The following is a 72,089-nucleotide window of genomic DNA, read 5'->3' on the forward strand; positions in this document are numbered from 1 at the left end:
TTATATCAAGAAAAGAGCAGTGTGGGAACCAAGTGCTAGGGCTGGGAGCTAGCCCAGGGAAGTACAAAAATATGTGTACTATCACCCTGGCAAAAAAGGCCTTTAAGCCTGTGGTGCAGACCCTTACATAATATATTTCAAGCAACACTTAAGAGAGAAAAGAAACAAGAAAATGCTTATTTCCATAAAGACAGGGATTTCAGCACTCGTTTAATCTAAATAAATAGCTCCAAGCAAATGTTTGTGTGAAACAAAATAATAGTTTATTGGCATAGACAAAAGAACGCATTGACACACTGTATCCCGCAACACAAGGGATTTCCAATTTTATACTTAGAGCGTTCTGTATAGTCCAACCAGAGTATAGTTACAATAAATAAGAAATACATTGTTGCAATATGATAACCTGACGGGCCAGGGTGAACCAAGGTACCTCGTAATGCAAATACAAGAAAATCAACTCTATATGAGTAAAAAAGTATATTTTTTGATAACCACACCCAGCTGCACACAGAACCTTCACCAATGTTTGTGGAGGTATAGCCTGGGCAGTCTAATATCAAGGGATCTAGGTTATCAATAGAATACATACATCGCAAACAGGCTCATAGTTGACAAGATTTGCATATATAAAACATCATTATGCTAAGCAGACAATAGCAAGAGATAGGTAGAGTGTATATTAGAACAACTACACCCTGCTGCACACAGAACCCCAGAAGATTAAAGAGGTATATCCTGGGCAGGTAAAAAATGGGATCTAAGTTGAGTAATCATACACTCTAAAGCCAGCAATGATGTTTAAGGAAAGAGAACAAGCAGTTTACATATAGGATTAGCATGCTCAGGCATGGCAAAGCTAGCTGTGTTAATAAGAGAGTCCCAAAGAATCATAGGACAATCCCATTCAAATTTCCATGCAGAAAGTTACAATTGCAGTAGGAAACAATATTCCCCTTAAGTGTGTGCTTGAATTATGTGCTCAGTTAGACCTCCTCGACCGGTGTCAACACAGGCAGTTTGTTATCCATGAAAACAGGTACTTCTGGCATTGGCACTATTGACTTTAAGCTGCATACGGCCAGGTACAATGTCCCTTTAAGCAGAGTGCAATATCGACATACTACACCTTCCTTCTGGAAACCGCCAGTGCTGTTAGAGTCTCTTTGTATTGCGGCACACATTGATAGTTTCCCAGGGTTGAGCTAAAAAGATATCCCACTGCTTGTCAAGCTGGACGCAGGATGGTACACAAGGTCACATGGTAGGTCAGCTGATGCCGACGCGCGTTTCACCCCCTCGTCTGTCAGTAAGGCGGGGGTTCGTCAGGGCGAGTGCTAGAGACTGGAACTTTTGCTTTTTATAGCATAACATATGCTACACCCCTACTGGTAGGTGAAAGTATATGCATTCTTGCAGAAATTATTCCACAAGCCGTTAAAATATAGTATGATTAAACAATACATTTAAGAACAGATTGCAATGTTTGTGGAGGTATAGCCTGGGCAGTCTAATATCAAGGGATCTAGGTTATCAATAGAATACATACATCGCAAACAGGCTCATAGTTGACAAGATTTGCATATATAAAACATCATTATGCTAAGCAGACAATAGCAAGAGATAGGTAGAGTGTATATTAGAACAACTACACCCTGCTGCACACAGAACCCCAGAAGATTAAAGAGGTATATCCTGGGCAGGTAAAAAATGGGATCTAAGTTGAGTAATCATACACTCTAAAGCCAGCAATGATGTTTAAGGAAAGAGAACAAGCAGTTTACATATAGGATTAGCATGCTCAGGCATGGCAAAGCTAGCTGTGTTAATAAGAGAGTCCCAAAGAATCATAGGACAATCCCATTCAAATTTCCATGCAGAAAGTTACAATTGCAGTAGGAAACAATATTCCCCTTAAGTGTGTGCTTGAATTATGTGCTCAGTTAGACCTCCTCGACCGGTGTCAACACAGGCAGTTTGTTATCCATGAAAACAGGTACTTCTGGCATTGGCACTATTGACTTTAAGCTGCATACGGCCAGGTACAATGTCCCTTTAAGCAGAGTGCAATATCGACATACTACACCTTCCTTCTGGAAACCGCCAGTGCTGTTAGAGTCTCTTTGTATTGCGGCACACATTGATAGTTTCCCAGGGTTGAGCTGAAAAGATATCCCACTGCTTGTCAAGCTGGACGCAGGATGGTACACAAGGTCACATGGTAGGTCAGCTGATGCCGACGCGTGTTTCACCCCCTCGTCTGTCAGTAAGGCGGGGGTTCGTCAGGGCGAGTGCTAGAGACTGGAACTTTTGCTTTTTATAGCATAACATATGCTACACCCCTACTGGTAGGTGAAAGTATATGCATTCTTGCAGAAATTATTCCACAAGCCGTTAAAATATAGTATGATTAAACAATACATTTAAGAACAGATTGCAACCAAGGAAAAAAATGTTAGAAAGTTTTTTACCTTAGGTGATTATTAAATACAGTATGCAACATTTAAACTGATAATAGTCTATGTATACATGGTTTATGCTTTAAATGGTAACTAGATATGCTGTTCAGTATGTTTTACCTATCAGAATGTAAAATACATTACTATAGGAAGCAAGCCATGTCAAGTTTAGTTTATAATTGAGACCATTGGGAAATTGAGTATCCAAAGTGGATATCCATCTACATTCTTTTCTAAGGAGTATTTTGTCATTGTCACCTCCTCTGCCATTGGTAATACCTCTATCTATGCCTATTACCCTTAGAGAGTCAGGATTACAAGCATGACATTTCTCAAAGTGTTTAGCCACATTGCTCTTTTAATTTTTATTTTAATATCATCACAGTGTTCCGTGATGCGATCTTTGATCACTCTTTTTGTTTTGCCCACATAGAATGTGGACACAAACAAGATAGCAGGTACACAACCCCCTCAGTATTACAGTTGACAAAGTGTTTAAGCTTATACACCTTGCCTGTATGGGTACCAAACTCTTTGGTTTTTACCATGTATTTACAAGTAACACATTTTCCACATGGGAGATTGCCTCGAATTTTATTCTGGGAGAGCCAGTTTTTCCCTTGTTGGGAAACATATTGGCTTCTTACCAGTTTATCCCGTAGGCTGGGTGCCCGCCTTGCGGTTAAACCTGGATATCCTCCCACACTTTCATCGCTTGTGAGGACATTCCAATTCTTACTGAGTATTTCTTGTAGTCCACTCCAGTGACAATTAAATTCACTTATGAATCTAAGTTTTGTATTTTTTACCTTTTCTTTTGGGAAAAGTAGGCTGTCTCTATCGGTGCATCCTGCATCGTTTTTTGCCCCTTTTACCACTCGTTTGGAGTATCCTCTGTCTAGAAAATGTTGTTCCTTTTTGGTAGCATGTTTAATATATTTTTCTCTAGAGGAACAGTTTCTGCGCAGTCTCAGAAACTGTCCTCTAGGGATACCTCTTTTCAAGTGAGCAGGATGGTGACTTGAAGCCAAAAAGGAGACTATTTGTTGCAGTGTCCTTACGATAGTTTTTTGTCACTAAAATACCTCTCTCTACTCTAACTGTCATAATACCAAATGCCTGTCTCTTTAAAAGATATATTCCTAACTGAGTCCTGGCTATAAAGGAGCCTGCAACATTCAATACCTTGCTTGGTATTGAAGTTGCATGCTTCCCTGCACAGCCGCTCTCACTGAGGACTCTGACTTCCCTCTGTGCTACTGAACACACGCTGTTTGCGTGTCATCTATCCACTTCCGGTTTCACGGACCTCCGCACTTCCGGTTTACACAGAACAGGACGCTGCAGCTCTGTAAGCTGCTCTCCCCTCAAACTACTTCAGCGGTTTGCCTTAAAAACAATCACTGAACCACCATTGCTACTTTTTCTCCCTCCGGAGGTGAGTCATTGCTGGACATATCTTATATATTTTTGTCATAAAACCATTTTGTCACTTTTACATTTTTTCACAAAAACGTTACTTTTTCTTTTGTTTTCTGGACATTATCTCTTTTGTAATTTTTGCCTCATATTTACTGTTTGCTACAAACCCATATTTTTCCTTTTATCATATGTTTGCTATGCAGTCCTAAACCTTTAGAGTTAAAACTGTTATTTCATTCAATTACAACTTTTTAGTGAGAACCACAATCTAACTCACTTATTGGCCACAACAGTTTTAACTCTCATATTAAACTCCACTCACTCAGTTTATATGTGTGTATTTCCAGATAAAATACCCACTATAGATTATGTGAGACACAACCTTTATTTATATGGTCTGCTATAACAACTGTTTTGCATATATTTGTTCTACAAAATCTAACTTAAAGTTAGTGTGTGTTACACTAACTTTAACATCCAAGAATGCAAGTTCAACTTCACTATACTGAAGAGTGAGAGTAATGTTTTTTTCATTCTTGTTCAAAATGGAGACAAATTCTCTTAGACTTTCAACAGTATCCTCCCATATCATGAAGATGTCATCCACATATTGTAGCCATATGTGGATGTTCTTCTCAAAGTGGGTTTGCTGGTATACCTCATTCATCTCCCAGGAGCCGATATGAAGACAGGCATAAGTAGGTTGCGCATGTAGCGCCTATTGCTGTCCCTCTTAGTTGTTTGTAGATTTTGCCATCAAACATAAAGATGTTACTAGTCAGGACAAAAGTTAATAATTGGACTTCAAATTCCGTATGCTTGCAGCAAGACTGCCATCTTGTTTTTAGGAAGTGTTCACTGGCTTGTATGCCGACCCTGTGTGGAATGGACGAATAGAGTCCTTCTACATCTAGGAATACAAGTAATGCTCCCTGAGGAATAGATAGTCCATCTATCTTACGTAGAAAGTCAGATGTATCAAGCACAAAGGAGGGCATGGTGCTAAGAAATGGCCTCAGGAAGGAATCAATGTAGTTACCCAGATTCTCAGTAAGACTTCCTATGCCAGCTATAATAGGTCTCCCTGGGGGGTTAGTTAGATTTTTATGAATTTTAGGGATGCAATAAAACACTGGCAACACAGGGAACTCTGGGTACAAATATTTAAATTCTGCCCAGGTGATGGTGCCCTCAATTTTTGCATCATTCAGCATTTTATAGAGGGAAGATTGTAGGGAGGAGATGGGGATAAATGTGAGGCACTGATACTGGTCTTTATCAAGGAGCTGCCTTTTAACCTCAAGTGTATACTTGTTCTCATCCCAGAGGACAAGGTTGCCACCCTTGTCCGCTGGTTTTATGACCATTTCTTTAGCATTCATTAGCTCATTCATGGCCCTTCTTTCAGTGTTAGATAGGTTGTCATTAACTAGGCCAAGATTTGGTAGTTTGTAGATGTCCTTTTCTACTTGCTTAACAAAGATATTTACAGCGGGTACCATGGAAAGCTGGGGCATATATTTTGATTTGGGTCTAAAAATAGACGGTATCTTAGTCTGGGGAATGCCTTGCTCTTGCTGAGAGAGGGGCAGCTGGTTATTTGCTCCTTCCATTAGGAGATCTTGCAGATCCTGGATGGCCTGTCTGTCTTCCCCACTCAGTGCAACATCTTCAACCAAATATTTACTTTTACCTTTCATTATCTGCGATAGTACAATTCGCCTTGCAAATAGATGTAGATCTTTGAGGAAATTAAATTTGTCAAAGTTGTTAGTAGGGCAGAAGGATAGACATTTCTTTAAAACACTCATATGAGCTGCATTGAGTTTTAAGGAAGACAGATTGACAACCTGGAGATCTAATTTTGGGGATGCTAAAATCCCCTGCATCCTCAAAATCTCTGAGGTCGATTCTGCTGAAATCTTTCCTGATTTTTATTTTTATTCTGTAGTCTCCTTTGCCTGGAGGGGTAGGGCCTTTCTCTGGAGTTGGTATTGCTTCCTCCTACATCTCTTCCTACCCCCTCTCCTCCTGCCCCAAAAAAACCTTGTTGGTTATTGGTTCCACTTTTAGGGGTATCTGTTTCAATATCAGACCCATCTGTCCCCAAATCATAGGACCCTCTTGCTGTTATATAACTGTATACTCTATTATTTTTATAGTCATCATTGTCCCTTGAAAATTTCCATCCCTTTCTTAGTTTAATATCTGTTTGTAGCCTAGCTATTTGTTCCTTTATTTCATCATTGAGTTTCCCAAAGTTGGGATTATTCTCAAAATTATTCACTCGTTTTAGTGATTCTTCAGCTTTCACAATGGTACTATCTAATCTCTCTTGATTTCGTTTGACCATTTTATTCATGAGGGTTATGGAACACTCAGAAAGACTTGAATTCCAGTCTTCCATAAATTCCTCCCCCCCCCCCCTTCATCCTCTCTGAGGTTAGTACCTGGATCAAGTCTCAGTCTTAACCCTCTGGTGATGATTTTTGTTTTTATATAGTTTTGCAGGCTCAATGTTTCTGCCCTAAGTTTCACTTGTTTAACAAGTAGCTTTTCATATTGCTTAAAAGCTCCATAAATATTGGTTGGAGTATTCTCTTTATCCTGACTCTCTTCTAGGCTAGACATAGATAGAGTGGCAGTTAGTTCTGCTTCCCAATTCTCATCTGATAGAGTAAAGACCATCCTTGGATAAGAATGCATTGTGTCAAGGGGTTCAAGAGGTTATGCTCAGTAAATCTTGGAAAAAATATGTATATATGTATGTATGTGATGTATTCCTAGCTTGGGATCTACCACAAGGGAAACCCAGGACTATGGGCAACTCGGCCTAAGTATACTGGGTACAAAAATATTATATCAAGAAAAGAGCAGTGTGGGAAGCAAGTGCTAGGAATGGGAGCTAGCCCAGGGAAGTACAAAAATATGTGTACTATCACCCTGGCAAAAACGGCCTTTAAGCCTGTGGTGCAGACCCTTACATAATATATATCAAGCAACACTTAAGAGAGAAAAGAAACAAGAAAATACTTATTTCCATAAAGACAGGGATTCTGTAAATGAAGTTTACTTGACTGCACAAATTAAATAATGTAGGGGAAATTAACTGGTAAAGTAAACCACATATGATGAGATGGTGTAATTTCCTTTCACAGTTTACCTGCAACAATGTACGCAGTGATTGTTTAGCTTAGTGCAGGAGCTCTATATATCTGGCTTTTAATTCATCACAGAAAAGCAGAGAGAATAAATATACTTAATATATTTTAGAAAAAGTTTTTTTATCAGGAAGTGCATCCTGTAACAAAATCCTGACATTTTTACTGAAAAAAGGACAATTTTAAATGCTTATCGAAATTTTATTTTGCAGCTCTTTTTAACGTGCTTCTTAATCTCTGATAAATATGATACACACAGTACAGGGAGTGCAGAATTATTAGGCAAATGAGTATTTTGACCACATCATCCTCTTTATGCATGTTGTCTTACTCCAAGCTGTATAGGCTCGAAAGCCTACTACCAATTAAGCATATTAGGTGATGTGCATCTCTGTAATGAGAAGGGGTGTGGTCTAATGACATCAACACCCTATATCAGGTGTGCATAATTATTAGGCAACTTCCTTTCCTTTGGAAAAATGGGTCAAAAGAAGGACTTGACAGGCTCAGAAAAGTCAAAAATAGTGAGATATCTTGCAGAGGGATGCAGCACTCTTAAAATTGCAAAGCTTCTGAAGCGTGATCATCGAACAATCAAGCGTTTCATTCAAAATAGTCAACAGGGTCGCAAGAAGCTTGTGGAAAAACCAAGGCGCAAAATAACTGCCCATGAACTGAGAAAAGTCAAGCATGCAGCTGCCAAGATGCCACTTGCCACCAGTTTGGCCATATTTCAGTGCTGCAACATCACTGGAGTGCCCAAAAGCACAAGGTGTGCAATACTCAGAGACATGGCCAAGGTAAGAAAGGCTGAAAGACGACCACCACTGAACAAGACACACAAGCTGAAATGTCAAGACTGGGCCAAGAAATATCTCAAGACTGATTTTTCTAAGGTTTTATGGACTGATGAAATGAGAGTGAGTCTTGATGGGCCAGATGGATGGGCCCGTGGCTGGATTGGTAAAGGGCAGAGAGCTGCAGTCCGACTCAGACGCCAGCAAGGTGGAGGTGGAGTACTGGTTTGGGCTGGTATCATTAAAGATGAGCTTGTAGGGCCTTTTCGGGTTGAGGATGGAGTCAAGCTCAACTCCCAGTCCTACTGCCAGTTTCTAGAAGACACCTTCTTCAAGCAGTGGTACAGGAAGAAGTCTGCATCCTTCAAGAAAAACATGATTTTCATGCAGGACAATGCTCCATCACACGCGTCCAAGTACTCCACAGCGTGGCTGGCAAGAAAGGGCATAAAAGAAGAAAATCTAATGACATGGCCTCCTTGTTCACCTGATCTGAACCCCATTGAGAACCTGTGGTCCATCATCAAATGTGAGATTTACAAGGAGGGAAAACAGTACACCTCTCTGAACAGTGTCTGGGAGGCTGTGGTTGCTGCTGCACGCAATGTTGATGGTGAACAGATCAAAACACTGACAGAATCCATGGATGGCAGGCTTTTGAGTGTCCTTGCAAAGAAAGGTGGCTATATTGGTCACTGATTTGTTTTTGTTTTGTTTTTGAATGTCAGAAATGTATATTTGTGAATGTTGAGATGTTATATTGGTTTCACTGGTAAAAATAAATAATTGAAATGGGTATATATTTGTTTTTTGTTAAGTTGCCTAATAATTATGCACAGTAATAGTCACCTGCACACACAGATATCCCCCTAAAATAGCTAAAACTAAAAACAAACTAAAAACTACTTCCAAAAATATTCAGCTTTGATATTAATGAGTATTTTGGGTTCATTGAGAACATGGTTGTTGTTCAATAATAAAATTAATCCTCAAAAATACAACTTGCCTAATAATTCTGCACTCCCTGTATATAAATGGTAGTCTGCAGTAACATGACACACCCAGGTATGTGTAGCATTATTAACAGGGAGACAGGCTGCATTATACTAGGAGGGAAGATAGTACGTTCTTTTTGTTGTTGAGCTTTTTATAGAGGTGTAATAGAGACGTATTATAGAGCTCAGTAGTGAGTTCAGGAGGAAATGTATGAATCAGTGTATCATTTCAAAAGGTAGTGAAAGCAGAAATAACTGGATCAACAAGGAGAACAGACGGGGGAAAAAGCAGGATTTAAAGGGACATAAAACCCAAATATTTTATTCTTTATCTTGGTATCCTTTATTGAAGGAGCAGCTATGCACTACTGGGAGCTAGCTGAACACAGTGGTAAGTCAATATGAGGTAAATCTGTGCAGCAACCAATCAGCAGCTAGATCCTATCTCCTGAGCATACCAAGGTATGCTTTTCAACAAGGAATACAAAGAGAACAAAAAAATTAGGTAATAGAAGTAAACTGGAAAGTTGTTTATAATTCTATGTTTCATCTGAATCATGAAAGAAAATTTCAGGGTTTTAATGTCACTTTAAAGGTGGCACCAATTGACAATAATAAGTGTTTAAAGATGGTACCAAAAATGAGGCACAGTACTTGGTAGTTACTATTAAATACAGTTTAAAAGATACAAATATCTTTATAACATAACTTCAAAAGTGCATCGTGCAGAATACATAATTTTTTATTTTTTTTAAAACACATGTTGAACATAGAGGCCATATTTAATAAATATGCTAAAAATATTTACTCATCCTAGCTGTTTAATTTAAATGTATGTGCACAGGTAACAAGATATTAAGCAATATGCACAAGATACATCTAGAATTGAAATTAAGTGTATGCATAAAAGTGAAGTATTAAAAAAAAGAATATATATTTTATAAACAGTATATATATATATATATTTATATATATATATATATACTGTATATACACATACACATATATATATATATATACTGTATATACACACACACACACATATATGTATATATACTGTATATACACACACACACACATATATATATATATATATATATACTGTATATACACACACACACACACACACACATATATATATACTGTATACACACACACACACACACATATATATATATATACTGTATATACACACACACACACACACATATATATATATTTATATATATATATATATACACACACACACACACACATATATATATATATATACTGTAACTGTAAAAATCTGTATAAATTGATGAACAAAGTTCAGTGAGCAGTGTATGTCGGTTGGTGACTTGAACAGCAGTCCAAACACTTGTTTGCCCAAAAACACACACAATTACAAGGGGTGATATACAGTCAATTACCAGCAGTGGTTTAATAAGATCAAGTTACTGTAATGTACTTTTGCCTTGCATCAGTATTAAGTAACTCACAAATACATTGCCTGGCTGCCTCTGTCTGACCACCAGACTCCTCTGTTAATAGTGCGTCAGAACGCCGCCCGGGCAAATCCAAACTGCTGAATTAAGAAGGTAATCACTCACCCTCTCGGCAAAGAAGGGAAACAAAGCCAGGTCAGGATGATTTAGCTCCGGCTAACTCCTGTTGTGCGTAACCTGTGCTCTTCTTCGTATTCCGATCACATGGGTCCAGATAGGCCAATCCTAGATGTAAAGAGCTGACGTCACCAACACTCGATCTCCAAAAAACACAGCTGTTTAGGGAAGTGTCTAAGAAACACTTAGAAGGCTCAGTAAGGAAGTGGTTCCTCGAAACTACCACTGATAATGAATATAGAAAAAAGAAAATTCCGAAAAGCCTTGTAGTTAAAAATATTGAACACCCTTTATTGTAAAATTAAAACAGCACACAGGAGGTGGCAAAAAATCTTAAAAAGGCCAAACAAAAGACAACATCTGACCGGTTTCGGTGCTACTGCACCGTAATCATAGACATAAAAATCATAGACATGTAAAAATCAGTAATATATAGAGCAATAATTAGTAGTTCAGTAAATTTACCATATCTTAGAGAGTATATCCAAACATACACTAAATATTTCTATAGAGAGCATATCCAAAAATACAGTAAATATGTCTTTAGAGAGCATATCCAAAACATACAGTTTATATGTCTTTAGAGAGCATATCTAAAACATACAGTTTATATGTCTATAAAGAGCATATCCAAAAATACAGTTTATATGTCTATAGAGAGCATATCCAAAAAATACAGTTTATATGTCTATAGAGAGCATATCCAAAACATACAGTTTATATGTCTTTAGAGAGCATATCTAAAACATACAGTTTATATGTCTATAAAGAGCATATCCAAAAATACAGTTTATATGTCTATAGAGAGCATATCCAAAACATACAGTTTATATGTCTATAGAGAGCATATCCAAAACATACAGTTTATATGTCTATAGAGAGCATATCCAAAACATACAGTTTATATGTCTATAGAGAGCATATCCAAAACATACAGTTTATATGTCTAAAGAGAGCATATCCAAAACATACAGTTTATATGTCTATAGAGAGCATATCCAAAACATACAGTTTATATGTCTATAGAGAGCATATCCAAAACATACAGTTTATATGTCTATAGGGAGCATATCCAAAACATACAGTTTATATGTCTATAGAGAGCATATCCATTAAAATACAGTAAATATGTCTATAGAGAGCATATCCATTAAAATACAGTAAATATGTCTATAGAGAGCATATCCATTAAAATACAGTAAATATGTCTATAGAGAGCATATCCATTAAAATACAGTAAATATGTCTATAGAGAGCATATCCAAAACATACAGTTTATATGTCTATAGAGAGCATATCCAAAACATACAGTTTATATGTCTATAGAGAGCATATCCAAAACATACAGTTTATATGTCTATAGAGAGCATATCCAAAACATACAGTTTATATGTCTATAGAGAGCATATCCAAAACATACAGTTTATATGTCTATAGAGAGCATATCCAAAACATACAGTTTATATGTCTATAGAGAGCATATCTAAAACATACAGTTTATATGTCTATAGAGAGCATATCCAAAACATACAGTTTATATGTCTATAGAGAGCATATCCAAAACATACAGTTTATATGTTTATAGAGAGCATATCCAAAACATACAGTTTATATGTCTATAGGGAGCATATCCAAAACATACAGTTTATATGTCTATAGAGAGCATATCCAAAACATACAGTTTATATGTTTATAGAGAGCATATCCAAAACATACAGTTTATATGTTTATAGAGAGCATATCCAAAACATACAGTTTATATGTCTATAGGGAGCATATCCAAAACATACAGTTTATATGTCTATAGAGAGCATATCCAAAACATACAGTTTATATGTCTATAAAGAGCATATCCAAAACATACAGTTTATATGTCTATAGGGAGCATATCCATTAAAATACAGTAAATATGTCTATAGAGAGCATATCCAAAACATACAGTTTATATGTCTATAGAGAGCATATCCAAAACATACAGTTTATATGTCTATAGAGAGCATATCCAAAACATACAGTTTATATGTCTATAAAGAGCATATCCAAAACACGATCACATGGGTCCAGATAGGCCAATCCTAGATGTAAAGAGCTGACGTCACCAACACTCGATCTCCAAAAAACACAGCTGTTTAGGGAAGTGTCTAAGAAACACTTAGAAGGCTCAGTAAGGAAGTGGTTAATTGAAACTACCGCTGATAATGAATATAGAAAAAAGAAAATTCCGAAAAGCCTTGTAGTTAAAAATATTGAACACCCTTTATTGTAAAATTAAAGCAGCACACAGGAGGTGGCAAAAAATCTTAAAAAGGCCAAACAAAAGACAACATCTGACCGGTTTCGGTGCTACTGCACCGTAATCATAGACATAAAAATCATAGACATGTAAAAATCAGTAATATATAGAGCATTAATTAGTAGTTCAGTAAATTTACCATATCTTAGAGAGTATATCCAAACATACACTAAATATTTCTATGGAGAGCATATCCAAAAATACAGTAAATATGTCTTTAGAGAGCATATCTAAAACATACAGTTTATATGTCTATAGGGAGCATATCCAAAAATACAGTTTATATGTCTATAGAGAGCATATCCAAAAATACAGTAAATATGTCTTTAGAGAGCATATCCAAAAATACAGTTTATATGTCTTTAGAGAGCATATCCAAAACATACAGTTTATATGTCTTTAGAGAGCATATCTAAAACATACAGTTTATATGTCTATAAAGAGCATATCTAAAACATACAGTTTATATGTCTATAGAGAGCATATCCAAAACATACAGTTTATATGTCTATAGAGAGCATATCCAAAACATACAGTTTATATGTCTATAGAGAGCATATCCAAAACATACAGTTTATATGTCTATAGAGAGCATATCCAAAACATACAGTTTATATGTCTATAAAGAGAATATCCAAAACATACAGTTTATATGTCTATAGGGAGCATATCCAAAACATACAGTTTATATGTCTATAAAGAGCATATCTAAAACATACAGTTTATATGTCTATAGAGAGCATATCCAAAACATACAGTTTATATGTCTATAGGGAGCATATCCAAAACATACAGTTTATATGTCTATAGGGAGCATATCCAAAACATACAGTTTATATGTCTATAGAGAGCATATCTAAAACATACAGTTTATATGTCTATAGGGAGCATATCCAAAACATACAGTTTATATGTCTATAGAGAGCATATCTAAAACATACAGTTTATATGTCTATAGAGAGCATATCCAAAACATACAGTTTATATGTCTATAGAGAGCATATCAAAAACATACAGTTTATATGTCTATAGGGAGCATATCCAAAACATACAGTTTATATGTTTATAGAGAGCATATCCAAAACATACAGTTTATATGTCTATAGGGAGCATATCCAAAACATACAGTTTATATGTCTATAGAGAGCATATCCAAAACATACAGTTTATATGTCTATAGAGAGCATATCCAAAACATACAGTTTATATGTCTATAGAGAGCATATCCAAAACATACAGTTTATATGTCTATAGGGAGCATATCCAAAAATACAGTTTATATGTCTATAGAGAGCATATCCAAAACATACAGTTTATATGTCTATAGAGAGCATATCCAAAACATACAGTTTATATGTCTATAGAGAGCATATCCAAAACATACAGTTTATATGTCTATAGAGAGCATATCCAAAACATACAGTTTATATGTCTATAGGGATCATATCCAAAACATACAGTTTATATGTCTATAGAGAGCATATCCAAAACATACCGTTTATATGTTTATAGAGAGCATATCCAAAACATACAGTTTATATGTCTATAGGGAGCATATCCAAAACATACAGTTTATATGTCTATAGAGACCATATCCAAAACATACAGTTTATATGTCTATAAAGAGCATATCCAAAACATACAGTTTATATGTCTATAGGTAGCATATCCATTAAAATACAGTAAATATGTTTATAGAGAGCATATCCAAAACATACAGTTTATATGTCTATAGAGAGCATATCCAAAACATACAGTTTATATGTCTATAGGGAGCATATCCAAAACATACAGTTTATATGTCTATAGGGAGCATATCCAAAACATACAGTTTATATGTCTATAGGGAGCATATCCAAAACATACAGTTTATATGTCTATAGGGAGCATATCCAAAACATACAGTTTATGTTTATAGAGAGCATATCCAAAACATACAGTTTATATGTCTATAGGGAGCATATCCAAAACATACAGTTTATATGTCTATAGAGAGCATATCCAAAACATACAGTTTATATGTCTATAGGGAGCATATCCAAAACATACAGTTTATATGTCTATAGAGAGCATATCCAAAACATACAGTTTATATGTTTATAGAGAGCATATCCAAAACATACAGTTTATATGTCTATAGGGAGCATATCCAAAACATACAGTTTATATGTCTATAGAGAGCATATCCAAAACATACAGTTTATATGTCTATAGGGAGCATATCCAAAACATACAGTTTATATGTCTATAGAGAGCATATCCAAAACATACAGTTTATATGTCTATAGAGAGCATATCCAAAACATACAGTTTATATGTCTATAAAGAGCATATCCAAAACATACAGTTTATATGTCTATAGGGAGCATATCCATTAAAATACAGTAAATATGTCTATAGAGAGCATATCCAAAACATACAGTTTATATGTCTATAGGGAGCATATCCAAAACATACAGTTTATATGTCTATAGGGAGCATATCCATTAAAATACAGTAAATATGTCTATAGAGAGCATATCCAAAACATACAGTTTATATGTCTATAGAGAGCATATCCAAAACATAGAGTTTATATGTCTATAGAGAGCATATCCAAAACATACAGTTTATATGTCTATAGAGAGCATATCCAAAACATACAGTTTATATGTCTATAGGGAGCATATCCAAAACATACAGTTTATATGTCTATAGAGAGCATATCGAAAACATACAGTTTATATGTTTATAGAGAGCATATCCAAAACATACAGTTTATATGTCTATAGGGAGCATATCCAAAACATACAGTTTATATGTCTATAGAGAGCATATCCAAAACATACAGTTTATATGTCTATAAAGAGCATATCCAAAACATACAGTTTATATGTCTATAGGGAGCATATCCATTAAAATACAGTAAATATGTTTATAGAGAGCATATCCAAAACATACAGTTTATATGTCTATAGAGAGCATATCCAAAACATACAGTTTATATGTCTATAGGGAGCATATCCAAAACATACAGTTTATATGTCTATAGAGAGCATATCCAAAACATACAGTTTATATGTCTATAGAGAGCATATCCAAAACATACAGTTTATATGTCTATAAAGAGCATATCCAAAACATACAGTTTATATGTCTATAGGGAGCATATCCATTAAAATACAGTAAATATGTCTATAGAGAGCATATCCAAAACATACAGTTTATATGTCTATAGGGAGCATATCCAAAACATACAGTTTATATGTCTATAGGGAGCATATCCATTAAAATACAGTAAATATGTCTATAGAGAGCATATCCAAAACATACAGTTTATATGTCTATAGGGAGCATATCCAAAACATACAGTTTATATGTCTATAGGGAGCATAGCCATTAAAATACAGTAAATATGTCTATAGGGAGCATATCCAAAACATACAGTTTATATGTCTATAGAGAGCATATCCAAAACATACAGTTTATATGTCTATAGAGAGCATATCCAAAACATACAGTTTATATGTCTATAGAGAGCATATCTAAAACATACAGTTTATATGTCTATAGAGAGCATATCCAAAACATACAGTTTATATGTCTATAGAGAGCATATCCAAAACATACAGTTTATATGTTTATAGAGAGCATATCCAAAACATACAGTTTATATGTCTATAGGGAGCATATCCAAAACATACAGTTTATATGTCTATAGAGAGCATATCCAAAACATACAGTTTATATGTTTATAGAGAGCATATCCAAAACATACAGTTTATATGTTTATAGAGAGCATATCCAAAACATACAGTTTATATGTCTATAGGGAGCATATCCAAAACATACAGTTTATATGTCTATAGAGAGCATATCCAAAACATACAGTTTATATGTCTATAAAGAGCATATCCAAAACATACAGTTTATATGTCTATAGGGAGCATATCCATTAAAATACAGTAAATATGTCTATAGAGAGCATATCCAAAACATACAGTTTATATGTCTATAGAGAGCATATCCAAAACATACAGTTTATATGTCTATAGAGAGCATATCCAAAACATACAGTTTATATGTCTATAAAGAGCATATCCAAAACACGATCACATGGGTCCAGATAGGCCAATCCTAGATGTAAAGAGCTGACGTCACCAACACTCGATCTCCAAAAAACACAGCTGTTTAGGGAAGTGTCTAAGAAACACTTAGAAGGCTCAGTAAGGAAGTGGTTAATTGAAACTACCGCTGATAATGAATATAGAAAAAAGAAAATTCCGAAAAGCCTTGTAGTTAAAAATATTGAACACCCTTTATTGTAAAATTAAAGCAGCACACAGGAGGTGGCAAAAAATCTTAAAAAGGCCAAACAAAAGACAAGATCTGACCGGTTTCGGTGCTACTGCACCGTAATCATAGACATAAAAATCATAGACATGTAAAAATCAGTAATATATAGAGCATTAATTAGTAGTTCAGTAAATTTACCATATCTTAGAGAGTATATCCAAACATACACTAAATATTTCTATGGAGAGCATATCCAAAAATACAGTAAATATGTCTTTAGAGAGCATATCTAAAACATACAGTTTATATGTCTATAGGGAGCATATCCAAAAATACAGTTTATATGTCTATAGAGAGCATATCCAAAAATACAGTAAATATGTCTTTAGAGAGCATATCCAAAAATACAGTTTATATGTCTTTAGAGAGCATATCCAAAACATACAGTTTATATGTCTTTAGAGAGCATATCTAAAACATACAGTTTATATGTCTATAAAGAGCATATCTAAAACATACAGTTTATATGTCTATAGAGAGCATATCCAAAACATACAGTTTATATGTCTATAGAGAGCATATCCAAAACATACAGTTTATATGTCTATAGAGAGCATATCCAAAACATACAGTTTATATGTCTATAGAGAGCATATCCAAAACATACAGTTTATATGTCTATAAAGAGAATATCCAAAACATACAGTTTATATGTCTATAGGGAGCATATCCAAAACATACAGTTTATATGTCTATAAAGAGCATATCTAAAACATACAGTTTATATGTCTATAGAGAGCATATCCAAAACATACAGTTTATATGTCTATAGGGAGCATATCCAAAACATACAGTTTATATGTCTATAGGGAGCATATCCAAAACATACAGTTTATATGTCTATAGAGAGCATATCTAAAACATACAGTTTATATGTCTATAGGGAGCATATCCAAAACATACAGTTTATATGTCTATAGAGAGCATATCTAAAACATACAGTTTATATGTCTATAGAGAGCATATCCAAAACATACAGTTTATATGTCTATAGAGAGCATATCAAAAACATACAGTTTATATGTCTATAGGGAGCATATCCAAAACATACAGTTTATATGTTTATAGAGAGCATATCCAAAACATACAGTTTATATGTCTATAGGGAGCATATCCAAAACATACAGTTTATATGTCTATAGAGAGCATATCCAAAACATACAGTTTATATGTCTATAGAGAGCATATCCAAAACATACAGTTTATATGTCTATAGAGAGCATATCCAAAACATACAGTTTATATGTCTATAGGGAGCATATCCAAAAATACAGTTTATATGTCTATAGAGAGCATATCCAAAACATACAGTTTATATGTCTATAGAGAGCATATCCAAAACATACAGTTTATATGTCTATAGAGAGCATATCCAAAACATACAGTTTATATGTCTATAGAGAGCATATCCAAAACATACAGTTTATATGTCTATAGGGATCATATCCAAAACATACAGTTTATATGTCTATAGAGAGCATATCCAAAACATACCGTTTATATGTTTATAGAGAGCATATCCAAAACATACAGTTTATATGTCTATAGGGAGCATATCCAAAACATACAGTTTATATGTCTATAGAGACCATATCCAAAACATACAGTTTATATGTCTATAAAGAGCATATCCAAAACATACAGTTTATATGTCTATAGGGAGCATATCCATTAAAATACAGTAAATATGTTTATAGAGAGCATATCCAAAACATACAGTTTATATGTCTATAGAGAGCATATCCAAAACATACAGTTTATATGTCTATAGGGAGCATATCCAAAACATACAGTTTATATGTCTATAGGGAGCATATCCAAAACATACAGTTTATATGTCTATAGGGAGCATATCCAAAACATACAGTTTATATGTCTATAGGGAGCATATCCAAAACATACAGTTTATGTTTATAGAGAGCATATCCAAAACATACAGTTTATATGTCTATAGGGAGCATATCCAAAACATACAGTTTATATGTCTATAGAGAGCATATCCAAAACATACAGTTTATATGTCTATAGGGAGCATATCCAAAACATACAGTTTATATGTCTATAGAGAGCATATCAAAAACATACAGTTTATATGTTTATAGAGAGCATATCCAAAACATACAGTTTATATGTCTATAGGGAGCATATCCAAAACATACAGTTTATATGTCTATAGAGAGCATATCCAAAACATACAGTTTATATGTCTATAGGGAGCATATCCAAAACATACAGTTTATATGTCTATAGAGAGCATATCCAAAACATACAGTTTATATGTCTATAGAGAGCATATCCAAAACATACAGTTTATATGTCTATAAAGAGCATATCCAAAACATACAGTTTATATGTCTATAGGGAGCATATCCATTAAAATACAGTAAATATGTCTATAGAGAGCATATCCAAAACATACAGTTTATATGTCTATAGGGAGCATATCCAAAACATACAGTTTATATGTCTATAGGGAGCATATCCATTAAAATACAGTAAATATGTCTATAGAGAGCATATCCAAAACATACAGTTTATATGTCTATAGAGAGCATATCCAAAACATAGAGTTTATATGTCTATAGAGAGCATATCCAAAACATACAGTTTATATGTCTATAGAGAGCATATCCAAAACATACAGTTTATATGTCTATAGGGAGCATATCCAAAACATACAGTTTATATGTCTATAGAGAGCATATCCAAAACATACAGTTTATATGTTTATAGAGAGCATATCCAAAACATACAGTTTATATGTCTATAGGGAGCATATCCAAAACATACAGTTTATATGTCTATAGAGAGCATATCCAAAACATACAGTTTATATGTCTATAAAGAGCATATCCAAAACATACAGTTTATATGTCTATAGGGAGCATATCCATTAAAATACAGTAAATATGTTTATAGAGAGCATATCCAAAACATACAGTTTATATGTCTATAGAGAGCATATCCAAAACATACAGTTTATATGTCTATAGGGAGCATATCCAAAACATACAGTTTATATGTCTATAGAGAGCATATCCAAAACATACAGTTTATATGTCTATAGAGAGCATATCCAAAACATACAGTTTATATGTCTATAAAGAGCATATCCAAAACATACAGTTTATATGTCTATAGGGAGCATATCCATTAAAATACAGTAAATATGTCTATAGAGAGCATATCCAAAACATACAGTTTATATGTCTATAGGGAGCATATCCAAAACATACAGTTTATATGTCTATAGGGAGCATATCCATTAAAATACAGTAAATATGTCTATAGAGAGCATATCCAAAACATACAGTTTATATGTCTATAGGGAGCATATCCAAAACATACAGTTTATATGTCTATAGGGAGCATAGCCATTAAAATACAGTAAATATGTCTATAGGGAGCATATCCAAAACATACAGTTTATATGTCTATAGAGAGCATATCCAAAACATACAGTTTATATGTCTATAGAGAGCATATCCAAAACATACAGTTTATATGTCTATAGAGAGCATATCCAAAACATACAGTTTATATGTCTATAGAGAGCATATCCAAAACATACAGTTTATATGTCTATAGAGAGCATATCCAAAACATACAGTTTATATGTCTATAGAGAGCATATCCAAAACATACAGTTTATATGTCTATAGAGAGCATATCCAAAACATACAGTTTATATGTCTATAGAGAGCATATCCAAAACATACAGTTTATATGTTTATAGAGAGCATATCCAAAACATACAGTTTATATGTCTATAGAGAGCATATCCAAAACATACAGTTTATATGTCTATAGGGAGCATATCCAAAACATACAGTTTATATGTCTATAGGGAGCATATCCAAAACATACAGTTTATATGTCTATAGGGAGCATATCCAAAACATACAGTTTATATGTCTATAGAGAGCATATCCAAAACATACAGTTTATATGTCTATAGGGAGCATATCCAAAACATACAGTTTATATGTCTATAGGGAGCATATCCAAAACATACAGTTTATATGTCTATAGGGAGCATATCCAAAACATACAGTTTATATGTCTATAGGGAGCATATCCAAAACATACAGTTTATATGTCTATAGGGAGCATATCCAAAACATACAGTTTATATGTCTATAGAGAGCATATCCATTAAAATACAGTAAATATGTCTATAGGGAGCATATCCAAAACATACAGTTTATATGTCTATAGAGAGCATATCCAAAACATACAGTTTATATGTCTATAGAGAGCATATCCAAAACATACAGTTTATATGTCTATAGAGAGCATATCCAAAACATACAGTTTATATGTCTATAGAGAGCATATCCAAAACATACAGTTTATATGTCTATAAAGAGCATATCCAAAACATACAGTTTATATGTCTATAGAGAGCATATCCAAAACATACAGTTTATATGTCTATAGGGAGCATATCCAAAACATACAGTTTATATGTCTATAGAGAGCATATCCAAAACATACAGTTTATATGTCTATAGGGAGCATATCCAAAACATACAGTTTATATGTCTATAGAGAGCATATCCAAAAATACAGTAAATATGTCTATAGGGAGCATATCCAAAACATACAGTTTATATGTCTATAGAGAGCATATCCAAAACATACAGTTTATATGTCTATAGAGAGCATATCCAAAACATACAGTTTATATGTCTATAGGGAGCATATCTAAAACATACAGTTTATATGTCTATAGGGAGCATATCCATTAAAATACAGTAAACATGTCTTTAGAAAGTATAGCTAAAACATACAGTAAATATATCTATAGTAAATGTAACTTTATTCACAAAAATAGACGTTTAATATTTAAATTGTATAGAAAGGTGCATAGTTTACAAATTCTTTTTTTATTTAGAAAAAAACATAGAAATATAATACACTATACTAGAATATATGGATGGCCTATTTGCTGGTGAAGTTCTGGAAAACATCTGCCACTTCGAGCCAAGTTCGGAAGCATGAAAGGCCTTTATCTCTTATCTGCTTTCTTCCTTTGTCGGTAATCACATCCCCGTTTTGTTTCACTATCACCAGTCTTGGTAAAGCAGTTATCTTGTATTTGTTCTTAAGTTCACTGAAAAAGAAGAGATATTCATTTATCAACAGAACATTAGGTACCAGGATGACTTGAAGACGTCAGCAGCTAGGTTTTATTGTATATATGGATAACAGGAAAGAGAACAGCTGGAAGCAAATCATAAGGATTGTATCATATTTATTTACATAAAAACAGCAAATCACAGATACACCAGATACCTACAACTATAGTGAGATTGTTGCTGTCGTTTTTGTGCAATCAAAACATGGAACTGATGTATTGATAATGGTGATAGTTAACCCTTACTCTGCTAAGCCTTTTCACATCCCTGTGACTTTTAGCTTTTTTTCTGGTTACATTTAAACACTATTGTAAGTCATATTTCACTGAGTAACGGACACAAATTAAATAAAGTTGGGGGGGGGGGGGGTGTTCAGCAGAACCAGAAGGTTCAGAATATACAATTATTATATTTATGTTTCATTGCAGGTGAGAAGGCTGCAACAAAAATGTATTTTTTGTTATGATTTAAGTAAATAACATTGAAAATAGGCAGGTAACCACTGTTGCTACTGTGATCACCTTACTAAATTGTTATCATTAGTATTTAAAGTTTCATGAGGGGTCCATACAGGCTTTAATAAAAACTAGTGGGGCCCCTTGTGCCATAATAGAAATAAAAGCACTTTTCTGCCAGTTGATTGCTGTCATCATAGTGAGCACCTGGCTATACAGACAAAATATAAATATTTTTTTAATGGGACATGTCTACTATAAAATAAACTTTATTGTGGCTCTTTAAACATTTTTGATGTTTTATTATATGTCCCCAAAAAAACTGTTAATTTTAAAACCTTATGGCCTAGATTTAGAGTTTGGCGGTAGCCGTGAAAACCAGCGTTAGAAGCTCCTAACGCTGGTTTTAGACTACCGCCGGTATTTGGAGTCAGTCAGGAAAGGGTCTAACGCTCACTTTTCAGCCGCGACACTTTTCCATACCGCAGATCCCCTTACGTCAATTGCGTATCCTATCTTTTCAATGGGATCTTTCTAACTCCGGTATTTAGAGTCGTGTCTGAAGTGAGCGTTAGAAATCTAACGACAAAACTCCAGCCGCAGAAAAAAGTCAGTAGTTAAGAGCTTTCTGGGCTAACGCCGGTTTATAAAGCTCTTAACTACTGTGCTCTAAAGTACACTAACACCAATAAACTACCTATGTACCCCTAAACCGAGGTCCCCCCACATCGCCGCCACTCGATAAACATTTTTTAACCCCTAATCTGCCGACCGCCACCTACGTTATCCTTATGTAACCCTAATCTGCTGCCCCTAACACCGCCGACCCCTGTATTATATTTATTAACCCCTAATCTGCCCCCCACAACGTCGCCGCCAGCTACCTACAATAATTAACCCCTAATCTGCCGACCGCAAAGCGCCGCTACTTACATTATCCTTATGTACCCCTAATCTGCTGCCCCTAACACCGCCGACCCCTATATTATATTTATTAACCCCAAATCTGCCCCCCACAACGTCGCCTCCACCTGCCTACACTTATTAACCCCTAATCTGCCGAGCGGACCACACCGCTATTATAATAAAGTTATTAACCCCTAATCCGCCTCACTAACCCTATAATAAATAGTTTTAACCCCAAATCTGCCCTCCCTAACATCGCCGACACCTAACTTCAAACATTAACCCCTAATCTGCCGACTGGAGCTCACCGTTATTCTAATAAATGTATTAACCCCTAAAGCTAAGTCTAACCCTAACACTAACACCCCCCTAAGTTAAATATAATTTAAATCTAACGAAATAAATTAACTCTTATTAAATAAATTATTCCTTTTTAAAGCTAAATACTTACCTGTAAAATAAATCCTAATATAGCTACAATATAAATTATATTTATATTATAGCTATTTTAGGATTTATATTTATTTTACAGGTAACTTTGTATTTATTTTAACCAGGTACAATAGCTAAAATAGTTAAAATAATTAAAAAATTACCTGTAAAATAAATCCTAACCTAAGTTACAATTAAACCTGACACTACACTATCAATAAATTAATTAAATAAAATACCTACAATTACCTACAATTAAACCTAACACTACACTATCAATAAATTAATTAAATACAATATCTACAAATAAATACAATTAAATAAACTAAATTAAGTACAAAAAATAAAAAAGAACTAAGTTACAAAAAATAAAAAAATATTTACAAACATCAGAAAAATATTACAACAATTTTAAACTAATTACACCTACTCTAAGCCCCCTAATAAAATAACAAAGACCCCCAAAATAAAAAAATGCCCTACCCTATTCTAAATTACTAAAGTTCAAAGCTCTTTTACCTTACCAGCCCTGAACAGGGCCCTTTGCGGGGCATGCCCCAAAGAATTCAGCTCTTTTGCCTGTTAAAAAAAACACATACAATACCCCCCCCCCCCCAACATTACAACCCACCACCCACATACCCCTAATCTAACCCAAACCCCCCTTAAATAAACCTAACACTAAGCCCCTGAAGATCTTCCTACCTTATCTTCACCATACCAGGTTCACCGATCGATCCAGAAGAGCTCCTCCGATGTCTTGATCCAAGCCCAAGCGGGGGGCTGAAGATGTCCATGATCCAGCTGAAGTCATCATCCAAGCGGGAGCTGAAGAGGTCCATGATCCAGAACAGCCAATAGAATGCGAGCTCAATCTGATTGGCTGATCGTATCAGCCAATCGGATAGAACTTGATTCTGATTGGCTGATTCCATCAGCCAATCAGAATTTTCCTACCTTAATTCCGATTGGCTGATAGAATCCTATCAGTCAATCGGAATTCGAGGGACGCCATCTTGGATGACGTCCCTTAAAGGAGCCTTCATTCGTCAGTAGTCCGTCGGGCCAGCAGGATGTTCCGCGTTGGAGGTCTGCAAGATGGATCCGGAAGAAAGAAGATTGAAGATGCCGTTGATAGAAGACTTCAGCCTGATCATGGACCTCTTCAGCTCCCGCTTGGATGATGACTTCAGCCGGATCATGGACCTCTTCAGCTCCCGCTTGGATGATGACTTCAGCTGGATCATGGACATCTTCAGCCCCCCGCTTGGGCTTGGATCAAGACATCGGAGGAGCTCTTCTGGATCGATCGGTGAACCTGGTATGGTGAAGATAAGGTAGGAAGATCTTCAGGGGCTTAGTGTTAGGTTTATTTAAAGGGGGTTTGGGTTAGATTAGGGGGTATGTGGGTGGTGGGTTGTAATGTTGGGGGGGGGTATTGTATGTGGTTTTTTTACAGGCAAAAGAGCTGAATTCTTTGGGGCATGCCCCGCAAAGGGCCCTGTTCAGGGCTGGTAAGGTAAAAGAGCTTTGAACTTTAGTAATTTAGAATAGGGTAGGGCATTTTTTTATTTTGGGGGTCTTTTTTATTTTATTAGGGGGCTTAGAGTAGGTGTAATTAGTTTAAAATTGTTGTAATATTTTTCTGATGTTTGTAAATATTTTTTTATTTTTTGTAACTTAGTTATTTTTTATTTTTTGTACTTTAGTTAGTTTATTTAATTGTATTTATTTGTAGATATTGTATTTAATTAATTTATTGATAGTGTAGTCTTAGGTTTAATTGTAGGTAATTGTAGGTATTTTATTTAATTAATTTATTGATAGTGTAGTGTTAGGTTTAATTGTAACTTAGGTTAGGATTTATTTTACAGGTAATTTTGAAATTATTTTAACTATTTTAGCTATTGTACCTGGTTAAAATAAATACAAAGTTACCTGTAAAATAAATATAAATCCTAAAATAGCTATAATATAAATATAATTTATATTGTAGCTATATTAGGATTTATTTTACAGGTAAGTATTTAGCTTTAAATAGGAATAATTTATTTAATAAGAGTTAATTAATTTCGTTAGATTTAAATTATATTTAACTTAGGGGGGTGTTAATGTTAGGGTTAGACTTAGCTTTAGGGGTTAATAGATTTATTAGAATAGCCGTGAGCTCCAGTCGGCAGATTAGGGGTTAATATTTGAAGTTAGGTGTCGGCGATGTTAGGGAGGGCAGATTAGGGATTAATACTATTTATTATAGGGTTAGTGAGGCGGATTAGGGGTTAATAACTTTATTATAATAGCGGTGCGGTCCGCTAGGCAGATTAGGGGTTAATAAGTGTAGGCAGGTGGAGGCGACGTTGTGGGGGGCAGATTAGGGGTTAATAAATATAATATAGGGGTCGGCGGTGTTAGGGGCAGCAGATTAGGGGTACATAGGGATAATGTAAGTAGCGGCGGTTTACGGAGCGGCAGATTAGGGGTTAAAAATAATATGCAGGGGTCAGCGATAGCGGGGGCGGCAGAATAGGGGTTAATAAGTGTAAGGTTAGGGGTGTTTAGACTCGGGGTACATGTTAGGGTGTTAGGTGCAGACGTAGGAAGTGTTTCCCCATAGACAACAATGGGGCTGCGTTAGGAGTTGAACGCGGCTTTTTTGCAGGTGTTAGGTTTTTTTTCAGCTCAAACAGCCCCATTGTTTTCTATGGGGGAATCATGCACGAGCACGTTTTTGAGGCTGGCCGCGTCCGTAAGCAACTCTGGTATCGAGAGTTGCAGTGGCGTTAAATATGCCTGTACGCTCCCTTTTTGGAGCCTAACGCAGCCATTCTGTGAACTCTCAATACCAGAGTTATTTAAAAGGTGCGGCCAGAAAAAAGCCAGCGTTAGCTACGCGGGTCGTTACCGACAAAACTCTAAATCTAGCCGTAAGTTTTTACTTTTTAATCTTTTTTTTTATTCATGGGAATATTGTTTTCAAGATAGGTGATTCTCTTTCAAATGAGGGGGTTTGATCGTCTGTAGCTTGTAAGGGCACTGAGATTGAGGGGTTTGAATCACCTCCCCTTCGAGCTCCCTTACAAGCTACAGTGGCACCACCTCTTTGTGACGTCATCACACTTGAGCCAACATCAACGGCACTCCAAATCATATCTTGAGAATACTGTCCACTAGGCCACCAATAATGCCTGCTTATAGTGCGTGGGTCGCCAAGAGCAGCTTCTGATCGGCGATCCACCTTGCATGACCCATCATGCACACCCTGGCTGCAAATTGCATGATGAGGATATAAAGAGTAGAAAGAGGGCGCCACAATAGCGTGATACCGACTGGAATGCAGGTACAGATAAAAGTAAGTATTATGCTTACCAAATAGTGTGGCACTGTGCTGTGACCAGTGCAAAAGAGCAGGCTAGCACTTATCAGTGGTTAGTACACTGTGGAAGCCAAGCTCCAAAGGCACTTGTCCTGGTTGAAACTTTGTATATGTCTCCTGTTGACTGGACTTCAGGTGCTGCAAAGGTGTAATATTTTGTGTGTTGTTCAGTTGGTATTGATAAACCACAACACAGACAACTTCAAATAAAATGACTTTTAATACGTATGACGCGTTTCTCAACCTCAAACGGGTCGTTTCATCAGATTCACTTTTTTATCTGATGAAATGACCCGTTTGAGGTTGAGAAACGCGTCATAAGTATTAAAAGTAATTTTATTTGAAGTTGTCTGTGTTGTGGTTTATCAATACCAACTGAACAACACACAAAAGATTACACCTTTGCAGCACCTGAAGTCCAGTCAACAGGAGACATATACAAAGTTTCAACCAGGACAAGTGCCTTTGGAGCTTGGCTTCCACAGTGTACTAGCCACTAAGTGCTAGCCTGCTCTTTTGCACATGTCACAGCACAGTGCCACACTATTTGGTAAGCATAATACTTACTTTTATCTGTACCTGCATTCCAGACGGTATCACGCTATTGTGGCGCCCTCTTTCTACTCTTTATATTTTAACAGTTGTTTCACACTCTCTGGGATCAAGAGGAGCAGCCTGACTCACCACACCTATTAGGAGGATACCTTTATCCCTTCAATTTACCATCAGCTTATGGACATTAAACAGGACTAATACGGTAGACCTGATCTACTATATTTAAAGTTTATTACCTTGTTTTATATTAAATATTGTTTTTCTTTTTTAAACATCAGCGCTCTTTTATATCCCTTCATTGGGATATGTGCATGATGAGGATGCCTTTGTTCTATTTCATTAGCAAAGAACAAGGGAAAGGAAGCGCTTAGAGCTAAATCCTCAAAAGGAATAAGTATATATATATATATATATATATATATATAAAAACATATATATGTGTTTAAAGGTTAGAGGGGTTATATTAAATCACACTGTTCCTTTAAATATCAAACAGTACTTTATTATACACTTATACACTCCTATTGTCATAAAGTCGCATCTCTAAACAGATAAGCAAATTGTGTAAAATCATATAATATCGCACATGTGCTAGAATAAGTTACTATCAATATAAATGGGGATTATACTGCAGCGTTAAATATATATATATATATAGGAAAACATCAAGCAGGGGATCTGCACAGACAATAAACTTCCAACTTCCGGGGTGCTCTGGGTAGGAAAAGTAAAATGAAATAAACAGGTCCCGCACTCTCCGCTGTGAAAACACAAACTTCTTTAATTGAACTGTGACGTTTTGGGGTAGTTAGCCCCTTCCTCAGACAGATAACAAATATAGTAAGAAGTGAATACAGCGCCAACAAGAGGCCAAGGGATAAATATACTCACAGAGAGATAAAAGAAGATTATTTAATGAACCATGTTAAAAAGCATCAGTAATAAAAGACTATATATAAAAAATTATATATAAAAAATGTAAAAAGCACATATAAATAAAATTACAAATACAGGAATATCTTACAGAAGCGGCTCAAAGGGCCAAAGCTGATAATTACAATAAAAACAGAGGTAATAACAGGTGATCAGTGTGAGTGGTACACCAGAATAAGAGTGTATACTAATAAAACAGAATTAGCCTAAGTACAACTATAACAAGTGTATCAAGCAAAAAACTAATAAACAATAGTACAAACAATAGTGTTCAAAAATAGTGTTCCAAAAAATAGAAAAATGCACTGCAGTGCAAAAAAAAAAAAAAAAAAAAAAAAGGGGGGTAGCAAAATAATTGTATAGATATGATCAAATAGTGAGTGAGTGCAAATGGATATAAAAATGCTAGCTACTTAATCCAGTGAGGTTAAGATATAATTAAATAAAATACACAATATGCAATAACATAAAAAATAAAATACACAAAAAAAATTTATGTTATTGCATATTGTGTATTTTTTGTGTATTTTATTTTTTATGTTATTTTTGTGTATTTTATTTAATTATATCTTAACCTCACTGGATTAAGTAGCTAGCATTTTTATATCCATTTGCACTCACTCACTATTTGATCATATCTATACAATTATTTTGCTACCCCCCTTTTTTTTTTTTTTTTTTTGCACTGCAGTGCATTTTTCTATTTTTTGGAACACTATTTTTGAACACTATTGTTTGTACTATTGTTTATTAGTTTTTTGCTTGGTGCACTTGTTATAGTTGTACTTAGGCTAATTCTGTTTTATTAGCATACACTCTTATTCTGGTGTACCACTCACACTGATCACCTGTTATTACCTCTGTTTTTATTGTAATTATCAGCTTTGGCCCTTTGAGCCGCTTCTGTAAGATATTCCTGTATTTGTAATTTTATTTATATGTGCTTTTTACATTTTTTATATATAGTCTTTTATTACTGATGCTTTTTAACATGGTTCATTAAATAATCTTCTTTTATCTCTCTGTGAGTATATTTATCCCTTGGCCTCTTGTTGGCGCTGTATTCACTTCTTACTACTTGTGCATATTTTTTGGAGGTTGGTTAGGATCTCTGTTTGGATACAGCTTGGGGATTACCTTAGTGCTTGTACACTACCCCTTTTTCACTAGATAACAAATATAGTGCAACTTACTCTACTTAAAGGGACATTAAACCCAATTTTTTTCTTTCATGATTCAGATAGAGAATACTATTTTAAACAACTTTCTAATTTACTTCTATTATCTAATTTGCTTCATTCTCTTGATATTCTTTCCTGAAAAGCATATCTAGATAGGCTCAGTAGCTTCTGATTGGTGGCTGCACATAGATGCCTCATGTGATTGGCTCACCAATGTGCATTGCTATTTCTTTAACAAATGATATCTAAAGATTACAGCAACTTAGATAATAGAAGTAAATTGGAATTTTGTTAAAAATTGTATTCTCTATCTGAATCATGAATGAAAATTTGGCGTTTAGTGGCCCTTTAAATACCCTCCACAATGTACTGTGAATGCTAAACACCTGCAGCTTCTCTGCGCAACTGAGCATGCTCAGAGATAACTACGGTGGCTGCATTGGGACAAACAACTAAAAGCAAAGTTAAAAAGGGAAAATGCCTGAAATTACAATGTAACAATATTCATACAAACAAAAATGTAACATAAGAAGCCCTGATATATGTGATGAATAACTCGTCTTTACAATATGTAACAAAACCAGCAAAAAAATTGGCTACAAATAAATATATGTTACAGAACCCTGGTTAGAGAAAAAATTATTTCAGTCAATGGAGTTTCTCTTGTAAAGTGCTTCACATGGCAATCAAACTTGTTCAAAAACTTTAGAAAACTCTGTGAATTTTTTTTTTTTTTTACTTACACCTTTCAAATGTATTCAGGCCATATTAACAGCCTTGCATGAAGACCATTAATACCAGTAATTCCAATCTATAAGAAAAGACATTTTCAGCAGTTTGTCAAAGGATTGTTTGACTTTTCAAATTACCTATTAGACCTGTTGAAAATTCATCTTTGACTGTTTTGAGCGTTTTTTTCTCAAAGTTAAAGCTGCCAACACATGCTCAGTACAAATGTACATTATATGTAAAATAATGTAAAATCCTGTCTGGAATAATTTACTTTGGATTTAGAGACGGTATTGTCACTAAGAAATACAGGAGTTTTTATTAGCCGACAAACATAATGTAGCTTTTTATTACCATATGCCCAAAATCTATAAAGACACTGTTGCTCCTCCTGAATGGTCTATCATATCAAGGATAGGGAGTCTTACTGACAACATCTACTTTTATATGGATAATTTTCTGCAACAAATTGTAATCCACTTAGATTCCTATATTAAAGAATCTTCACATTTACTTTATCAAATGAGTGAACTTAATTTTTGGAAAGGAACATGTATGGCTTACATATGACGTCCATTCTTTATACTCCAATATCCCTTATGAAGCTGGTGTACGAGCTGCTGGGGATTTTCTTGAGGGATTAACCCTCTATCCAGAAATAGTTTGTGCTACAACTTATCTCATTTACTTTGGAACACAACTATTTTATTTTTCAGGATCAATACGATTTATTGTAATATGGGATAGTTTAGAGAGGGGATGGAACCAAGTATAAACAACAATATCTTATGTCATTTAGGTAACATTTACATGTCATAATACAGCTTATACGTGTAACGTAAGGGTAGTTTTATATAATTTTTTATATTTTTGTATACTTAGTACCCTCAGAAAAATAGTACAGTACTGTAATCAGAAAGGTAATAGGTTTTGTTTAAAATAAAGACTAGTATTTGAATTTTAGAACACAAAAACCAAACCAAAGACACAGGCAGAGAAGATCGTGACTTACATGCAGGAAAATAATAATTTTTGATAATTCTATTTTTTAAAAATATTAATTAAAAAGCTTGGGTTTCAGAATTTGATAGGCCAACGTGGGCTTTTTTTCCTCCTGATTTCACTGGATTGAGGAGATTTGGAGGATTGTGACCATTAGATAAGATCATGTTTATTTAGAATATGCACTACATATGAGCAATTTATTTTTTATGTTTTATATTTAAACATCATCCCAATAGTGATTTATTCTAAGTGGGGGGTTGTATTGTTTCTATTGCTTTTATACTAGTATATGGGTGTGTTTTTTTAATTAATTCAGTTATAGTATCATATAGAAGGCACTTGTTATAGATAGACCTACGAATTCTGTCAGGACACATGGGTAGGATTTATAGAATATGGGTGTTGCAATTTTATATTTGTTCAATTTCTCACCATTTATGTTTGGGCTTTATATGGAGGGATTTGCTAAAGATAGAGGGTTGACAGTGTTAGTATTTATCTGATCTTTTTAATGAATATGGTTATGTTTTTATAGCATAGACGTTTTGGGGGCAGATTGGGGGCAGATTGTTACACTCAATGGGCTATGGGAGCAGCTTAAGAACAAGTAGTATGTTCCCAGTACAGATTGATTGGGGGTGAGCCACAACAAGTAATGAGCGTTGGGTGTGACCTTAGGCATGCATTGCAGCATGTCTTGCAGTTGGGATGGGAGCAATTTTGTGGCTGATTATAACTCCCCCTCTTGGGAGGAGCCTCTGTACAAACAGCACTTGGCGATTGGCGATCAGGCTATAGATTGTTCAGGCGCTCATAAGGGCACTTTTTAGTGAAGGTTTGACCATGAATGGGGTTTATTATAGAAACCACGTTACATTTTATATTTATTGTTTTTGCATAAATATGATTGAATTGGGGACAACCAATAGTCACATTTTCTCACTGATCTTTTTCTTTTGAGGATCTATCAGGGGCTTCTTATATTTATTTTGGAGTTAACCCCTTTTAGGGGATAGACAATTAGTAGTTCCACACACAACATATACAGTATGAATACATATACAGTACATAAACATATATTGTATATATCACATATGTCTTTAACTCTTTAATAGCAGGCAAGAACGTAGATATGCAATAGACAGGTAACTTTGCAATCGCAGGCAGGATACGTAGATATGCTGTAGACAGTTAGCTCTGTAATAGCAGGCTGGGTATGTAGATATGCTGTAGACAGGTAACTCTGTAATAGCAGGCAGGTTACATAGATGTGCTGTAAACTCTGCAATAGGAAATAAGCAAACGTACCTAGGATAGTCCTTATAGAATATCAGGAAACCAGCCAGGGTCAGATGCCAGGAACTCAGTCTGAAACTAAGCACAGTGCCAAGGGAATAATCCAGTATATAAATCTCAAATTATGCAGCAGTCAGACACCAGGAAAACCAACAGCTAAACAGAAAAGGAGCATAGGCTCAGACAGAGTATAACTCTTAATGTCAAGGCCCAGAACTCACAGAAAACCTGACTAATATAGCATACTGCTGATTACATGATTATCAACAGCTTGCAGGCAGGATGTAGGTAAGAGAATTCCAGAAACCTCAGCTATGAACAAGCCATCTGCTGGTGAAGAGGTAAGACAAATGGCTGGGAAACAGCAGCAGCAGACTGAGAACCAGGTTCAAGTTCCGGCTGGGGCATGACAGTCAGGCACTAACCTGAAGATGGTTATGAGAATACTTGCTTGTAATGAGAAACACTTATTTTGTGAAAATGAAATAATATGATTGACATTATGTTAGACTCACCTTCTAAACTGAAGGTTTAATTATTAGGATTGCTAAGAGGAGGGCATGAGAGTCTGTGGGTAAAATCTTGGAGAGAAGCCTTCTGTGGAATTTTGCTTCCTGTGTTCCACTGAATGATGACTCTTAGTGTTGCTGTGATGACCTTTCCTATTTGCTATTGTATGCTATTAATGACTTATCCAAAAACCTGAAATTAAGTAATGTGTTTAATCACTGCCTTATTTTACTGTACTGTAATCACTACTTAGTGTAACCATTGTGTCTTAATACATTATAAGCTGACTACTGATTTATGTGCTTGCAATAAGTTCATAATAAACACTGTTATAATATAACTGTATTTTGTGTTGGTTTTCCCTTTTCACTACTATAGTGACAGCTAGATTAAGCTGCCCCAGCACATAACAACCCTGCACCCACTGAACTAACTCACAGGCTTGCCTGAAGTGGCTAGACTGTGACAAACTGTTTAAGGTAGAAAGGGTGCCTGGTGTTGGGAGCCGCTACATTGAATTTGGAACAATGAGCATCTTCTATTGAACAGCATTGAACATCCTCTGGTGGGAGAATGGCCTTAAGGAGAGGTAGATTCTGGTATAAAGTGAGACTGTGTGCTTGGAGTCCTTGCCTGTGCTAAGTGCTGGCTACTCGGACTGTGTACTCAGCGGTAAGCATTTCCCTCCTTATATGTTTATAAACTGCATGTGCTGTGGATTACATGCTGCTTAATGCTTCTGCTCATGTGCTCTCTCGCATTGCTGGAAATGGCAAGTAAATGTATGATTGCCTTTTAACTGTTCCCAATAGGGTAGCTGGATCTTTGTTACTCTTGCCTCTGCACTACTTTGTAACTGCTCCACTACCTTTTCAAACCTATCTACTAACTTACTAGTATGCATAGATCCCCAAGTGAAACTGCCCAGGCGATGCCTGCATGATACAGGGTTTGGTGCAGCAGGGTGTTGCGTACTACCTGGCTTCTATTTGGACATCAGATGTGCTTCAATGATTGATGTTTTAATGTTTTTTATTTGCACTTTATGTATGTACTAATGGTAAAGCCCGTGTACACGGGCCAACATGTTTCAAGAAAGAAATATACCTATCCTTCTATCCCTCTGTGCCTATTCCTCTGCCCTTGTCCCTCTATCCCTATCCCTCTGTCCATATCCCTCTATCCCTATTCCTCTGTCTCAATCCCTCTGTCCCTCTATCCCTCTATTCCTATCCCTCTATCCCTATTCCTCTGTCCCTATCCCTCTGTCCCTCTATCCCTGTCCCTCTATCCCTATCCCTCTATCCCTATCCCTCTATCCCTGTCCCCCTGTCCCTATTCCTCTATCCCTGTTCTCCTGTACCTATCCCTCTGTCCCTATCCCTCAGTCCCTCTGTCCCTATCTCTCTGTCCTTATCCCTCTGTCCATATCCCTCTATCCCTATTCCTCTGTCCCTATCCCTCTTTCCCTCTATCCCTATCCCTCTATCCCTATTCCTCTGTCCCTATCCCTCTATCCCTGTCCTTCTGTCCCTATCTCTTTGTCCCTATCCCTCTGTCCCTATCCCTCTTTCCCTATCCCTCTATCCCTATTCCTCTGTCCCTATCCCTCTATCCCTGTCCTTCTGTCCCTATCTCTTTGTCCCTATCCCTCTCTCCCTATCCCTCTTTCCCTGTCCCTATCCCTCTCCCTATCCATCTGTCCCTATCCCTCTGTCCCTATCCCTCAGTCTCTCTGTCCCTATCTCTCTGTCCTTATCCCTCTGTCCCTGTTCCTCTGTCCCTATCCCTTTCTCCCTGTCCCTATCCCTCTGTCCCTATCCCTCTATCCCTGTCCCTCTGTCCCTGTCCCTATCCATCTGTCCCTATCCCTCTATCCCTGTCCCTATCCCTCTGTCCCTGTCCCTATCACTCTGCCCCTGTCCCTCTCCATATCCTTCTGTCCCTATCCCTCTGTCCCTATCACTGTCCCTATCACTCTTTCCCTAATCCCCCCTCAAACAGCTCTCTAACCCCCCAACTATTGCTGTTGTACACGGGCCAAAATGTTTAATGAAAGAAATATACTTATCCTTCTATCCCTCTGTCCCTATTCCTCTGCCCCTGTCCCTCTATCCCTATCCCTCTATCCCTGTCCCTATCCCTCTGTCCCTGTTTCTATCCCTCTGTCCCTATCCCTCTATCCCTATCCCTCTATCCCTCTGTCCATATCCCTCTATCCATATTCCTCTGTCTCAATCCCTTTGTCCCTATCCCTATGTCCCTCTATCCCTATCCCTCTATCCCTGTCCATCTGTCCCTATCTCTCTGTCCGTATCCCTCTGTCCCTATCCCTCTATCCCTACCCGTCTATCCCTGTCCCTATCCCTCTGTCCCTGTTTGTATCCCTCTGTCCCTATCCCTCTATCCCTATCCCTCTGTCCATATCCCTCTATCCATATTCCTCTGTCTCAATCCCTTTGTCCCTATCCCTATGTCCCTCTATCCCTATCCCTCTATCCCTGTCCATCTGTCCCTATCTCTCTGTCCGTATCCCTCTGTCCCTATCCCTCTATCCCTACCCGTCTATCCCTGTCCCTATCCCTCTGTCCCTGTTTGTATCCCTCTGTCCCTATCCCTCTATCCCTATCCCTCTGTCCATATCCCTCTATCCATATTCCTCTGTCTCAATCCCTTTGTCCCTATCCCTATGTCCCTCTATCCCTATCCCTCTATCCCTGTCCATCTGTCCCTATCCCTCTATCCCTGTCCCTATCCCTCTGTCCCTGTCCCTCTGTCCTTATTCCTCTGTCCCTATCCCTCTGTCCCAGTACCTCTGTCCCTGTCCCTATCCCTCTGCCGCTGTCCCTGTCCCTATCCCTCTGTCCCTATCCCTCTGTCCCTGTCCCTATCCCTATGTCCCTATCCCTCTGTCCCTATCCCTGTCCCTATAACTCTTTCCCTGATCCCCCCTCAAACAGCTCTCTAACCCCCCCCCCCCTATTATTGCTGCTATCTTAGGTACTGGAAGCTGTCATATATTTTTTTAATTTAATTTACAATATAATTCATTTTGATTGCAATGAAACAGACTGTTTTCCTCTTTTTCTTCACTGTGTCCCAGCTTTTATTTATTTTGTCATACATAAGTTGTGCTGGGCAAGACCTACTTTTGTTCTAGTCTTTTGATTTAACATTTCAATTTGTCTAGGTCTCCGTGCACTGGGAAAAACTCCAAATTTTATTTAAGTGGGTTTTTTTTCTCCTTACTTATTGACCCAATTACATTTCCTAGGTGCTGTAACAAACTTTTTTGATATATATATATATATATATATATATATATATATATATATATATATACACATAAGTCCAGGAGGGCCCACACTCTCACTACAAAAATGACAACAACCAGGGTTCAGTCCAATGGTTGTAGATATTACAAAAAACGGAGAGCAGTCACTAGATTTCAAAGAAGTAAAAAAACTAATTTATTTTGAGAACTTTTCGGGGACTCACTCCATTTCATCATAAAAACAAACAGTGATATGTGTCAAACATTTAAAGCCCATAAGAACCTCCCCTCGTGTGCACAAAATTGTGCCCAAACTAGTTGCCATGGTAACCCAGTCAAACCCAGTTTTATGTTTGACTGGGTTACCATGGCAACTAGTTTTGGCACAATTCTGTGCACATGAGGGGAGGGGCTTATGGGCTTTAAATGTTTGCCACATATCACTGTTTGTTTGTCTGAGGAAGGGAAGTGAGTCCCCGAAACGTCACTTCATTGAAATCCAGTGAGTGCTGTCCGTTTTTTTGCTATATATATATACTATAAACGCGTTTGTAATGCGTCCGTCGGTGTCGCCATTTGCGCACGCATCCTCATTTTCAGAATCCACCTGGATGCAGTGTAGGCAAAGAAAGCCTTAAAAACAAAAAAAAAAAAATGCAACCGCACGAAACAACGAAAAAGCACGTAATCACACGCAAGACATAAAAAAAAAACCTAACCACCCGCACAAAGTATAACAAAAAAAACTAACCTCCCGAACAAAGTATTAAGAAACACCGAAACCGCCAACATTGCAAAATAATAAGTAATAAGTAATTAACCCCTAATTCGCAAATAACATAATTAAAATATTAACCCCAAAACCGCAAACCCCCAACATTGCAATAAACCTAATTAACATATTAACCCCTAAACCAACAAACCCCCACATCGCAAAAAACCTAATGAACCTATTAACCTCTAAACCGCCAACCCCCCACATCGCAATAAACCTAATTAACCTATTAACTCCTCTGTCCCTATCTCTCTGTCCTTATCCCTCTGTCCCTGTTCCTCTGTCCCTATCCCTTTCTCCCTGTCCCTATCCCTCTGTCCCTATCCCTCTATCCCTGTCCCTCTGTCCCTGTCCCTATCCATCTGTCCCTATCCCTCTATCCCTGTCCCTATCCCTCTGTCCCTGTCCCTATCACTCTGCCCCTGTCCCTCTCCATATCCTTCTGTCCCTATCCCTCTGTCCCTATCACTGTCCCTATCACTCTTTCCCTGATCCCCCCTCAAACAGCTCTCTAACCCCCCAACCATTGCTGTTGTACACGGGCCAAAATGTTTCATGAAAGAAATATACTTATCCTTCTATCCCTCTGTCCCTATTCCTCTGCCCCTGTCCCTCTATCCCTATCCCTCTATCCCTGTCCCTATCCCTCTGTCCCTGTTTCTATCCCTCTGTCCCTATCCCTCTATCCCTATCCCTATCCCTCTGTCCATATCCCTCTATCCATATTCCTCTGTCTCAATCCCTTTGTCCCTATCCCTAACCCCCCAACTATTGCTGTTGTACACGGGCCAAAATGTTTCATGAAAGAAATATACTTATCCTTCTATCCCTCTGTCCCTATTCCTCTGCCCCTGTCCCTCTATCCCTATCCCTCTATCCCTGTCCCTATCCCTCTGTCCCTGTTTCTATCCCTCTGTCCCTATCCCTCTATCCCTATCCCTCTATCCCTATCCCTCTATCCCTATCCCTCTATCCCTGTCCATCTGTCCCTATCTCTCTGTCCGTATCCCTCTGTCCCTATCCCTCTATCCCTACCCGTCTATCCCTGTCCCTATCCCTCTGTCCCTGTTTCTATCCCTCTGTCCCTATCCCTCTATCCCTATCCCTCTGTCCATATCCCTCTATCCATATTCCTCTGTCTCAATCCCTTTGTCCCTATCCCTATGTCCCTCTATCCCTATCCCTCTGTCCCTGTCCATCTGTCCCTATCCCTCTGTCCCTGTCCCTCTGTCCCTATCCCTCTATCCCTGTCCCTATCCCCCTGTCCCTATCCCTCTGTCCCTGTCCCTCTGTCCTTATTCCTCTGTCCCTATCCCTCTGTCCCAGTACCTCTGTCCCTGTCCCTATCCCTCTGCCGCTGTCCCTGTCCCTATCCCTCTGTCCCTATCCCTCTGTCCCTGTCCCTATCCCTATGTCCCTATCCCTCTGTCCCTATCCCTGTCCCTATAACTCTTTCCCTGATCCCCCCTCAAACAGCTCTCTAACCCCCCCCCCCTATTATTGCTGCTATCTTAGGTACTGGAAGATGTCATATATTTTTTTAATTTAATTTACAATATAATTCATTTTGATTGCAATGAAACAGACTGTTTTCCTCTTTTTCTTCACTGTGTCCCAGCTTTTATTTATTTTGTCATACATAAGTTGTGCTGGGCAAGACCTACTTTTGTTCTAGTCTTTTGATTTAACATTTCAATTTGTCTAGGTCTCCGTGCACTGGGAAAAACTCCAAATTTTATTTAAGTGGTTTTTTTTTCTCCTTACTTATTGACCCAATTACATTTCCTAGGTGCTGTAACAAACTTTTTTGATATATATATATATATATATATATATATATATACACATAAGTCCAGGAGGGCCCACACTCTCACTACAAAAATGACAACAACCAGGGTTCAGTCCAATGGTTGTAGATATTGCAAAAAACGGAGAGCAGTCACTAGATTTCAAAGAAGTAAAAAAACTAATTTATTTTGAGAACTTTTCGGGGACTCACTCCATTTCATCATAAAAACAAACAGTGATATGTGTCAAACATTTAAAGCCCATAAGAACCTCCCCTCGTGTGCACAAAATTGTGCCCAAACTAGTTGCCATGGTAACCCAGTCAAACCCAGTTTTATGTTTGACTGGGTTACCATGGCAACTAGTTTTGGCACAATTCTGTGCACATGAGGGGAGGGGCTTATGGGCTTTAAATGTTTGCCACATATCACTGTTTGTTTGTCTGAGGAAGGGAAGTGAGTCCCCGAAACGTCACTTCATTGAAATCCAGTGAGTGCTGTCCGTTTTTTTGCTATATATATATACTATAAACGCGTTTGTAATGCGTCCGTCGGTGTCGCCATTTGCGCACGCATCCTCATTTTCAGAATCCACCTGGATGCAGTGTAGGCAAAGAAAGCCTTAAAAACAAAAAAAAAACATGCAACCGCACGAAACAACGAAAAAGCACGTAATCACACGCAAGACATAAAAAAAAACCTAACCACCCGCACAAAGTATAACAAAAAAAACTAACCTCCCGAACAAAGTATTAAGAAACACCGAAACCGCCAACATTGCAAAATAATAAGTAATAAGTAATTAACCCCTAATCCGCAAATAACATAATTAAAATATTAACCCCAAAACCGCAAACCCCCAACATTGCAATAAACCTAATTAACATATTAACCCCTAAACCAACAAACCCCCACATCGCAAAAAACCTAATGAACCTATTAACCTCTAAACCGCCAACCCCCCACATCGCAATAAACCTAATTAACCTATTAACTCCTAAACCGCCAACCCCCCCCAATGCAAATAAATAATTTAATTACTAAGCCCCCTAACCTAACACCCCCTAAATTAACCCCAATTCTACGTTACACTTAAATAAAATCTAACACAAAATTACAAAAAATTTAAATGACAGAAAAAATAAACAAAATTATCAAAAATAAAAAAAATAAACCTAATCCCTATAAAAATAAAAAAAGCCCCCCCAAAATAAAAACACTGCCTAATCGAAACTAAACTACCAAAAGCCATAAAAGGGCCTTTTGTAGGGCATTGCTCTAAGTTAAACAGCTCTTTTACGTTTAAAAAATACTAAGTCCACCCTAACAGTAAACAAAACCCCACCCGCCAAACCCCCCAAAATAAAAAAACTAACACTAAAAAAACCTAAACTACCCATTGCCCCTAAAGGGGCAATTGTATGGGCAGTGCCCTTAAAGGGCATTCAGCTCTTTTACTGCCTTTAAAAGGAGAATCAGCTCTTTTACAGCCCATTAAATCCCTAATCTTAAAAATAAAAAAACACCAAAAATAAAAAAAAATCCTAACATTAAGCCCCAAATAGGTACTCACCATTCCTGAAGTCCAGCGGAGAAAGTCTTCTTCTAGGTGGCTCCATCATCTTCTATCTTCATCCGGAGAAAATGCGGTGGTCTTCAGCAGTAGCGGTCCTCAGCGGCGTGGAGGCTCCACTTCATGCGATTGCCTGTCGCACACTGAATATTGAATGCAAGGTACCCCCATATATATTGGGCTACCTTGCATTCGTATTGGCTAACATTTTGAAATCAGCCAATAGGATGAGAGCTACTGAAATCTTATTGGCTGATTTGAACAGCCAATAGGATTTCAGTAGCTCTAATCCTACTGGCTCATTTCAAAATACCGGTACCTTGCATTAAATTTTCAGTGTACGCCGGAGATCGGATGAAGAGGAGCCTCCACGCCGCTGAAGATTGCAGCCGCCGAAGACTGCAGATGAGGACCTCCGCTGAGGACCGCCACTCCAGATTTGTGCATCGAGGGAAGACCACTCTGCACCTCCGCCCCACGCCACCTTCGCACAGGATGAAGATAGAAGATGACGAAGCCGTCTGGAAGAAGACCTTCTCTGCCCGACTTCAGAAACGATGAGTACCTATTTGGGGCTTAGTGTTAGGATTTTTTTATTTTTATTTTTTTCATTTTGTTTAAGATTAGGGATTTAATGGGCTGTAAAATAGCTGATTGTCATTTTAAGGGCAGTAAAAGGCAATAGGTAGTTTAGTTTTTTTAAGTCATAGTTTTTTTTATACAGTATATATATATATATATATATATATATATATGTGTGCATATGTATATATGTTTTTACAGACATATATATATATATATATAAATACATATGTACACATTTACAGACATATATAAAAGTGCATTGGAGCCCTTTGCAATTGAAAACATGAAAAAAACATATTTATGCAATATTCATTTTTAATAAAGTGTTTTAGTGTAAAATGTACCATAAATATTTCACATTACAATGTTCTGCACATAGCAGAATATGTTCTATGTATTTGTAAATAGATATTCATATATATATCTGTAAATATATCTATACCTATTTATAATCATATTGTTCTAAAAATACAGTTTACTTTTTTGTATTTTAAATAAATTGATGTAAAAAAAAATAGAAAAAATGAGAGAAGCTATTTGTGCAAACTTAAAATATGTTTAGAAAGCGAAATGCTTTTTGCGCTTCTTGGGATCGGTTCATAATAAAAGTTGAAAAAAATATGTTTTTTTGCTATCAGTAGCCCGAGAAGCGCAAACATTGCTAGCGGAGTTTTCCTGTAGAAATTAGGGGTTAACAGTTTATTTTGTTAGTTTGTGATGTGGGGGTTGGTGGTTTAGGGGGTTAATAGTTTAGATAGTTTGCGATGTAAGGGGAATGGCAGTTTAGGGGTTAATATTTTTGTGCAAGTTTTTAGTTTAGGAAAACAGTTTAACAGAGCTCTTAGATCGCGGTATGGATTGAAGCGGAAAAGGCTATTGAGCTAGCACAATCACGATTTTTCCTGACTTGTAATAGCGCGAGAAAATGGATTGCGAAATTGTGATTTCACTAGCGCAAAATCCATTGCGCCTCACTTGTAATCCCTCCCTATATTTGATAGGGTGAGTGTCTTTTAAAGGCACATGAAACCCAACATTTTTCATTTATGATTCAGTTAGAGGAAACATTTTTTTTTTTTTGGTTTTTAAAGTTTCCAAATACTTCTATTATCAAATTTACTTTGTTCGTATGGTATCTTTTGTTGAAGAGAATACCTAGGTAGGTAGTGTGGACATGTCTGAAGCTCTATAAGGTAGCAGTTTTGCAAGAAAGCTTTTGAACACTTGAGGGCAGCAGAATTGCACAATGTACATCATTGTTAAAATTATTTTTGCCAAACTTCTATCACATACTGCTTCAGACACGTCCACACTTCTGAGCCTACCTAACTGTTTTTAAACAGAGTATACCAAGAGAACAAAGTAATTTTAATAATATAATTAATTAGAAAGATGTTTTTGTTGTTTTTTTTTTAATTATACTCTTTATCTGACTAATCAAAGAAGAATTTTGAGTTTCATCTCCCTTTAATGAATGTTAATCATTTCCACCATGCATTACAGAGAATGCTCTGTTTGAGATGAGACTTTCCTTTAGTAATAATGTTTTATTTTTTTGCTCATGTGGATGGTAACTTTAACTATCAATGGCAATATTTTTCCATAGGTTTTAATGACTGTTTAAACAGATACACTAATAATGCTATAATATAACCAACTAAACACATTTCATTAAAAAGTAACTCACACATACCGCATAATCTCTTTTTTTTTATTGCAGTGGATAAGCTACATGTTCTCTCCAGCAGTTTAAGGGTTAAAAGACTGTGTGTGAGAAGCTTAACTAAAAAAAAACATTTAAGAGAGCAAAGTACAACTTTCTAATTAAATGAACAGTTCTTTGAACAAACTACCACAAACCTGTAATAAGTTAAAATGTCCAGATTCCCAGAAGTGTTCTGCTTTGGGAAACACAGAGAAAGGTGGAGACAAGACAGTAGGGATTGTTCATCTTCAACGTGGGTCATATATTAAATAACCTAGCACTGCACTAACCATGATACAATACAGAAGTCAGCAGCTAACTTATTCTAAGTTCTGAAATGTGATCACATTTGTTCAACGATTATTATCCTAAATATACCATAGATGTATTGTGGTTTGCCACTGTTCAATTTTAAACCCTGCTTTTCTTCTGCATGAATATTGTTTTTTTTGTGGGCATCGTACATGACTTGAAATGCTAAACAAAATTGATTGGACAGAGCATGAAAACTGCTTTCCAATTTACATCTATTATCAAATTTGCTTAGTTTACTTGGTTTTCTTTTGTTAAAGGGTAATACTAAGTAAATTGTAAAGTTGTTTAAAATCACATGGTCTATCTGAATCATGAAAGTTTATTTTTGACTTTATTGACCCTTTAAGTACATTTACTGAGTATTTATTTAGTTATTAAGGGCTTGATTTATCTGCAGTCATGATTTATCAAGCAGGAGTATCTACCAATAAGCAAACTCTATCCAGGGTGCTGAACCTAAAATGGGTTGGCTCCTAGGGCTCCATTTATTAAGCAGCGGATGTTGCTTCGGAGCCCCCTCTTTTCTGGTCCGCCAGAAACGGAAGTTAAGACCGCTGCTTTTTAACTTGTCTGCCACCTTTTAGTGTATGCTGTCGGCATTTAGCGAGGTCGAGCAGACATGATTCGCTACAGTGAATCATGTCCTCTCTTGTCTTGTTACATTTACTCCCTAAGCTTTACATTCCTGCTTTTTAATGAAAATTAAAGAAAACGAATGACGAATTTTGTCAGTATTTTTAGTTTTCTTTCAATTTAGTAGGTGCATTCAATCCGATTTTTGGTACAAATGTGCATTCATCCAAGAACAAATGCACATGTCTAATGATCACCATGTTTTTCTCCGCAAGCAGTATAGATTATGACCACAAAAACATCCTTGGGGGTAAAATTATTACAAAGTTCTGCAATTTTCCAATTGAAGCCCTTTGGATTCTTTTTTTTTTTTTTTTTACTCTTGAGCTATCATCCTCACTGTGGGGTCTGATGATCTAAAGCCCTCCGCTAAGGCGAGATGACCTAAAAAGTCCTGTCAGAATGACCAGACCCCTAACGAAATGTAGAAACACGAATTTTATCTTGAGACATGTTTATGTCACTATGAAGTTTTCTTATTTGAAGGAGAAGCTCCTACATTACAATAAAAGATATAAAACAATCCCAAAGATTTTGTGTGATTTCTCTCTAAGCCGGCGAGTTTTTAATCATCAGGCCCTGTATGTGAGGCAAGACACACTTGGCAGGTTTTCAGTAATTTTAGTATTATATAGTATGTTTTACTTACTTGTTTTCATTTACTTTGTTTAGCGCTGCGTAACCTGTTGGCGCTCTACAAATAACTGATAATAATGATAATAATAATTTTGTATTCACTGCCTGATCAATTATTTATCATATATGTATATTAATTATTTTTAATTTCATATTGTTTACAGACAAATAAGCACCTATATATTTTCGACAGTATTTCTTTGTTTTCTTTAAATATAGTCTGTGCATTTGTTTAGATTATTATTATTATTATTATTATCGGTTATTTGTAGAGCGCCAACAGATTCCGCAGTGTTAGATATTTGTTTTCTGCATGTGCTTTTATTTCTACTCTGGCACAAGGAGCCCCTCTGATTTTTATTACAAGCGCCGAAAGCCAGTATGGACCCCTCGTGAAACTTTAAATACCACTGATAACAATTTAGTAATGCGGTCATAGGGGCATATTTATGATTGTACGAGCAGACATGATACGATACAGAATATGATGTCGGCATTTATCATTGAACCAGCAGTTCTTGTGAACTGCTGGTGCAATGCCGCCCCCTGCAGATTTGCCGCTAGTAGGGGGTGTCAATCAACACAATCGTATTCGATCGGGTTGATTTCTAGCGATTTCTTTCCATGGCCTCAGAGCAGGTGGACAGGTTATGGATCAGCGGTCTTTGGATTGCTGCTTCATAACTTCCGTATGGAGCTTGATCAATATGCCCCATAGTAGCAATAGTGGTCACCTGGCTATTTTCAATGTAATTTTTCTAAAATCGTAACAAAAATATATTCTTCTTCTCACCTGTAATTAAATGTAAATATAATAATTGTATATTCTGAATCTGCTGGGACCATTTAAAAAAAAAAAAAAAGATATATAATTTGTGTGACATTTTTGCAAGGGAAAGGGTTAAAATTATAGATTTTTTTATAGATTTTTAAACTTACAAGAAATAGATGCATGTATACAACTGATCCCTAGGGACAGATTGCTCACTGGTTGATCACAACAATTCCCCTGGCTCCATTGGTTAATAGTGTTACCTAACAAGCATAAAATTAGATTTATTTTTTATAATCACAGGAACATCTGTTTTGCAAAACCTGTAAAGTATTTTCAAATGTCCTCACAGATTCAGAGAGAACACAATTGGCTTCAATGTTAGTTTAATTAGTGTTGTGTATTTATATTAGTTCAAAATGTAATAATTAAAGAACCTCAGCGCTGTACAAAAATTGATATCTCAAATGTATTGCTTTACATGCACATAGCAAAACACAGCAGAACTATATCTGTATTCTGCTTCCTTCTTTAGTTACATAACTGAGGTCAAACTGATTCTGCATGCAAGGTTACCAGTAAAAAATACTTACACTGAAGAGGGCCTACTAATTTGGCATTGTAGAGAATGAGCATTAAAAAAAACATGGTGAATGGGGGAGAATCAATAAATCTAGGAATATTCCAGTTCTAGGCCAGATTACAAGTGGTGCGCTAACTACATTTTTTAGTATGCGCACTAACTGTGCTTAAAGTAAAATTTTAACGCGAACAGGTTAGTGCGCGTTTTAGTAGTTAAAAGTAAAAAGTTAGGCACGTGAGCAAAAGTCCGATGTGCGCTAACTTCAGGATTTGGATATCGCGGCTGCGTTAACTTCTTATACCATAGACTTCAAAGGGGTGCGCGTTTTTTTTTTTTTTTTTTTTAAACAACACTTATAGCTTGCGCACTAACCGACACCACATCAACAACACTAAAGCTGAAGGTAGCTATGAATACTTTATATTCCAATTTTCTTCACATAGAAAACAAAATAAGATTTTTATTTTGAAATACTTCTACATGTATGTATATATCTAAGTGAAGAACATTGGAATGTACAGTGTTTCTATTCAAAACAATAAAACACATTAACATATTAAAATTGGGGGAGTGGAGCAAGCGCTTACAGGAGATGGTTGAACATTAGGGGCCTGATATTTAAATCCTTGCCACTCAGGTGAGATGATCTAAGAGGTCTCGTCCGTTCTGCAAGGCCCTTAAAAAAACTTTAGAAACACAAATTTTATCTTAAGACATGTTTATGTTGCTATGTAGTGTTCATTATGTTACGTTACAATACAAAGTCTAAAAAAAATCCCAAAAATGTTGCATGATTTCTCTCCATCTCGGTGAGGATTTGAATATCAGGCCCTAAGAGAGCTCCGGCTTCTTTAACAGGCAAAAAGCATTACAAACACATAAATACACTTTACAAACACATAAATACACTTTACAAACACATAAATACACAACACACATAAATATATATAAATAAATATATATACGCATATATAAGAACACATACACATATTTAGACATGTATATATATATATATATATATATATGATAGCCCTTCACAGACAAATACCTTGTCATACACCATATCCCTTTTAACCCCTAAAAACATTTTAATATTTGTATGATGTTTTTGTTTTCAGAAAGTATATATATGAGTGTAATACTTTTTTTTAATGTGTTTGTGATGTGTTTTGTGCAACTTTTTTTTAACCCTTTCACTTTACGCTACGTCTCCAGGTGCACTAATACTTTAAAAGCAAATTTTGTTTGCACTCGAGCACAACCGTTCATTTTCAACTTGTAATATGTGTATATCGCGGTTGTGATATTGCTTATTGCGTCCCACACTAATATTAGCACGCCACCTGTAATCTAGCCCTTTGTATTTAAGTGACAAACAAGTGTTGTCCTTATGTAAAAAAAAATACTTTTGCAGTTCAAATTCATGTTTACTTTTTTCATTAAAACCCTCTCAGCACATCTGAACCGTATAAATATACATTTGCAATATATAAAACTTACTGTTTGTAGGGGTCATGCCAAGGTAAGGCTAGCCAATCTCCGTGCATGGCATGCATGTATTCCACCATGTCTCCTGCACTTTTGTCCGAAGAGATAAATACAATTTCAAACTGTGCAGGGGGATCTGATTCCTCAAGCAATTCTGTATAAAAGTCACATAATATGGGTGTGAAATCTCTGCAGGGGGAGCACCATCCAGCTGAAAAATAAATGCCAACAATCTTGTTCTGCAAAGCTTCCTCAGCATCTACTACCTCACCATCCTTGTTGACAAGAACCCTTCCACAGAATATATCCATGTTAAAAGTGATGCACAGTTGCAGGACTGATATTAAGTTTTCTACTAACAGACAGATCCAAGGCAGATTGTGCTGTGTTTCTGAAAGTGTATTGCTAATTTATAAATTCCCATGTCTTTTAATTCTTTGTAATTCCATTACCACACAGCTAAATGCAGCATGATCCTTTGTGACCATCTGTTCTTCTAATGAAAGCTAAGGATGCTATAAAATGAAAAAGACATTAAAATCTGCATTTTCAAAAGCAGTTATTGTAAATGACTATGATTTAATGAATATATATCAACAACATTTTCTTCAACTAATTAAATGTAACTTACATTTAGGATACATTTGAAACAGGGGACCACACATAGAGCACTTGGCTGAGATCAGCACAATATAACAGCAGGGAAGTGTCTACAATCATTCATAGATTCCATGATTTTCTTATTATCTTTTTACCTACAGTACTTGGTTTGAAATGTTTGTGCGTTGTTCCTCCTTTCTGCATCCTGAGATGTGTTAATGTCAGTTTAATCGTTTGTTCCTCCTTGTCTCTACAGATCACTTAGCTTAGCTCCAGGGTATCCTTTACAATTATTACAATCTGCTGCCACCTACTGATCAACACAGAATGTTTTCATCTTTTCAGTGTATTCACTCACCAACAGTGGTTTTTAGTTACTAGAGGGGATTCAAATGCTAGCATTTGAAAAGTATGCACATGAATAGCACTCAACACCACTAAGGAACAAGAGCCGTTTGGTTCAAGGAGGACACAACTAGGGATCTTCCAATAGAAGGGGTGAAGGGATAAAACTTAACTTGTAATATTGTGCAAATTAAAACATAATGTAAATTAAAAACACACGCCTAGATTACGAGTCTTGCGTTAGCCTTAAAAAGCAGCCTTGAGAGGTCCTAACGCTGCTTTTTAACTCCTGCTGGTATTACGAGTCTTGCAGGTACAGGCGTACCGCTCACTTTTTTGGCCACACTCGAAAATACCGCAAATCCACTTACGTCAATTGCGTATCCTATTTTTTTCAATGGGATTTGCCTAACGCCGGTATTACGAGTCTTCAAAAAAGTGAGCGGTACACCTCCTGTCAAGCCTGGCACCGCATTTTAAAGTCAGTAGTTAAGAGTTTAATGGGCTAACGCCGTAGTATAAAACTCTTAACTAAAGTGCTAAAAAGTACACTAACACCCATAAACTACCTATTAACCCCTAAACCGAGGCCCCCCACATCACAAACACTAAAATAAAATATTTAACCCCTAATCTGCCGAACCGGACATCGCCTCCACTATAAAAAATATATTAACCCCTAAACCGCTGCACTCCCGCATCGCAAACACTATTTAAATTTTATTAACCCCTAATCTGCCGTCCCTAACATTGCCGACACCTACCTACATTTATTAACCCCTAATCTGCTGCCCCCAATGTCGCCGCAACTATATTAAATGTATTAACTGCTAAATCTAAGTCTAACCCTAACCCTAACACTCCCTAACTTAAATATAATTTAAATAAATCTAAATAATTTATTCCTATTTAAAACTAAATACTTACCTATAAAATAAACCCTAAGCTAGATAAAATATAACTAATAGTTACATTGTAGTTAGCTTAGGGTTTATTTTTATTTTACAGGCAACTTTGTATTTATTTTAACTAGGTAGAATAGTTATTAAATAGTTATTAACTATTTAATAGCTACCTAGTTAAAATAAAGACAAATTTACCTGTAAAATAAAACCTAACCTAAGTTACAATTACACCTAACACTACACTATAATTAAATTAATTCCCTAAATTAACTATAATTAAATACAATTAAATACAATTATCTAAAGTAGGAAAAAAACAACAACACTAAATTACAGAAAATAATAAAATAATTATTTTTTAAACTATAATAGTTTTTTAAACTAATTACACCTAATCTAATTCCCCTAATAAAATAAAAAAGCCCCCCAAAATAAAAATAAAAAATAAAAAAGCCCTACCCTATACTAAATTACAAATAGCCCTTAAAAGGGCCTTTTGCCGGGCATTGCCCCAAAGTAATCAGCTCTTTTACCTGTAAAAAAAAAGTACAATACCCCCCAACATTAAAACTCACCACCCACACACCCAACCCTACTCTAAAACCCACCCAATCCCCCCTTAATAAAACCTAACACTAACCCCTTGAAGATCACCCTACCTTGAGAAGTCTTCACCCAACTGGGCCGAAGTCCTCAACAAAGCCGGGCGAAGTGGTCCTCCAGACGGGCAGAAGTCTTCATCCAAGCCGGGAAGAAGAGGTCCTCCAGACAGGCAGAAGTCTTCATCCAGGCGGCATCTTCTATCTTCATCCATCCGGCGCGGAGCGGCTCCATCTTCAAGACATCTGGCGCGGAGCATCCTCTTCAAACAACGTCAAACTGAAGAATGAAGGTTCCTTTAAATGACATCATCCAATATGGCGTCCCTTCAATTCCGATTGGCTGATAGAATTGGCTGTAGAAAAAACCCTATTGGCTGATGCAATCAGCAAATAGGATTGAAGTTCAATCCTATTGGCTGATCCAATCAGCCAATAGGATTGAGCTGACATTCTATTGGCTGATTCTGCATCAGCCAATAGGACTTTTCCTACCTTAATTCCAGTTGGCTGATAGAATTCTATCAGCCAATCGGAATTCAAGGGACGCCATCTTGGATGACGTCATTTAAAGGAACCTTCATTCTTCAGTTGGACTTCATTGGAAGAAGATGCTCTGCGTCGGATGTCTTGAAGATGGACCCGCTCCGCGCCGGATGGATGAAGATAGAAGATGCTGTCTGGATGAAGACTTCTGCCCATCTGGAGGACCTCTTCTGGCCAGCTTCGATGAAGACTTCTGCCCGTCTGGAGGACCACTTCGCCCGGCTTCGTTGAGGACTTCGGCCCGGCTGGGTGAAGATTTCTCAAGGTAGGGTGATCTTCAAGGGGTTAGTGTTAGGTTTTATTAAGGGGGGATTCGGTGGGTTTTAGAGTAGGGTTGGGTGTGTGGGTGGTGGGCTTTAATGTTGGGGGGGTATTGTACTTTTTTTACAGGTAAAAGAGCTGATTACTTTGGGGCAATGCCACGCAAAAGGCCCTTTATAGGCTATTTGTAATTTAGTATAGGGTAGGGATTTTTATTATTTTGGGGGGCTTTTTATTTTATTAGGGGGATTAGATTATGTGTAATTAGTTTAAAAAAACTTGTAATTATTTTATTATTTTCTGTAATTTAGTGTTTGTTTGTTTTCGTACTTTAGATTTTTTTTTCAATTCTATTTAATTGTAGTTAGTTTAGGTAATTAGTTTAATTATAGTGTAGTGTTAGGTGTAATTGTAACTTAGGTTAGGATTTATTTTACTGTAATAATCAATCCTGCTTAGTTTGATTACTAGTATAGGTATGTAGCACAATATCAATTGAGAGTACTATTACTTGGTAAACCCATATGGATATATGTGCAGTTAATATAGATTAATGTTTCCCTACAAAAAGTACACACTAAAGTATTATCTGTATTATAGGAATCAAAATCAAATGCAATCTTAGAAATAAGCAGGCTTGTAATAATACAAAAGGATATAGGAATAGGTGAAACTTTCTTAAGAATAAGTAAGGAATAATTATAATATATTGCGTAACATGAGATATTGAACTCACAGCAAGTAAGTCTTATCCAATGTAGTATTGATAGATTGTTATAATGGAGAACTTCTGCAGATATGATTATAGTTGCAAACGTAGTAATGTACCTTGAAAACTGTGAATGCGGTAAGTAAGGATAAACACTTCCGGGTTCTGTGGGCTGCGGCTGCAGCAGCAGCAGAGACACGCTGAAGCCAGCTAACAGTCAGCGTGTGACGTCACGATTCTCCGGTGCAGCAGAAATCAACATAAGGATAATATAACAGAACAAATAAGATTAACAGATAAGAGCTTCAATAACCGGTTATTCTTTATGGCAGCCACAGACTTGGTTGATAAATAATATGAGCTGATAAGTTGAAACAGGTAACGTAACTTCCCAAAATAAAGACAGTCTTGAATAAATGAAAAGTACTTGCCAAAGTAAGATGTTGCAACAGGCTGGAAATAAATATTAAATCCGTAGTAGGTAGATCTTGAATGAGGTAACTTGAGTTGCTGAAAAGTTTAGATACAATATTAACCTTCCAGAGGTATCAGAGGCTCAGTGTTACTCTGAGGGAAATAACAAAATACTAAGCAAGGTGTGTTCAGTGAACAGGTGTTTTATGAGAGTAAGTAAGATATGATTGGTTGAATTCTAATTAAGGAAACAGTACACCCAAAAGCCTGACATGACTCCCCCCTCAAACAAGCTGATCCTCAGCTTGAAGTCTGGGGAGATCTGGATATCTCCTGTGGAATTGGGAAACAAGTCGAGGAGCATTAAGATTAGATGCGGGTTCCCAAGAGTCATCTTCCTCCGAGTACCCCTTCCACCTAATTAAATATTCCAGAATACCCTTGGAAAACCTTGAGTCAAGTACTTCTTTAACTTCATAGATTTCTGAGTCTTGGATGGAAGTGGTTGGTAGTAATTGGGGTGTGTTATTTCTAGTAGGAACGTATGGTTTGAGGAGGGAAACATGGAAAGTCGGATGTATTCTCATAGATGAAGGTAAATCCAGAGTGACTGCATTCTGATTTATTACCCTAGTGATAGGGAATGGTCCACAGAATTTTTGTGTCATTTTCCTACTAGGAAGATGTAGCTTTAGGTTTTTAGTTGACAACCATACCTGGTCTCCAATTTGATATGAAGGTGGTTGTCTGTGTCTCAAATCATAATAGTGCTTTTGGGAAGTCTGAGCTTTTGAAATGTTTTCCTTGATAACCCGAAAATTGTCTAGAAGTGCATTATTCCATTCATCTACAAGAGGAGAATTGGAAGGAGAAGTACTAACTGAAGTGATGGTTGGATGGTACCCATAATTTGCGAAGAATGGAGATAATTTTGTGGATGAATTGGTTAGATTATTGTAGGAAAATTCAGCGAAGGGTAAGTATGTTATCCAATTGTCTTGCTGGTAGGAACAAAAACATCGTAGGTACTCATCTAACCATTGATTGATTCTCTCAACCTGTCCGTTTGCTTGTGGATGAAATGCAGTGGTGTATTGATGGGTTATGTTAAGAGATTGACAGAGACTTTTCCAGAATTTAGATGTGAACTGGGAACCCCTGTCAGATATCAAAACTGTTGGTACCCCATGAAGCCGAATCACATGTTGTATAAATAAGTTAGCTGTTTCTGCTGAAGTGGGAAGCTTATGAAATGGAATAAAATGCGACATTTTGGTGAAACTATCAACAACTACCATGATGGTGGTATAATTCTTTGATGGAGGTAAATCCACAATGAAGTCAACTCCTACTTGTTTCCAAGGTCTGTCAGATGTTGGAATTGATATTAAAAGTCCATAAGGTAATTTCCGCTCAGTTTTGCATACTTGACAAGTAACACAAGTCTTAATATAATCTGAAACAGTTTCCTTCAAATGAGGCCACCAATATGTCCTTGTTATAAGTTCGATGGTGCGTGATTCCCCTGGATGTCCCGCTAAGGGTGAATCATGGTGATGTTGTAAAATTTGTTGTCTCAATTCTTTAGGAATATAAATCATATTCTTGTAGTAGTATAATCCGTCCTTCAATTCCAAAGGAACCTTAGTGTCAGTAGGTGAATTTTTTGAAGAGTTCTTTATATCAGTTAGAAAGTCTGAAGTTAATCCGATGAAGCGTTCAGGAGGAATTATAGCAGTAGGATTTTCGTTAGGAATAGGTTCGGATAGTTGTCGAGAGAGTGCATCCGCTTTTCCATTTTTGTTTGCTGGGCGGTATTGGATTTGAAAGTCGAATCTTGCAAAGTAGAGACTCCACCGTACCTGTCTAGCTGATAGAGTCTTGTTATTTTGCAGGTATTGGAGGTTTTTGTGGTCAGTGTAAATTATGAAGGGCATTTTTGCACCTTCTAGTAGGTGTCTCCAAAATTCTAAAGATTTACGGATGGCGAGTAATTCTTTGTCTCCTATTGCGTAATTCCTCTCTGCTGATGTCATACTTTTTGAAAAGTAGGAGATTGGATGTAGAGGATCTTTAGGTGTTTTCTGTTGTGAAAGTACTGCCCCAATCGCAAAGTCTGAGGAATCAACTTCCAATACGTATTGTAAATCAACATTAGGAAATTTGAGTATGGGTGCTTCTGTGAAAGTTTGTTTCAAGAAGTCAAATACTTTGGAATGACTTTGATTCCAATGGAATTGTTGGGTTGAACCAGTAAGTTGTGTGAGTGGTCTCACTATTGATGAAAAATTCTTTATAAATTTTCTGTAATAATTGGCAAACCCCAAAAACCTTTGGAGAGACTTCTTATCTTTAGGAGTTGGCCAATTTTTTACTGAATCAACCTTCTCGGTTTGCATTTGGATACCAGCAGGAGATATAGTGTAACCTAAGAATGAGATAGTGGTATTGTGGAATGAACACTTTTCTAATTTGGCATATAGTTTATGTGTTTGTAACCGAGCTAATACCCAACGTACATGTTTTATATGTTCTGGCAAATTGTTGGAGTAAATTAGGATGTCGTCTAAGTATACTACTAGACATATGTCTAATAAATCCCGGAAGATATCATTAATAAAGTGTTGGAACGTTGCGGGGGCATTACAGAGACCGAATGGCATCACTAGGTACTCATAGAGTCCATAGCGAGTTCTGAATGCTGTGAGCCATTCGTCTCCTTCTCTTATACGTATGAGATTGTATGCCCCACGCAAGTCCAACTTAGTAAAGATGGTAGCATTACTTAATCTTTCAATTAATTCTGGTATGAGAGGTAACGGATATCGGTTTTTTACCGTCCGTTTATTAAGCTCTCGGTAATCTATTATCGGCCTGAGGGAAGTGTCTTTGTTGGTTACAAAGAACATTCCAGCTGCTGTGGGTGAAGAAGAGGGTCTGATGAAACCCTTTCTAAGATTATCTTGTAAGTATTGTTTAAGATGTAATAACTCAGGGTGACTCAATGGATACAAATGACCAACCGGTAATGTTGCACCTGGAATTAATTCAATTGGGCAATCATAAACCCGATGAGGTGGAAGAGTTTCTGCCTCAACTTTACTAAAGACCTCTATGAAGTCCTGGTATGGTTCCGGTATTTGAATCTGTTCTAATTCTGTGTGTAGTATTTTATGATGTGGGAAGCATGTATTTTCACAGAATTTTGATTGGAAGGCAACAGTTAAAGTAGACCAATCAATATAGGGGTTATGTGTCTGAAGCCAGTATAACCCTAATACAATAGGGAAATGAGGTGATGGAATTACATCGAATGTTATATATTCAGTGTGGCCATCTTCAGTAATAACTAATATAGGTACTGTGTTGTGAGTTATAGGACTATTTGCAATTACAGAGCCATCAATAACTTTGATTGAAACTGGTGTTTTCTTTAATACAATAGGTATTTTATTTTTCAATACAGTAGATTTGTCTATAAAGTTTCCAAAGGCTCCAGAGTCAACGATGGCAGAAGTAGCCAATCTATTAAGGTCCCACTGCAAAAGGAGAGTTAGTTTGCAATAAGAAATTTGTTTATCTAGACTTTGAGTATTGTTAATATGAACAAACTTACTCTTTTTATTTTTTTTTTTGTAATGTTGGACAATTCATAACTGTATGACTGGGATTTGCACAATACATACAGAGGTGATTAGTTCTTCTTCTTATCCTTTCTTCAGGGGTTAATGGTCCACGAATAACTCCTATTTCCATGGGGGTGACATGCTCCATTGGAGGTGATTTTATGTGTGCAGAGGTGGACATAGTGGCTTTAAATGTTGGATCTGAATAACCACGTTCAGCTTTGCGTTCCCTGAGCCTCCGGTCAATTTGGGTTGAGACTTTTATTAATGCATCCAGGGTACTTGGAAGCTCTATACGTGCTAGCTCATCCTTGATAGGATCAGACAGTCCCAATCTAAATTGGTTTCTGAGCGAAACCAAACTCCATGCTGAGTCTGATGCGTACAGCTTAAATTCAGTGGTATATTCCTCCACTGTCTTTTTTCCTTGTTTTAAACTCCTCATCTTTTGTTCAGCCGTTAGTTGAATATCAGTATCTCTATATAGCTCATCCATGGCTTGGAAAAAATTTGTTAGTGAATCTAGTAGAGGGTCATTTGTTTCACACAAATGATCTGCCCAAATTCTGGGTTCAGATCTTAGAAAAGATATTGTAGACAAAACCCTTACCCTGTCAGTGGGGTAAGTTTTTGGTTTTAAATTGAAGAGCAGGTAGCAGGCATTTTTAAACTGCCTATAGGTTTTCCTATTACCATTATATAATTCTGGCAAGCTTATCTGTGGTTCAGAACTGGGGGTTTGTTGTTCTTTTACCTCCTTTATAAGCTCTCTGAGAACCTGATTTTCTAGTTGTAAGTCCAAGATAGCCTGTCCCATTTTGTCTACCTTTTGACTCAGGTTATAGACTACTTGGGGAATTTCAGCAGGTTCCATTTTCTTTTATGGCTTAGTATTATGTAATAATCAATCCTGCTTAGTTTGATTACTAGTATAGGTATGTAGCACAATATCAATTGAGAGTACTATTACTTGGTAAACCCATATGGATATATGTGCAGTTAATATAGATTAATGTTTCCCTACAAAAAGTACACACTAAAGTATTATCTGTATTATAGGAATCAAAATCAAATGCAATCTTAGAAATAAGCAGGCTTGTAATAATACAAAAGGATATAGGAATAGGTGAAACTTTCTTAAGAATAAGTAAGGAATAATTATAATATATTGCGTAACATGAGATATTGAACTCACAGCAAGTAAGTCTTATCCAATGTAGTATTGATAGATTGTTATAATGGAGAACTTCTGCAGATATGATTATAGTTGCAAACGTAGTAATGTACCTTGAAAACTGTGAATGCGGTAAGTAAGGATAAACACTTCCGGGTTCTGTGGGCTGCGGCTGCAGCAGCAGCAGAGACACGCTGAAGCCAGCTAACAGTCAGCGTGTGACGTCACGATTCTCCGGTGCAGCAGAAATCAACATAAGGATAATATAACAGAACAAATAAGATTAACAGATAAGAGCTTCAATAACCGGTTATTCTTTATGGCAGCCACAGACTTGGTTGATAAATAATATGAGCTGATAAGTTGAAACAGGTAACGTAACTTCCCAAAATAAAGACAGTCTTGAATAAATGAAAAGTACTTGCCAAAGTAAGATGTTGCAACAGGCTGGAAATAAATATTAAATCCGTAGTAGGTAGATCTTGAATGAGGTAACTTGAGTTGCTGAAAAGTTTAGATACAATATTAACCTTCCAGAGGTATCAGAGGCTCAGTGTTACTCTGAGGAAAATAACAAAATACTAAGCAAGGTGTGTTCAGTGAACAGGTGTTTTATGAGAGTAAGTAAGATATGATTGGTTGAATTCTAATTAAGGAAACAGTACACCCAAAAACCTGACATTTACAGATAAATTTGAATTTATTTTAGCTAGGTCGCTATTAAATAGTTAATAACTATTTAATAACTATTGTACCTAGTTAAAATAAATACAAAGTTTCCTGTAAAATAAAAATAAATCCTAAGCTAGCTACAATGTAACTATTAGTTATATTGTAGCTAGTTTAGGATTTATTTTACAGGTAAGTATTTAGTTTTAAATAGGAATAATTTAGTGAATGATAGTAATTTTATTTAGATTTATTTAAATTATATTTAAGTTAGGGGGTGTTAGGGTTAGGCTTAGATTTAGGGCTTAATACATTTAATAAAGTTGTGATGACGTTGGGGGCGGCAGATTAGGGTTTAATAAATGTAGGTAGGTGTCGGCGATGTTAGGGACGGCAGATTAGGGGTTAATAAAATGTAACTAGTGTTTGTGATGCGGGAGTGCGGCGGTTTAGAGGTTAATATATATTTTATAGTGGCGGCAATGTCCGGTTCGGCAGATTAGGGGTAAATTATTTTTTTTAAGTGTTTACGATGTGGGGGGGGGGGGGGCCTCGGTTTAGGGGTTAATAGGTAGTTTATGGGTGTTAGTGAACTTTTTAGCACTTTAGTTAAGAATTTTATGTTACGGCGTTAGCCCATAAAACTCTTAACTACTGACTTTTAAATGTGGTACCAGGCTTGACAGGAGAGGCTGTACCGCTCACTTTTTTGCAGACTCGTAATACCGGCGTTATGCAAGTCTTATTGCAAATATAGGATACGCAATTTACATAAGTGGATTTGCGGTATTAACGAGTCTGGCCAAAAAAGTGAGCGGTACACCTGTACCTGCAAAACTCGTAATACCAGCGGGCGTTAAAAAGCAGCGTTAGGACCCCTTAACGCTGCTTTTTATACCTAACTAGTGATGTCGCGAACAGTTCGCCGGAGAACAGTTCCTGGCGAACATAGCTTGTTCACGTTCGCCGCGGCGGGCGAACATATGCTATGTTCAATCCACCCCCTATTCATCATCATTGAGTAAACTTTTACCCTGTATCTCACAGTCTGCAGACACATTTCAGCCAATCAGCAGCAGACACTCCCTCCCAGACCCTCCCAGCTCCTGGGCAGCAGCCATTTTAGATTCATTCTGATCCTGCATTCTTAGTGAGAGGAGGGATAGTGTAGCTGCTGCTGATTTTATAGGGAAATTGATAGCTAGGCTAGTGTATTCAGTGTCCACTACTCATCTGATCTCTGTTGTAAGGACAGCACCCCAAAAAGCCCTTTTTAGGGCTAGAACATGTCTTTTTTTTCTTTGTAATCTAATTGCATTTGCCTGGCTGTCAGCGTGTGTCAGGCTCACAGCATATACTGTGCCTATTTGCTCAGTGCCACCACTCATATCTGGTGTAACATTAGTGTAATTTTTAAAAAAACAAAAAACTTTTACATCAGTCTGCTAGTGTAATCTAATAGCAGTTGCCTGCCTGCCACTGCCAGCCTGTGTGTCAGGCTCACAGCATATACTGTGCCTACTTGCTCAGTAAAACCACTCATATCTGGTGTAACATTAGTGTCATTTATTTTAAAAAAAAACTTTTACATCAGTCTGCTAGTGTAATCTAATTTCAGTTGCCAGGCCAGCCTGCCACTGCCAGCCTGTGTGTCAGGTTCACAGCATATACTGTGCCTACTTGCTCAAAGCCACCACCAGTCATATCTGGTGTAACAGTAGTGTAAATTAAAAAAAAAAAAAATGTTTACATCAGTCTGCTAGTGTAATCAAATAGCAGTTGCCTGCCTGCCACTGCCAGCCTGTATGTCAGGCTCACAGCATATACTGTGCCTACTTGCTCAGTGCCACCACTCATATCTGGTATAACATTAGTGTAAATTTAAAAAAAAACCTTTTACATCAGTCTGCTAGTGTAATCTAATTTCAGTTGCCAGGCCAGCCTGCCACTGCCAGCCTGTGTGTCAGGCTCACAGCATATACTGTGCCTACTTGCTCAGTGCCACCAACAGTCACATCTGGTGTAACAGTAGTGTACATTTTTTTTAAAAAAACTTTTACATCAGTCTGTTAGTGTAATCTAATAGCAGTTGCCTGCCTGCCACTGCCAGCGTGTGTTTCTGGCTCACAGCATATACTGTGCCTACTTGCTCAGTGCCACCACTCATATCTGGTGTAACATTAGTGTAAATTAAAAAAAAAACTTTTACATCAGTCTGCTAGTTTAATCTAATTTCAGTTGCCAGGCCAGCCTGCCACTGCCAGCCTGTGTGTCAGGCTCACAGCATATACTGTGCCTATTTGCTCAGTGCCACCACCAGTCATATCTGGTGTAACAGTAGTGTAAATTTAAAAAAAAAAAACTTTTACATCAGTCTGCTAGTGTAATCTAATAGCAGTTGCCTGCCTGCCACTGCCAGCCTGTGTGTCAGGCTCACAGCATATACTGTGCCTACTTGCTCAGTGCCACCACTCATATCTGGTGGCACTGAGCAAGTAGCCCCAAATTTGAAGCAGGAGCAAGTAGCCCCAAATTTGCAGCAGGAGGACCGACCAAGCATCTTTTTCCATCTCCCGGTTCCTAAAATCCATGCCATATACACGTCCCCTGGCGCAGCAACTGCCTCTGGGAACCTTCCCATGGGTCGCAGACCGCACGTCTTGTTTCAGCCAAATTTGAAGTAGGAGGACTGACCAAGCATCTTTTTCCATCTCCCGGTTCCTAAAATCCATGCCATATACACCTCCCCCGATAGGGGGAGTAACAGGTATTAAACTGATCAGAATAGTACTACTTAACACACCACTCATATCTGGTGCCACAGTAGATTGCACGCGCACTGCCCCAAATTTGAAGCAGGAGGACCGACCAAGCATCTTTTTCCATCTCCCGGTTCCTAAAATCTATGCCATATACACGTCCCCTGGCGCCGCAACTGCCTCTGGGAACCTTACCATGGGTCCCAGACCGCACGTCTTGTAATTCTCTGTCTGGGAAATAATATATCTATCAAATCTATCTATTTATCTATCAAATCTATCTAACTATCAATCGTATCTATCAAATGTATATTGCATCAATTGATCGATGTAATTCGTATCTATCAAATGTATATTGCATCTATTGATCTATGTAATTCGTATCTATCAAATGTATATTGCATCTATTGATCTATGTAATTCGTATATATCAAATGTACATTGCATCTATTGATCTATGTAATCTATGTATCTATCTATCAAATCTATCTATCTCGTGGCCGGACTGTTTTGTGACAGCCACTTGTGTTTCGACCAAATTTGAAGTAGGAGGACCGACCAAGCATCTTTTTCCATCTCCCGGTTCCTAAAATCCATGCCATATACACCTCCCCCGATAGGGGGAGTAACAGGTATTAAACTGATCAGAATAGTACTACTTAACACACCACTCATATCTGGTGCCACAGTAGATTGCACGCACACTGCCCCAAATTTGAAGTAGGAGGATCGACCAAGCATCTTTTTCCATCTCCCGGTTCCTAAAATCCATGCCATATACACCTCCCCCGATGGGGGGAGTAACAGGTATTAAACTGATCAGAATAGTACTACTTAACACACCACTCATATTTGGTGCCACAGTAGATTGCACGCGCAGTGCCCCAAATTTGAAGTAGGAGGACCAACCAAGCATCTTTTTCCATCTCCCGGTTCCTAAAATCCCTGCCATATACACGTCCCCTGGTGCCGCAACTGCCTCTGGGAACCTTACCATGGGTCCCAGACCGCACGTCATGTAATTCTCTGTCTGGAAAATTATATATCTATCAAATCTATCTATTTATCTATAAAATCTATCTAACTATCAATCGTATCTATCAAATGTATATTGCATCTATTGATCTATGTAATCTATGTATCTATCTATCAAATCTATCTCGTGGTTGTGCAAATGGACTGTTTGCGGTTGTTTGCGGTGCGTTACACAGGGAGTTTGGTCTGTCACTGTGAAGCGGGCGTAACCCTTACACTACCTGATCGATACAACATCATACCTGATGTTTTAAAGCACGTTATTCCAAACAATTTAGGAATGTTAGGTGATTTATGCCCTTTATGGCTTAAAACCAGACTCTGCATCAACTATGTAATTTTCCGTGGGAGTTTTGCCATGGATCCCCCTTCCGGCATGCCACAGTCCAGGTGTTAGTCCCCTTGAAACAACTTTTCCATCACTATTGTGGCCAGAAAGAGTCCCTGTTGGTTTTAAAGTTCGCCTGCCTATTGAAGTCAATGGCGGTTCGCCCGGTTCGCCGGTTCGCGAACAGTTGCAGAAGTTCGAGTCCTCCGTTCGCGAACCGAAATTTTTAGGTTCGCAACATCACTATCCCTAACGCACAACTTGTAATCTAGCCGAAAAATATTTGAGTCTAGGTAGGAAATCACACTCATTTACACTACTGCTTTTTTTAAAAAGAGAAAGAGCGTCCCTGCTAGCCCTGACATGTTTCGCCGTTGTCAAAGGTGGGCGGACGCCTTCATACTGGGTATTTATAGGCTGGGTGTCCTGTGATGTATTGTATTCAGTCTTCTTATTGGCCCCCAGTCTGATGTCTCTAATAGGTTTAAGTTGGGGGTGTGTATATGACAGATCAGGCTCTGTCAATAGCATCGACATCGTTGCGTAGCAACTTTCACATGAATTCGAACAATTGTTTTCATGCAGTCCCAGGAATAAGGAATGGTTTATAAGGGCAAACTAACGCCTAGATTTAGAGTTCTGCGGTAGCCATCAAAAGCAGTGTTAAGGGCTCCTAACCCTGCTTTTGGCCGCCCGCTGGTATTTAGAGTAGTGTAGGTAAAGGTCTAACGCTCACTTTCAAGCCGCGACTTATCCATACCGCAGATCCCCTTATGCCAATTGCGTATCCTATCTTTTCAATGGGATCTTCCTAACGCTGGTATTTAGAGTCTTGGCTGAAGTGAGCAGTAGACCCTCTACCGACAAGACTCCAGCCGCAAAAAAAAGTCAGTAGTTAAGAGCTTTATGGGCTAACGCCGGTTTATAAAGCTCTTAACTACTGTGCTATAAAGTACACTAACACCCATAAACTACCTATGTACCCCTAAACCGAGGTCCCCCCACATCGCCGCCACTATAATAAAAAATGTTAACCCCTAATATGCCGACCGCACACCGCCGTCACCTACATTATCCCTATTAACCCCTAATCTGCCCCCCCAACGTCGCCGCTACCTATCTACACTTATTAACCCCTAATCTGCCCCCCCCAACCTCGCCGCTACTTTAATAAATGGATTAACCCCTAAACCACCGCACTCCCGCTTCACAAACACTATAATAAATTGTATTAACCCCTAATCTGCCCTCCCTAACATCGCCGCCAACTAACTTCAAGTATTCACCCCTAATCTGCCGACCAGACCTTGCCGCTACTCTAATAAATGTATTAACCCCTAAAGCTAAATCTAACCCTTACCCTAACACCCCCCTAAATTAAATATAATTTTAATCTAATGAAATAAATTAAATCTTATTAACTAAAGTATTCCTATTTAAAACTAAATACTTACCTGTAAAATAAACCCTAATATAGCTACAATATAACGAACAATTATATTGTAGCTATTTTAGGATTTATATTTTGTGACGGATATCCCGGCTACCCCGATTGGGTAGCTCCGCCAAATGGGTCCTGCTTCCTCCCTGCCGACTGCAGCTATGTAGCTGGCAAGTGACCACAGCCTGTAGCCACCCCTGATGTCTGACAGCATCAGTACCCAGGGTCCCACCCTGTGGCAGACTCCAGCTATCCAGATTAGGTAGCTATTCCAGCGTGTCCTTCCTCTGTCTGGAACAGGCTGCTATGTAGCTCAGGATAGTGATTTTAGCTGGAGCTTACCCAAATAACTAGACACACTAGCATTCAGGTTACACAGGAACTCATTTTATTGAAAACATACACTCCTTTTATACAGACAGTTCATCTTGATAAGACCCTGGACAATCCCACTATTTTCCCGCCATTCCCGCCCCTCCAGACAGCCCGGCACCTCCATAGGAGCCACAGTCTCACATAATCCCAATACTTAGGGGTGGCAGTTTCGGGTGATCCCGGTGGAATGACACCACTTTCAGGGTGTCATTTTAAAGCTCTCGGTCCCCAGATTTTACAGTCCAAAAATCAGCATGATTCGTTAATGGGGACCGGAGTTACAGTACGTTGAAGTTATGGGGTTAGGTGTGTCCAAAACCCCCAGTTCCCATAGGAGCTCCCCTCCGGTAATTACCCCACCTCTTGTCCTCCCTAGGGGCTACTAATCTCCAAAAGAGCAGAGCTCTGGGGCACATGGTTGCTGGAGCGACGTGGGGTAAAGTTAGCGGGTTTCCTGCTGTCCTGTGGCCGACCGGGAGTTCCAGGAGCCTGGCCAGCCTGAGAGGGGTTAGGCGGGTGTCCATTGTGAGGCGGCCGACCGGGAGTTCCAGGAGCCCGGCCAACCTAGGAGGGTTTTCCTGGTCATAAACCAACTCTTCTCTGAACACAAAAACATGCCAACATAAAGCAAACAGTCTCCAGAGATGGGGGTTGCTCTGAGGAGCCCAAAACCACTGAGAAACAACAGGGGTGAGGTTGTAGGGGGGTGGGGGGTAGCCTTAGCCGTCTGATATCCATGACATCTCCCCCCTCCAGTTCGGCAGACCCGGCTAGACCCTTAACAGGTCGGCCTGGAGCTGTCCGATGGTGGCCCTCCACTTCTCGGTTGCTGAGAGAAGTTATCCCATCTCTCCTGAGCTTGGGGCACCCTGGGGAGTTTATACCCTGCGCCCTGGGATAGTCACATAATGCAAAGTCCCAAACAAGTTTGCGAAGGCCGGCTCCCAAACAATTGCTGTTCCACAAGTTCCAGTGTCCTTAAGTTCCATGGCCAAACTGTCTCCCTCTGTGACACTCTGTTGAGTACTGGCTTACCCACCCACAAACAAAGCTAGTTCCGGTTTCCCAGCTGTATTCCCACCCCAGACCAGAGGGGGAGGTTGCTCCTTGGTGGGGCAGGTAAAGCTTGAGTGCCCAAACATGTGGCACCAACTGAATACACTTTTATCCTCCTTGCCCAATGCAACGCCTGCCCCCTGTGAGAAATACTCCGGGACAAGAAAAGGGTAGAGACCCTGCCAAGCTACTGAGGGGAAAGTTCGGCTGTCTCTTCTCCCGAGAAGGAGATCTACCGCTGGGGAGGGAGGTCTGCTACTTCCATTCCATGGGACACTGTGCTGCCGCTGGGGAGAGAGACCAACTGTCTCCTCTTCCAGAAAGGGATTCGTCCGCTGGGGAGAGATATCGATACCCGTCTCTCCCTGCCAGGGTTTCTCTGTAAGGGGAGGGAGGACGACTACCTCTGCTCCCAGGGGATGGCTCTGCCGCTGGGGAGAGAGACTGACTGTCTCCTCTACCGGCTCCTGGCTCTGCCACTGGGGAGAGAGAAAGACTGTCTCCTCTCCCGGGAAGGGGTTCTGTTTACGGGGAGGGAGGACGACTACCTCCGCTCCCAGGGGATGGCTCTGCCGCTGGGGAGAGAGACCGACTGTCTCCTCTCCCGGCTCCTGGCTCTGCTGCTGGGGAGAGAGACTGACTGTCTCCTCTCCCGGGAAGGGGTTCTGTTTATGGGGAGGGAGGACGACTACCTCCGCTCCCAGGGGATGGCTCTGCTGCTGGGGAGAGAGACTGACTGTCTCCTCTCCTGGCTCCTGGCTCTGCCGCTGGGTAGAGAGACCGACTGTCTCCACTCCCGGGAAGGGGTTCTGTTTACAGGGAGGGAGGACGACTACCTCCGCTCCCAGGGGATGGCTCTGCTGCTGGAGGGAGAGACCGACTGTCTCCTCTCCCGGCTCCTGGCTCTGCCGCTGGGGAGAGAGACCGACTGTCTCCACTCCCGGGAAGGGGTTCTGCTGCTGGGGAGAGTTACTGACATTAATCTCTACCTGCAAGGGGTTCTTTGTAAGGGGAGGGAGGACAACTACCTCCGCTCCCAGGTTTCCTGTAGCTGTTACAGGTGCTGGGAAGAGGCCGGCGGCTCTCTGCCCTGTTGTCAGCACTTCTGCTAGGGTGACTCCGACTGTCTCCTCTCCCGGGAAAGGGTTCTGTTTACGGGGAGGGAGGACGACTACCTCCGCTCCCAGGGGATGGCTCTGCTGCTGGGGAGAGAGACCGACTGTCTCCTCTCCCGGCTCCTGGCTCTGCTGCTGGGGAGAGAGCCCGACTGTCTCCTCTACCGGGAAGGGGTTCTGTTTACAGGGAGGGAGGACGACTACCTCCGCTCCCAGGGGATGGCTCTGCCGCTGGGGAGAGAGACCGACTGTCTCCTCTCCCGGCTCCTGGCTCTGCCGCTGGGTAGAGAGACCGACTGTCTCCTCTTCCGGGAAGGGGTTCTGTTTACGGGGAGGGAGGACAACTACCTCCGCTCCCAGGGTATGGCTCTGCTGCTGGGGAGAGAGACCGACTGTCTCCACTCCCGGGAAGGGGTTCTGTTTATGGGGAGGGAGGACGACTACCTCCGCTCCCAGGGGATGGCTCTGCCACTGGGGAGAGAGACCGACTGTCTCCTCTCCCGGCTCCTGGCTCTGCCGCTGGGGAGAGAGACCGACTGTCTCCACTCCCGGGAAGGGGTTCTGCTGCTGGGGAGAGTTATTGACATTCATCTCTACCTGCAAGGGGTTCTTTGTAAGGGGAGGGAGGACAACTACCTCCGCTCCCAGGTTTTCTGGAGTTGTTACAGGTGCTGGGAAGAGGCCGGCGGCTCTCTGCCCTGTTGTCAGCACTTCTGCTGGGGTGACTCCCTTGTCCAAGTCTATAAGCTCAGAGCCAGACTGCTGATCAGGATCCAGGAGCCCTGGTTCCCTTTCTCTTTGCTGCCACTCCTCCACAGTCGAGCTCCATGAATCCCAGAGGGCTGCACCCAGATCTGTATGCCCCTGGCACGCTGCTTAGCGAGATCCAGCAGCCTCTTGTATTCCTTGACCAGTGCCTCTTCCTGGTCAATTATAAAATCCAGATCGTCCAGCAGCCAGGTCTCCTCCAAGAGATCCAGCAGTTCCTCTTGGAGCCCAGAGATATCCTCCAGACCCTGGTCTGTCTCGCTCCCAAACTGTGGGTCCTCTGTCCTTTTTGTAAACAACAATCCAGGGCCGCAGAAGCAAAAGCCCTATGTGGGGGATCCTTCCTCCAGCCATGGCTGCGCTGCCATAGCGAGCCATTGGAGGGCTTGATAGCCGTCCTCCACCCACATCTCTTGCTGGATCAGTCTATGTAGAACAGCTAGCCATTCCTTCTTTGGCTGTTCTCCCAGGAAAGGCAGTCTCAAGGTCCACTGTACCCGGAATCTCGTGTCATTCATGGGGAGGACCTTTCCATTTTCATGCTCCTGTTGCAGAGCCTCCCACCAAAGGTCTCGGAGGGCAAGGTTCCTCCATGTCAGAACGTCCTGTTCTGAACAAGGATCCTTTGTTCCAGTCAGCATCTTTTGTACTCTCCCTAGGAACTCTGCCTCCATATTTACCGGCTACTGTGGTACGTCTCCTCTGTCAGCAGGAACCTTGTAAAAGAAGCAGATCCCACCACTGCCAGCCAATGTGACGGATACCCCGGCTACCCCGATTGGGTAGCTCTGCCAAACGGGTCCTGCTTCCTCCCTGCCGACTGCAGCTATGTAGCTGGCAAGTGACCACAGCCTGTAGCCACCCCTGATGCCCGACAGCATCAGTACCCAGGGTCCCACCCTGTGGCAGACTCCAGCTACCCAGATTAGGTAGCTCTTCCAGCTTGTCCTTCCTCTTGCTGGAACAGGCTGCTATGTAGCTCAGGATAGTGATTTTAGCTGGAGCTCATCCAAATAACTAGACACACTAGCATTCAGGTTACACAGGAACTCATTTTATTGAAAACATACACTCCTTTTATACAGGCAGTTCATCTTGATAAGACCCTGGACAATCCCACTATTTTCCTGCCATTCCCGCCCCTCCAGACAGCCCGGCACCTCCATAGGAGGCACAGTCTCACATAATCCCAATACTTAGGGGTGGCGGTTTCGGGTGATCCCGGTGGAGCAGTGGCACTTCCAGGGTCCCCAGATTTCACAGTCCAAAAATCAGCATGATTCGTTAATGGGGATCGGAGTTACAGTCCATTGAAGTTATAGGGTTAGGGGTGTCCAAAAACCCCAGTTCCCAAAGGAGCTCCACTCCGATAATTACCCCACCTCTTGTCATCCCTAGGAGCTACTAATCCCCGAAAGAGTGGAGCTCTGGGGCACATGGTTGCTGGAGCGACATGGGGTAAAGTTAGCGGGTTTCCTGCTGTCCTGTGGCCGACCGGGAGTTCCAGGAGCCTGGCCAGCCTGAGAGGGGTTAGGCGGGTGTCCGTTGTGAGGCAGCTGACCGGGAGTTCCAGAAGCCCGGCCAGCCTAGGAGGGTTTTCCTGGTCATAAACCAACTCTTCTCTGAACACAAAAACATGCCAACATAAAGCAAACAAACAGTCTCCAGAGATGGTGGTTGCTCTGAGGAGCCCAAAACCACTGAGAAACAACAGGGGTGAGGTTGTAGGGGGTAGCCTTAGCCGTCTGATATCCATGACATATTTATTTTACAGGCAACTTTGTATTTATTTTAACTAGGTACAATAGCTATTGTTCCAAACAGCCAATAGAATGCAAGCTCAATCTGATTGGCTGATTGGATCAGCCAATCGGATTGAACTTGAATCTGATTGGCTGATTCAATCAGCCAATCAGATTTTTCCTACCTTAATTCCGATTGGCTGATAGAATCCTATCAGCCAATCGGAATTCGAGGGACGCCATCTTGGATGACGTCATTTAAAGGAACCGTCATTCATCGTCTAGTTGTCGCGGAAGAAGGATGTTCCGCGCCGGAGGTCTTGAAGATGGAGCCACTCCTCGTTGGATGGATGAAGATAGAAGATGCCGCTTGGATGAAGATGTCTGCCGGTCCGGATGTCCTCTTCTGCCCGGATAGGATGAAGAATTCTGCCGCTCCGGATGTCCTCTTTTGGTCCATCGGTGCCCGGCTGGGTGAACACGGCTCAAGGTAGCGTGATCTTCAGGGGGGTAGTGTTAGGTTTATTTAAGGGGGGTTTGGGTTAGAGTAGGGGTATATGGGTGGTGGGTTTTAATGTTGGGGGGGTTGTATTTTTTTTAAAGGCAAAAGAGCTGATTACTTTGGGGCATGCCCCTTAAAAAGCCCTTTTAAGGGCTGGTTACTTTTTAATTTAGAATAGGGTAAGGACCTTTATTATTTTGGGGGGGTTTATTATTTTATTAGGGGGATTAGAGTAAGTGTAATTAGCCTAATATTCTTATAATCTTTTTTTATTTTTTGTAATTTAGTGTTTTGTTTTTTTTTGTAATTTAGTTTAGTTTATTTAATTGTATGTAATTGTAGGTAATTTATTTAATTAATTTATTGATAGTGTAGTGTTAGTTTTAATTGTAACTTAGGTTAGGATTTATTTTACAGGTAATTTTGTAATTATTTTAACTAGGTAGCTATTAAATAGTAAATAACTATTTAATAGCTATTATACCTAGTTAAAATAAATACAAAGTTGCCTGTAAAATAAATATAAATCCTAAAATAGCTACAATATAATTATTCGTTATATTGTAGCTATATTAGGGTTTATTTTACAGGTAAGTATTTAGTTTTAAATAGGAATACTTTAGTTAATAAGATTTAATTTATTGTGTTAGATTAAAATTATATGTTAGGGTTAGACTTAGCTTTAGGGGTTAATACATTTATTAGAGTAGCGGCGAGGTCCGGTCGGCAGATTAGGGGTTAATACTTGAAGTTAGTTGGCGGCGATGTTAGGGAGGGCAGATTAGGGGTTAATACAATTTATTATAGTGTTTGTGAGGCGGGAGTGCGGCGGTTTAGGGGTTAATCCATTTATTAGAGTAGCGGCGAGGTCCGGTCAGCAGATTAGGGGTTAATAAGTGTAGTTAGGTAGCGGCGACGTTGGGGGGGGCAGATTAGGGGTTAATAAATATTATGTAGGTGTCGGCGATGTTAGGGGCAGCAGATTCGGGGTACATAGGGATAATGTAGGTTGCGGCGGTGTCCGGAGCGGCAAATTAGGGGTTAATTGTGTAATGCAGGTGACAGCGACAACGGGGGCGGCAGATTAGGGGTTAATAAGTGTAAGGTTAGGGGTGTTTAGACTCGGGGTTCATGTTAGGGTGTTAGGTGCAGACTTAGAAACTGTTTCCCCATAGGAAACAATGGGGCTGCGTTAGGAGCTGAACGCTGCTTTTTTGCAGGTGTTAGGGTTTTTTTCAGCCCAAACTGCCCCATTGTTTCCAATGGGGGAATCGTGCACAAGCACGTTTTTCCAGCTAGCCGCTACCGTAAGCAACGCTGGTATTGAGAGTTGAAGTGGCGGTAAATATGCCTTTACGCTCCCTTTTTGGAGCCTAACGCAGCCCTTCAGAGAACTCTAAATACCAGCGTTGTTTAGAAGCAGCGCTAGAAAAAAAAGACGCGTAGCTAACGCACCCCTTCGGCCGCAAAACTCTAAATCTAGGCGTATATGTCTAGGGATCATGTTTCCTAGTGTATTCTTCCGTACAGGATAATATTAAGATGGATAAGGAGATCAGAACATATATACAGTGTTATGTTTTAAATAGGCTCACATTTTACTCATTAGTTATGCATTCAAATGACAGCTAATACTTGCTTCTAAATTATAAGTAGTGAAAGACATAAAGTTAGGTGACATAATGAAGTGAAGTGGTGCCAGAATAATAGTGAACAATAATTTAATTTAGGAATTCTGGATAAATAATTCTTATAAGTTTGCTTTATATTAGAATAAGCACTTATGGGAGTGGGAATACTATTAGCATATTATTCTGTGATGCAAACCTCCGCAACCTATAGCTGAAAACCTGGGATTCTGTAGAATACAGTAACACGCTCAAACAGTTCTATTATTAGCTGCCCCCAGGTTAGATCCTGTTGGTGAAGAAGGTTATACAGCAATGGAGGATGCTGTTATTTGTAATATCTATGCAAGTGTGAATACGTGAGACGCAACCCTATCACACCCTCTTTCATTAACCATTTGTTAAAGCATATTAGCAGGGAAGCTGTTGGTACCTAAAGTGCAATTTCAAATCCAGGTGGAATGTGACAAATAAGGCCGTAACTAAAAACTAACAGCTACTCCGTTTCATTTTACAAGTGATGTTGAGTATAACTTAAGCGATAACGCTGCTTCCAATTGGCAGTGAAAAATCATAGTTAACTGCCCAAGTGTACGCACCAAACAGCAACACACATAAAGAGTTCAAGATTTACTCCCCTCTGGAGTGACGATTGTGTCGGTTTATCCTACATGGGAGGGGGGGGGGATGTCCCAAATTGTACAACAAGCTAAGTGTGAATATTTGATACAACACCATTTTTCACCATTTACAAAGGTAGCTAACGAATAGTACCTCAACACAACCTTGAAAAAATGCAAAAGGTGACCAATGAATAAATGTCATAGGTGGCAATTGGGGCCTTGAGTGACAATAACTTTCATCTAGTGCTAATTCAGATACGCCTAACACTGGCCAGATATCCTCATTTATCCTTGTACCTATCCTAATTATTGGACTTTATATCATATGCTTAATATTATGTGTAGCACTGCAGCAGAAATTGCATATCATTTATATAGCGAGTAAGCTCTAAACCTGTATAGGATTTAGCTGCCATTTAAAGTTATAGCACTTTTTACTCTGAATTACAGGGGTACCCGGCTGAAGTTTACAGTACGATTATTAACTCTATTGAACCCTTATGCCATTTTGTGGCCCCTTTAATCCATTCAGCCATGATTTGGTTTATTTAACAGCCCTACTCGAGGTTTAGGTCGCAGAATATTAAATCTCAAGGGTATTCAATTCTATTTTCCAGAGATATTACCCTCTGGGACCTTACCCTGATTGGTGATTCACTCATTCTATCACACTGTGTTTTTAATTTACATTATATTTTAATTTGCACAATATTAAAAGTTAAGCTTTATCCCTTCACCCCTTCTATTGGAAGATCCCTAGTTGTGTCCTCCTTGAACCTAATGGCTCTTGTTCCTTAGTGGTGTTGAGTGCTATTCATGTGCATACTTTTCAAATGCTAGCATTTGAATCCCCTCTAGTTGTTCTCTCTTTATGCACAGCACCGCGGCCCCCCCTTGTCACCTACTACAATCAATCATTTATATCCCGCGGTATTTCCAGGGGTATTATTAGGGTCACAGGGACACAACACCTGTAGTGCCATCGTTTTCTCTTTCGCCCTCCTAGCGTAATTGTACTGTTGTTTCAACAGTTTCCCACGACGATAGAGCACACATTAGTATAATTATTTCTATTGTAGAAATACTTAGGTGGATATTCTACTAATATCCAGATATAGATATACTCATCAAAGCCATAGGTCCAAGTTAGACTAATCAATT

The 72,089-nt window shown here is 38.4% G+C and overlaps 1 protein-coding gene across 1 annotated transcript; it reads right to left on the reverse strand.

The window, feature by feature from the left end:
* Window positions 1-22,010: 22,010 nt before the first annotated feature.
* On the reverse strand, window positions 22,011-48,019 carry NXNL2 (nucleoredoxin like 2). Its single transcript, XM_053700591.1, has 2 exons — window positions 47,721-48,019; window positions 22,011-22,182 (listed from the first exon to the last, which is right to left on the reverse strand). Exons 1-2 carry the CDS (start codon window positions 48,017-48,019, stop codon window positions 22,011-22,013), a joined length of 471 nt encoding a protein of 156 aa, XP_053556566.1.
* Between the last annotated feature and the right edge of the window lie 24,070 nt (window positions 48,020-72,089).

The sequence above is a fragment of the Bombina bombina genome, chromosome 2 (assembly GCF_027579735.1).
Source record: "Bombina bombina isolate aBomBom1 chromosome 2, aBomBom1.pri, whole genome shotgun sequence".
Taxonomy (NCBI): Eukaryota; Metazoa; Chordata; class Amphibia; order Anura; family Bombinatoridae; genus Bombina; species Bombina bombina.

Bases quoted from the DNA above. Each gene is read 5' to 3' on its own strand.
- NXNL2 (XM_053700591.1), bottom strand. From the start codon at position 48,019: ATGGATATATTCTGTGGAAGGGTTCTTGTCAACAAGGATGGTGAGGTA. The intron at 22,183-47,720 runs GTAAGTTTTATA...CTTCTTTTTCAG, and splicing joins TGGCATGACCCCTACAAACA to TGAACTTAAGAACAAATACA.